Source organism: Mixophyes fleayi, chromosome 6, assembly GCF_038048845.1.
Source record: "Mixophyes fleayi isolate aMixFle1 chromosome 6, aMixFle1.hap1, whole genome shotgun sequence".
Classification (NCBI taxonomy): domain Eukaryota; kingdom Metazoa; phylum Chordata; class Amphibia; order Anura; family Limnodynastidae; genus Mixophyes; species Mixophyes fleayi.
Window position 1 is genome coordinate 176589108 of NC_134407.1, and position 60948 is coordinate 176650055.

General features: G+C 42.5%; 3 protein-coding genes across 4 annotated transcripts; 2 read left to right on the top strand and 1 right to left on the bottom strand.

The window, feature by feature from the left end:
* The first annotated feature begins 5919 nt into the window (after positions 1-5919).
* LOC142094829 (coenzyme Q-binding protein COQ10 homolog B, mitochondrial-like) lies at positions 5920-10244 on the top strand. Its single transcript, XM_075177382.1, has 5 exons — positions 5920-6114; positions 8077-8226; positions 8647-8839; positions 9355-9456; positions 9697-10244. Exons 1-5 carry the CDS (start codon positions 6002-6004, stop codon positions 9856-9858), a joined length of 720 nt encoding a protein of 239 aa, XP_075033483.1. The 5' UTR covers positions 5920-6001; the 3' UTR covers positions 9859-10244.
* Positions 10245-37368: 27124 nt separating this feature from the next.
* MLX (MAX dimerization protein MLX) lies at positions 37369-48383 on the top strand. Its single transcript, XM_075177383.1, has 8 exons — positions 37369-37573; positions 38380-38416; positions 38896-38979; positions 40500-40606; positions 42996-43095; positions 44735-44834; positions 45829-46030; positions 46805-48383. Exons 1-8 carry the CDS (start codon positions 37514-37516, stop codon positions 46859-46861), a joined length of 747 nt encoding a protein of 248 aa, XP_075033484.1. The 5' UTR covers positions 37369-37513; the 3' UTR covers positions 46862-48383.
* A 540-nt stretch (positions 48384-48923) lies between these two features.
* PSMC3IP (PSMC3 interacting protein) lies at positions 48924-59026 on the bottom strand. Of its 2 annotated transcripts, none has more exons than XM_075177384.1 (8): positions 58910-59023; positions 58643-58743; positions 58046-58135; positions 57835-57946; positions 56028-56173; positions 55771-55824; positions 54231-54290; positions 48924-50066 (listed from the first exon to the last, which is right to left on the bottom strand). In XM_075177384.1, the coding sequence occupies exons 1-8, from the start codon at positions 58932-58934 to the stop codon at positions 50010-50012; spliced, it is 645 nt and encodes a 214-aa protein (XP_075033485.1). In that variant the 5' UTR covers positions 58935-59023; the 3' UTR covers positions 48924-50009. The 2 variants fall into 2 exon arrangements, with proteins under 2 accessions (XP_075033485.1, XP_075033486.1); XM_075177385.1 differs by lacking the exon at positions 48924-50066 and adding an exon at positions 50077-52054 and having other exon boundaries at positions 58910-59026.
* Positions 59027-60948: the final 1922 nt, after the last annotated feature.

The window sequence follows — 60948 nt, forward strand, 5'->3', positions numbered from 1 at the left end:
GACAGCCCCAGGTTACTCTAGATCACTAGAACTGTGATTGTCCCCGGCAGGAAGAGTGACTATTCTTAGTGACAGCCCCAGGTTACACTAGATCACTAGAACCGTGATTGTCCCTGGCAGGAAGAGGGACTATTCTTAGTGAAAGCCCCAGGTTACTCTAGATCACTAGAACAGTGATTGTCCCGAGCAGGAAGAGGGACTATTCTTAGTGACAGCCCCAGGTTACTCTAGATCACTAGAACCGTGATTGTCCCCGGCAGGAAGAGGGACTATTCTTAGTGAAAGCCCCAGGTTACTCTAGATCACTAGAACCGTGATCGTCCCCGGCAGGAAGAGGGACTATTCTTAGTGACAGCCCCAGGTTACTCTAGATCACTAGAACAGTGATTGTCCCCGGCAGGAAGAGGGACTATTCTTAGTGACAGCCCCAGGTTACTCTAGATCACTAGAACTGTGATTGTCCCCAGCAGGAAGAGTGACTATTCTTAGTGACAGCCCCAGGTTACTCTAGATCACTAGAACCGTGATTGTCCCCAGCAGGAAGAGGGGCTATTCTTAGTGAAAGCCCCAGGTTACTCTAGATCACTAGAACAGTGATTGTCCCGAGCAGGAAGAGGGACTATTCTTAGTGACAGCCCCAGGTTACTCTAGATCACTAGAACAGTGATTGTCCCTGGCAGGAAGAGGGACTATTCTTAGTGACAGCCCCAGGTTACTCTAGATCACTAGAACAGTGATTGTCCCCAGCAGGAAGAGGGACTATTCTTAGTGAAAGCCCCAGGTTACTCTAGATCACTAGAACAGTGATTGTCCCCGGCAGGAAGAGGGACTATTCTTAGTGACAGCCCCAGGTTACTCTAGATCACTAGAACAGTGATTGTCCCCGGCAGGAAGAGGGACTATTCTTAGTGACAGCCCCAGGTTACTCTAGATCACTAGAACAGTGATTGTCCCCGGCAGGAAGAGGGACTATTCTTAGTGACAGCCCCAGGTTACTCTAGATCACTAGAACAGTGATTGTCCCCGGCAGGAAGAGGGACTATTCTTAGTGACAGCCCCAGGTTACTCTAGATCACTAGAACAGTGATTGTCCCCGGCAGGAAGAGGGACTATTCTTAGTGACAGCCCCAGGTTACTCTAGATCACTAGAACAGTGTTTGTCCCTGGCAGGAAGAGGGACTATTCTTAGTGACAGCCCCAGGTTACTCTAGATCACTAGAACAGTGATTGTCCCCGGCAGGAAGAGGGACTATTCTTAGTGACAGCCCCAGGTTACTCTAGATCACTAGAACTGTGATTGTCCCCGGCAGGAAGAGGGACTATTCTTAGTGGCAGCCCCAGGTTACTCTAGATCACTAGAACAGTGATTGTCCCCAGCAGGAAGAGGGACTATTCTTAGTGACAGCCCCAGGTTACTCTAGATCACTAGAACAGTGATTGTCCCCGGCAGGAAGAGGGACTATTCTTAGTGACAGCCCCAGGTTACTCTAGATCACTAGAACAGTGTTTGTCCCTGGCAGGAAGAGGGACTATTCTTAGTGACAGCCCCAGGTTACTCTAGATCACTAGAACAGTGATTGTCCCCGGCAGGAAGAGGGACTATTCTTAGTGACAGCCCCAGGTTACTCTAGATCACTAGAACTGTGATTGTCCCCGGCAGGAAGAGGGACTATTCTTAGTGGCAGCCCCAGGTTACTCTAGATCACTAGAACAGTGATTGTCCCCAGCAGGAAGAGGGACTATTCTTAGTGACAGCCCCAGGTTACTCTAGATCACTAGAACAGTGTTTGTCCCTGGCAGGAAGAGGGACTATTCTTAGTGACAGCCCCAGGTTACTCTAGATCACTAGAACAGTGATTGTCCCCGGCAGGAAGAGGGACTATTCTTAGTGACAGCCCCAGGTTACTCTAGATCACTAGAACTGTGATTGTCCCCGGCAGGAAGAGGGACTATTCTTAGTGGCAGCCCCAGGTTACTCTAGATCACTAGAACAGTGATTGTCCCCAGCAGGAAGAGGGACTATTCTTAGTGACAGCCCCAGGTTACTCTAGATCACTAGAACAGTGATTGTCCCCGGCAGGAAGAGGGACTATTCTTAGTGACAGCCCCAGGTTACTCTAGATCACTAGAACAGTGTTTGTCCCTGGCAGGAAGAGGGACTATTCTTAGTGACAGCCCCAGGTTACTCTAGATCACTAGAACAGTGATTGTCCCCGGCAGGAAGAGGGACTATTCTTAGTGACAGCCCCAGGTTACTCTAGATCACTAGAACTGTGATTGTCCCCGGCAGGAAGAGGGACTATTCTTAGTGGCAGCCCCAGGTTACTCTAGATCACTAGAACAGTGATTGTCCCCAGCAGGAAGAGGGACTATTCTTAGTGACAGCCCCAGGTTACTCTAGATCACTAGAACAGTGATTGTCCCCGGCAGGAAGAGGGACTATTCTTAGTGACAGCCCCAGGTTACTCTAGATCACTAGAACAGTGATTGTCCCCGGCAGGAAGAGGGACTATTCTTAGTGACAGCCCCAGGTTACTCTAGATCACTAGAACAGTGATTGTCCCCGGCAGGAAGAGGGACTATTCTTAGTGACAGCCCCAGGTTACTCTAGATCACTAGAACAGTGATTGTCCCCGGCAGGAAGAGGGACTATTCTTAGTGACAGCCCCAGGTTACTCTAGATCACTAGAACTGTGATTGTCCCCGGCAGGAAGAGGGACTATTCTTAGTGGCAGCCCCAGGTTACTCTAGATCACTAGAACAGTGATTGTCCCCAGCAGGAAGAGGGACTATTCTTAGTGACAGCCCCAGGTTACTCTAGATCACTAGAACAGTGATTGTCCCCGGCAGGAAGAGGGACTATTCTTAGTGACAGCCCCAGGTTACTCTAGATCACTAGAACAGTGATTGTCCCCGGCAGGAAGAGGGACTATTCTTAGTGACAGCCCCAGGTTACTCTAGATCACTAGAACTGTGATTGTCCCCGGCAGGAAGAGGGACTATTCTTAGTGGCAGCCCCAGGTTACTCTAGATCACTAGAACAGTGATTGTCCCCAGCAGGAAGAGGGACTATTCTTAGTGACAGCCCCAGGTTACTCTAGATCACTAGAACAGTGATTGTCCCCGGCAGGAAGAGGGACTATTCTTAGTGACAGCCCCAGGTTACTCTAGATCACTAGAACAGTGATTGTCCCCGGCAGGAAGAGGGACTATTCTTAGTGACAGCCCCAGGTTACTCTAGATCACTAGAACAGTGATTGTCCCCGGCAGGAAGAGGGACTATTCTTAGTGACAGCCCCAGGTTACTCTAGATCACTAGAACAGTGATTGTCCCCGGCAGGAAGAGGGACTATTCTTAGTGACAGCCCCAGGTTACTCTAGATCACTAGAACAGTGTTTGTCCCTGGCAGGAAGAGGGACTATTCTTAGTGACAGCCCCAGGTTACTCTAGATCACTAGAACAGTGATTGTCCCCGGCAGGAAGAGGGACTATTCTTAGTGACAGCCCCAGGTTACTCTAGATCACTAGAACTGTGATTGTCCCCGGCAGGAAGAGGGACTATTCTTAGTGGCAGCCCCAGGTTACTCTAGATCACTAGAACAGTGATTGTCCCCAGCAGGAAGAGGGACTATTCTTAGTGACAGCCCCAGGTTACTCTAGATCACTAGAACAGTGATTGTCCCCGGCAGGAAGAGGGACTATTCTTAGTGACAGCCCCAGGTTACTCTAGATCACTAGAACAGTGTTTGTCCCTGGCAGGAAGAGGGACTATTCTTAGTGACAGCCCCAGGTTACTCTAGATCACTAGAACAGTGATTGTCCCCGGCAGGAAGAGGGACTATTCTTAGTGACAGCCCCAGGTTACTCTAGATCACTAGAACTGTGATTGTCCCCGGCAGGAAGAGGGACTATTCTTAGTGGCAGCCCCAGGTTACTCTAGATCACTAGAACAGTGATTGTCCCCAGCAGGAAGAGGGACTATTCTTAGTGACAGCCCCAGGTTACTCTAGATCACTAGAACAGTGATTGTCCCCGGCAGGAAGAGGGACTATTCTTAGTGACAGCCCCAGGTTACTCTAGATCACTAGAACAGTGATTGTCCCCGGCAGGAAGAGGGACTATTCTTAGTGACAGCCCCAGGTTACTCTAGATCACTAGAACAGTGATTGTCCCCGGCAGGAAGAGGGACTATTCTTAGTGACAGCCCCAGGTTACTCTAGATCACTAGAACAGTGATTGTCCCCGGCAGGAAGAGGGACTATTCTTAGTGACAGCCCCAGGTTACTCTAGATCACTAGAACAGTGATTGTCCCCGGCAGGAAGAGGGACTATTCTTAGTGACAGCCCCAGGTTACTCTAGATCACTAGAACAGTGTTTGTCCCTGGCAGGAAGAGGGACTATTCTTAGTGACAGCCCCAGGTTACTCTAGATCACTAGAACAGTGATTGTCCCCGGCAGGAAGAGGGACTATTCTTAGTGACAGCCCCAGGTTACTCTAGATCACTAGAACTGTGATTGTCCCCGGCAGGAAGAGGGACTATTCTTAGTGGCAGCCCCAGGTTACTCTAGATCACTAGAACAGTGATTGTCCCCAGCAGGAAGAGGGACTATTCTTAGTGACAGCCCCAGGTTACTCTAGATCACTAGAACAGTGATTGTCCCCGGCAGGAAGAGGGACTATTCTTAGTGACAGCCCCAGGTTACTCTAGATCACTAGAACAGTGTTTGTCCCTGGCAGGAAGAGGGACTATTCTTAGTGACAGCCCCAGGTTACTCTAGATCACTAGAACAGTGATTGTCCCCGGCAGGAAGAGGGACTATTCTTAGTGACAGCCCCAGGTTACTCTAGATCACTAGAACTGTGATTGTCCCCGGCAGGAAGAGGGACTATTCTTAGTGGCAGCCCCAGGTTACTCTAGATCACTAGAACAGTGATTGTCCCCAGCAGGAAGAGGGACTATTCTTAGTGACAGCCCCAGGTTACTCTAGATCACTAGAACAGTGATTGTCCCCGGCAGGAAGAGGGACTATTCTTAGTGACAGCCCCAGGTTACTCTAGATCACTAGAACAGTGATTGTCCCCGGCAGGAAGAGGGACTATTCTTAGTGACAGCCCCAGGTTACTCTAGATCACTAGAACAGTGATTGTCCCCGGCAGGAAGAGGGACTATTCTTAGTGACAGCCCCAGGTTACTCTAGATCACTAGAACAGTGATTGTCCCCGGCAGGAAGAGGGACTATTCTTAGTGACAGCCCCAGGTTACTCTAGATCACTAGAACAGTGATTGTCCCCGGCAGGAAGAGGGACTATTCTTAGTGACAGCCCCAGGTTACTCTAGATCACTAGAACAGTGTTTGTCCCTGGCAGGAAGAGGGACTATTCTTAGTGACAGCCCCAGGTTACTCTAGATCACTAGAACAGTGATTGTCCCCGGCAGGAAGAGGGACTATTCTTAGTGACAGCCCCAGGTTACTCTAGATCACTAGAACTGTGATTGTCCCCGGCAGGAAGAGGGACTATTCTTAGTGGCAGCCCCAGGTTACTCTAGATCACTAGAACAGTGATTGTCCCCAGCAGGAAGAGGGACTATTCTTAGTGACAGCCCCAGGTTACTCTAGATCACTAGAACAGTGATTGTCCCCGGCAGGAAGAGGGACTATTCTTAGTGACAGCCCCAGGTTACTCTAGATCACTAGAACAGTGTTTGTCCCTGGCAGGAAGAGGGACTATTCTTAGTGACAGCCCCAGGTTACTCTAGATCACTAGAACAGTGATTGTCCCCAGCAGGAAGAGGGACTATTCTTAGTGAAAGCCCCAGGTTACTCTAGATCAGTAGAACAAAGGGTGGAACTGCAGTGACTCCGCCCCGTCTTTGTGACGTCAGCAGCACTCTGACGACCGTGTAAGGTAATTAAAGTTGCTTAACAGGAACCGGCTCAGTACAGCGAAAGCCGGGGACAATAGAACACTACTGTAGCGGCATTATCGGATCTCTGCCATGGCCGGACACTGCGGGAGAAGCACATCGGTCCTACTGCGGGCCCTCCTGGACTCTGAGAGCCGGCCGTGTCAGGCTGTGATGCGGAGGGTCCAGAAGCAGCATGGTCTACGGTAAGTCTATGGTGCTAAGCGCTGGATATGTGAGTTTGGGTGGTAGGGATGTTATATTACCCCCTGGGGACCAGCCTGGGTCTGATCCGGTTTTTAAATTTCATAACAACGTTCTCTGTAAGCGTATTTATATTATATTGTCTGTAACAAAGCTCGTGTAGTGAGTAGTATATAGGCTCCCGTGGAGTGGGGGTGGACATACATCGCGCTCTTCAGAGTATCCTAAACCATAGACTGTGCACACTGATGATCATATAGATCTGCCTTCCATGGTGTTCTTGGTGTTTGAACGATTAGAGCCATAATGAACATTTTATTGTATCCAGACCCTCTACCAGTGATACGGTGCCTGTGTAGTTAGCTATGGAGCAGAAAGGTTTTATGGTAGTGCTAATTAAGTTTATAGTACCGTAGTGTACTAGTGCATGCATACAAGGCTTTGTCTACACTTAACAGTTGGTGTTTCCCAGTCACTTATCTGTCTGCTGGGGGAAGTTCATCTAAGTCTCATAAGCCCTTGTGATTTGCTATCACAAGTATGCTGGATCTGTTCATTTAATTTTATTATTTTAATTGATAATGTTCATTGGTTACATTCATAAAATACTCACCATACTTTGCAAGCCTATGTGTAAGAGTAATCCGTAGTCAATTTATAAAACAAGCCTGTATTACTCTTTCTAGCAATAGCTCCATCAATCAATCTCCCTAATCCTTTTTGTCAAGTCAAAGGTGGTTGAGTGGGGTTTGTGTTCAATATTAACTTTCCTTGGTTTAGGCTGCATCAGATAGAGGGGATTTTAAATGAGTTCCTGCAGAATAATGGCTTGACCGTAGGGGAAGCAGCATTGTAAAGAATTCCTGGAACTCAGCCTGCTTCTTGCATTTTTTAAAACTCGTGATCTTAAGAGGCCACTACAGGGTGAATTTGACAAATCTACACTTCCCTTACTGTAGCTACAGCACAGAAAAGATTTTCAAACCATACTATAATTTATGAACTTAAAGCAAATACCTCCTTTAAATAAATTTAATGTTTATTTCATTTTGTTTATTATTTTAGTTTTATAGACTAAATATGATTATTCCATTCTGTTAAACGTGACCTTGTATAACAACCTTGTTTGCACTACTATAGTGAGGAAGGTTTACTTGGCCTGTAAGCTCAGAATACTTTTATAAATGTCACTATTATTTTAAGTGGTAACAGTATTGCTACCACTTATACATGGGGAATTAATATGACAGCAGGCATTGATTGACTAAGTTTCTAGCATCAATTGGCAGCTTTAATCCCTACGTCATTATGAAATGTATTGTCTGCCTAGAGCACAGTATAGGGTCCATCAATAATGCTGTAGTGCACTCTCTATAAAGTTACCTAACATTTCCTGGTCGGGGTGTGTAACTTTATCTGTCAGGATGTGGTGAGTCATAAAAAAAAAAAAGAGAGAACAATGCCTTCTATTCTGGGAAATGGCTTGTACAAAGAATGTTCCCTATGTTGGTAGGCTCTCTGAACTACGGTTTAATTGCTTGTGCATCCACTTAGTTAGTGTGAAATTGCTTTTGTGGAACTAAAGTCCAACGCTGTCTGGTGGTTACTAGTTTGAGAGTTTTAGATCAATCTACAAAAGTAGAAGATAACAATATTAGTTAAGTGGTAGATGGAGGGACACAAATGAAGCGGCAAATGGTTTGCTGATAAGTGATACATTCTTTCTGTTGGATTTTTGAGTGGTTGGTGTTGTAGCATCACATATCATTTTCCCAATGTACAACCATTTGCCATAGCTGCAAGTGAATTGATCTGCTGTTAAACATTAGATGGAAAATTTAGCCCTTTAATAGGGGATGTTTCCAGAATTCTACTAAAATACATTCTTTAGAATGACCTATGACTGTAGCCTGTACGTGATATATGGATTAGTTTGATGTCAATTTTTTTTTATGTCCTTTCAGCCATTTGAATTCCTGTGGGATTCTGTCCTCGCGATGCACACAACTACCTCTACCTTCACCAGTCCATGTGCAGAAACGGTCCTTCCTGAGCCTTGCAGTGCCCTTCCTTGGGAGCAAGCGAATGGACTATGCAGAATCCAAAGTGCTAGGGTAAGTAACCCTGGAGAATGGGAATGGGGCAAAGCAGCATCTATGTTATTGGAGCACAATCTGCATATATTCCTCTTCAATGCTAAAAATTACCCTACTGCAGTGTAAAGTTAAAACTGAAAAACCTGGGCAATGTTTGGCGTTCCACTGTTGTAATGGTCTGAAATTAGTTCTGTAGCTGCACATTTTCGCACAAAAAAAGATATGTTAGAGATGGAATGACTGTCACCGTATTTAAGCATCCACATAACTGGATAAATTATATTTTGAGTACTTTTTGCACGGCCCCATTAGAAGCCAATAAGTAGTAAGACCAGACGGTGCATTATATATGAGGAGAGGGGAGATGAAATGTGTTTATTATATACGTGCAGGGACTTGCTCTAGGTCTATTGTTGATGGCTTCTTTGTTTCTTATAGGTATTCTATCGGTCAAATGTTTGACATTGTTGCAAATGTGGAAGACTACAAGATGTTTGTGCCTTGGTGCAACAGTTCAAAGGTCCTATCGTGTCACAATGGAGTGACCCGGGCTGCACTGGAGGTGGGCTTCCCACCCATCACTGAGCAATATGTGTCTGAAATCTCCATAATACCCCAGCACAAGATTCGGGTGAGTCCCTTCCCTCGATTTAAATGCTTATGTAAATCCGTATTGAGATCCTTCTAAAAGGGATAGGGTCCTGTGTGGAAGGGATGGTTTGGTTTACTTCTCTTCTATTATTTATGTAGTGAAGCCACATTCTCGCTACAGTTGATTATATTGAGATCTTTGGATAGTTTGGTCCACATAGCTGACGTTTCTCCACCATAATCTGCTTCCACTCTTATAAATACATTTTTTATTAACCATAAAATTTATCCAAATTGAGAGAATTTACATGGTGAACGATTGTATCCGTTCTAGGTTTTAAAGTTAAATTTAAAATGTAACCCTGCTATAAATGAGATGGCTGTAAACACTTTCCATTCAACTTGCTTTGTGAAATAAACTTCAAAATTAGTAGTTTATCTGTGAATGGAGCTCTCCTCCTTTGTTTGTTCACAGCACGTTCTTGAAATTAGTTGCTCATTGTAATTCGCAAAGAACTGAACTTTTGCTAATGACTATTACATCTTCTACCACAGGCGGTCTGTAATGATGGGAAGCTGTTCAGCCATCTTGAGACGGTGTGGCGGTTTAGTCCAGGATTATCTGGGAGGCCAGACACCTGCACGCTTGACTTCTATGTAAGTTCATATCTTGATAAGTTTATTCTTGCAAGTTCAAAAGGGTTTGTTTGTTTTTCCCTCACATGTGCACACAACATTAATTTAAATGCCAACGCTTGATAATGTATTGTCCATCACGCCATCTGTACCTATTATCAGAAATAATTGTCTTTTGGGGTCTATGGATATTCAGTACACAAGTGAAGGTGGTCTGTTTCCCCACAGTTATTTATCATTTATATATCTTTATCTTTTCAGGTGTCCTTTGAATTCAAGTCTCTCCTCCACTCTCAGTTGGCTACAGTCTTCTTTGATGAGGTTGCCAAACAGATGGTCACAGCCTTTGAAAACCAAGCTGCCAGAGCGTATGGGCGGAAATCCAACCCGCTAAGGGCCGCCAAACTCCGAGCTGTGCAGTAACGAACTCTTTAACCTATCCTCTGTCCTATGGATCAGAACGTTTTATTTATCCTAAACCTAAAAATTGGACCACATCAAGACTTAACACAAACCTCCCTTCATTTACATTTATTTATATGTATATAAATGGAATTATCTTAAAATTTTAACTTATTTAAAAGCAAAGAAACCTATTTAATATTGTGTAGTTTTTGATGACTGTGGAGAGGAAAAAAATGATGAAGTTGTAATGTCTAAACTTCTGGAATATATTTTTATATACTGTAAACTATTCAGACTGCCTTTTCAAGTGAACGGATATGTTGTGATGTGATCTGATATGTACATCATTGTTTTTAGAAGATTGACTTTTATATTCTAAAATAAAAAATAATTTTAATACTTTATTGGAGATTTTGTTTTGTTTTTCTCTACCTCAAGTTGTAACCTACACACAATGGAAGCAGCCATTTTTTTATGGCTTAACATACATTTAGGCCAGGCCAACCTGTGGCTCTCCTGGAGAGCCACAGGTTGGCCAGGCCTGATGTAGGCTATTGATGAACTAGTGACATCACTGAGGTATGAGGCACATTGTACCTCAGTGATATCACTAATGCCTAGTCACTGTATACTCATGAATATTGGTCCAGCCCAAAAAAAAATGGCTGCCTTTACTGTACGAGGGGGAATGAACTTTCTTAATTCTCCATGCTATAAAGATAACTGACGGATGCACAGCTAAGGGTGAGATTGGCGGTGGTGTCAGATGAAACAGAACTATATAATCACCCATTTGAAAAATGGTAAAACGTATAATTGGTAGTCTGTTAGTCATAGTGGAGGTCTAAGGGGTAGGATGTCAAAGTGTATTGGTGGTCAAGGCCCTGGGTTGTTCTCCAGTCATGGCATGCTGTGTGTGCTGTTTGTATGGTCTCCCCATGTTTGTGTTAATCAGTCAAACCCAGATTGGTAGCTTACCGTGCAGTATTACTGGGTGTTCTAGCATTTAGGCCTGTCCAAACTGCAGCCCTCCAGGTGTTGTGAAACTACAAGCCCCAGCATGCTTTGCCAGTAGACAACCTGTTGATAGCTGGAAGGGCATGCTGGGACTTGTAGTTTCACAACATCTGGAGGGCCGCAGGTTGGACAGGCCTGATTTAGACGGTAAGCTCCACTGGGCAGGGTTACACCTGGGTCTCGTATAGCTTCTGGACACTCCTATGCACAGTAACTAGAAACAGCTGCAGATACTTCTGTGTGTAGTTCAATAGTAAGAGCAGTTTAACTTCCACATCATTTGGTGGTAACCTCACAAGAGTATAGAAAGTGTCTGGGACTTACAGATCACCATCAAAAGTCACCTGAATATTCACAAATTTAAGCTGGTAAATGAGCCTACTTGCATTGCTTACAGGTGAGGCCAATCTGCTGCAGCATCATAGATATTTGTCCAGCAACTAGCCTGGGCCTGCTTGTGCTGTGTATGTATAGGTCTAACCCCCTATGGCCTAATTTGGTGTTCACAGACCATCTGTAGAAGTGATTAGGTGGAGCAGGGGTTTAAGAATAGGAATTTTAAGTAGTGGGGGGTTGGGAATAGTTAGGTCTTGTCTGTCTGACAAATTTGGAAGTTCTGAGCTGGGCTGGTCAGTTAGTATGAAGGTAAACCTGTAGGTCAGGTTTGTATGTGTTTAGAGGAGCTCTGTGTGCACTACATGGCAATTAGTTTTTGCACATTGACTTAGTATTGGGACTGCTCTGAGAAGTACTTAAGTTGGAGGATGTTAAATCGCCCTTGAGAACATACCTGAGACATCGTAGTGTTCTAGATTATGGAAGTATGAAATGAAGAAAACAAGTCATTGATGCTTTCTGGGAAGGGTTTTTTGTTTTTTTCAGTGGGTTTTGTTAGTGCAATTGGAATATTACTGCGCACACATGTCTATTGAGGTCATCTTTCTGCTGCATTTTTTCCTTTAAAATGTTTCTAATAGGCTGCTGAGTTGAGTCTTGCCCCCGGGCTAAAATTTGTCAACCCTCCCCTGTCTACACATGCTATTGTCCTGAATGTGTAGATAAGCTCAGCTATTTAGTATGTACAGTGTCTGTTATGGGTAAATGAATGGTTACTTGACATAATGGTTTGTCATGGCAACAATAAACATTTGCTGCAGAAGGGTCCTGTGTTTTGGGTACTTGCTGTGTCTAGCTGCACAGTTGTTAGTAATCCAAGCCTGCTAACCGGACTCTCTTGCAGGGGTAAATTTATCAAGCTGCAGGTTTGAAAAAGTGGAGATGTTGTCTTTAGCAACCAATCAGATTCGAGTTATTTAGTACATTCTAAAAAATGTCAGCTAGTATCTGATTGGTTGCTATAGGCAACATCTCCACTGTTATAAATTCGCAGCAATTTACCCCATAGTGAGAAGTCTGGTTGTGCTTTTCACACACTTTTCTTAAGTGTAACAGCTTGGTTCTAAATACCAGTCTAACACAAGGTAATTAAACCAGCTGAGAGTACTACAGTTAAAATAAATAGGACAAGTAGAACCTAGATATTATCACATTGTAAAAATGTGTAGATGGCAGATATTGGAATTATTTCCACGCAGGTTCTCAGATGATTTTTTTTTTTTTTTTTTCTTTCCTCTTCCTTACCCATGGCAACAGATGCTATGCTGCTGATGCATGCTGGGATATAATAGGCCAGGCTATTTTGAATTCTCAGAGACTCATAAGTTTTTCTGGTATGGAGTAGAAAAAGTTCCACGTGCGTAACTCCAGGTCCTTGTTAGAGCCCTTTCTTTTGGTTAGGGTTTGTCAATTTCCTGGACCCTTTCTCTTTCTGTCCAGATCTCCTCACAGACAATGCAGAACCTCCCAAGGAGAGGATATCTTCTGATATACAAAGGGTCTTTGTTTGTGCAGCTGGTGACAGGCACCTTCCAGAGGGATTTTCTGGGAAGCTATTTACAAATTGGGAGGAACAGCAGCCACCTCCTCAGATGGTGGAATTAACCAAATTAATGAAAATACCATTATCGGACACCTTTGTAATGAAGGAGGATCTTAGAGATATATCTGTAGTCTAAATGGTCCCTTTCTCAGGTAAGCAATGGGCATACAAGATGGCGTTTCGGAAGATGACAAGTTACAGTATCGGATTACTCTGCTCCCTATGTCCATAGCCCAGGGAAGAAAAATATCACTGTCTGAATTAGTGATGCACAATTATCTATTTCGGACATAGGAAGACAAAACAAGTTATTTTAACTCAAGAAGAAAAGAAAAGGCCATTATCACCAGATAGGTTCAATCTTGCATCTATAGCTGGGTACACACTACAGTTTTCATCCAATAAGCGGCTAAATCAGGCGACAAACGACCTCTCGTTCAAAAGTCGGGCCAGTGTGTGTAGTGACACGATGGTCAAAAGTCTGCCCAAATGGACGATTGTCACCTCATTTGGTTGGTCGTACCGTTTAATATTTTCGTTCCAATCTAGTTTCCGCTGTGTAGTGTGTATAAACTTCCGACCGATCCACAACAGTGAGTATGAAATTACAGTCATTGCTCACGACAACATGGCTGTAAAAAGTCGCTAAAGGGACGTCCGCTCTTCCCTTTATCGGCCTAAAAAAGGATAGTGTGTATGCAGTCCATGGACCGAGCGATCGGAACATTGATCGCATGTAAAATTGCTCGGCATAAAAAGTTGGTTGAAATTTCTGTAGTGTGTATCCAGCTTAAGAAACCTACAAGCTCAGAAAGACATTCCAGACTACATCAAAGCACATTCAACTAGAGCAATGGTGGCATCAGGGGGAGACAAAGTGTTCACCTCAACTGAAGAATTGTACAAAGCAGCAGGATAGTCACCTGTACATACTTTTCTAAGCACTACTGGATTCAGAGGCGGAACTAGCGAGCTGTGGGCCCCGGTGCAGGGAAGTGGGGAGAGGGGAAGTGGGACCCACAGCTCACTAGTTCCCCATGCAGCGGGCCCCATTATCTCCATGGGCCCTGGTGCACCAATGCTAGTTCCGGCACTATCCGTATTGAGTTCCAAACTGTAGGTCTATAATTAAGTAGGGGCCAACCCAGAGATGTATCTGCTGCCATGGAGCCATCGGATGCCATTTATGCATACTTACCAACTCCCGGAGAGGGGGCATGACTGGAGGACGGGAGGGGGCGGGACGAGGCCAATTGTGTCATTTTGGCCCCGCCCCCCTCAAAACCGTAATTTGTGTCGCGGGGCCAAAATGACGCGTTTTTGGCCTCGTCCCGCCCCCTCCCGTCCTCCAAAATGGCGTGATTCACAGAGAATCGCGTCAAATGACGCGATTCTCTGTGAGATTGGGATGCGGGAGAAATGCCAGCTTGCCCGGGAGACTGACCCGAATTTCGGGAGAGTTGGCATGTATGCATTTATGTTGTATCCTTGATCTCCTCCATGGAGGTCTAGTCTCAACCTGTTATACTATCATTACTTATGTGATTGTTGCTCTGAGACATTTTCACAGCTTGGGGAAAGCTAGTAGACAGCTAAAGGGGAATAACAGGAATAATTTGGTAGTTCGTTTACAGGATCTCACTGGGATGGTTAGACAGACTGCAGCTCTTTATTTGTTAAACTAAACTACAATAACCCCCATGATCCCTAATTAGCTGGGAATGATGAATTTCCAGTGCATCAATTTCTCAGTCCTCAGTTGTCTAGCTTTGATTTGTGAGTGTCCATGTTCATCGTATGCTTTTGCCCTATCTTGATTTTGTAAAATTATCATTGATGTAGCTCCAGTATTAAAGTTGTCCATACATGGTCAGACCTCATCAGCTAACCTCAATATGTGGCAGATTTTGCCATGCCACCTGTGATTCGTTACTTGTGTGAAATGGCCATATCTGGTATAGCAACAAGGGACTTCCTTGTTCCAGTATGTACTTCCTAAAATGACTGGAGTTTCCATCATGCAAATTCAGTTCATCATCTAATTGGCCATATATATTTCCAGTAAGAGGCCGTCAATTAAAGATTCTATTTAAGTCTTGCTTACAAACATTCTATTCAATGCACATTTTCTACCAAACCTCCCAAACAATACTGATTAGACAATCCAGACAATTTAAGCTATGCCTCCAATCTGCCCAGACCTCACCGCATTCCGCCTACACTTCTTCTTTCCTGCCAGGCCACAGTCATTTTACCCATGAGGAAATGGGACTCAACAAAAAATTGTGTTGGGCATTATTATGTCACTATGGTACTACTGCATTGGAGTTTATGGTTGATATTTCATGTTGTCTTTACTGAGCAAACAGAAGCTGGTAGCTTATTCATAGATATAAATATACCAGAAACTGTACCTTGAACAACTATGGTCCATATGTTTTGATAAACTTGTATAGAAAACTAAAATAAACACACAACATATACCAATGTAACAGGTTTATACCAGACTACAAACATCCATTAACACAAAATAGAGGAATGCTGGCTCAGGGTCAAAACTGTAAAACATCTAAAAGAAGTTACTAATACTGATAACAGTGTCTGTTGTTCTGCAAATTGTCCTTGTGCAAAATGAACACAAGTAGGTGATATGTAGGTAATCCTGACCAATAATAGGCCTTTTGCAATATGCTAAGTACAAATTATTTAGGTCATCTTAATAAACACGTTAGAAGTGGTAATATAATTTCACAGATCCATCTTAAAAATTCCAGAGCTTATTAGAACTAAACATATGTGATAAATGATTATGTTGGGGGAAGCATGTTTTCTATGCAGATCACATTTAAAAAAAAAAAAATACGTTTAGATACCGATTAGTCAAACTGGCTGCGATATTGCAGTGTGTATGGGTTGAAAAGGTGAATAATTAGGATCATTATCAAGCACAGTGAAAAATGTAGTTGGAAGATGATCACCAATAGACTTTATAAGTCTGGTGTGTGGGGGGTAATTTTTCGGCCACATTAACAAGTTGCAATGCAGCCCCTGTCTGCTCAACCCAAGGGACTAAACCTTCTCCGGTTTGGCCATCAGGATTGGCCTTTGTGTGGCCAGTTTGAGGTTCGGACCTGGTAATATGAAAACATGGTTATTAGGACAGCCCAGGGCCCCAAGGAGGGGACGGACCTGCCAGGGTGCCGACCTGGGCCCTCACTGCCGATCTTTTTCTCTTTTTGTTACTTGTTTTATATTTTTAACTTTTTTCTCTTTTATTTTTTAGCAGTGTGATGAAGGAAGGGGGAGGGCAGCATGGCACAGAGTGATGAAGGGGGGCCAGGTGAAGGGGGGAAGCAGAACGGAGGGTGCAGTGTGATCATAAGGAGGCACAGTGTGGTAATGATGAAGGGAGACAGTAATGTGTGTGTGATGGCACAGGGGGCTTGTGGAAATGTAGTGTGTATGAGGTAGGTGGTATCTAATTAATGGGTGATATTTTGTTTGCAGGGAGATGATGGGGCAATTTAATAGTGGGGACTATTAATTTAAGATGGGGTTATTTGGGGGCTACTGATTGTGGGGCTGAGTGTGGGGAGAATGAGGTCTCTTTATTAAATGTGACTATGAATTATTTAATGGCAGTGATGGTTGTGGGAAATAGGTATATTTATGAAAAATAAATACTATTAATTTATTGCTGGGGCTGTTTGAAGGGAGGGAAATAGGTTTATTTATTAAACGGGAATACTATTATATTAATGTTGGGGCTGGAGGAAGGCCTAATTATTACTCGTGGGTGCTATTGATTTAACCTCGGGGCTGGCTTGAAATTTCTAAATGTACCCATTTTTTCCAAATAGGGCCCCCAACATTCCAGGATCCAGACAAGCCCCAACTAAAGAAACTTGCAGCCACAGGTGATGAAAGTGACAAGAACACTGCATTCTCTATATACTACACTATGGTGCTAGAAGTCCTGAAAGTCAGGAGTGCTGGGGCATATGTGCTTTTCACCTGCCAGCCACGCCCCAATGGTGCATAGCCATGCCCCCAATGTATGAACACCTCCATCAATTTTTTGCCATGCTCAACTATAAGGGGGGCCCCATGAAGTTGTAATACTGGGGCCATGATTTCCTCTTGGCAGCCTTGGGTCAGCCATTACCAGACACACATAAAATGAATGAGTCTATTTTACATGCTTGTCGTTGGTCCTATGTTGACTACGAGGAACCATACATTTTGTTTATTACATATGTTTTCCAGGGTGAGCTACATATTTTACATATATCTCTGAATGCTGCAGATGCAGCTTGGCTCAAACTTTCAAGTCTAATGGCTATTATATTGTTACATACTTACCTTCCGTCGCTCGTCCGGAAGCCGCACTTTCGGTTTCACGTTCACGTGACCACAACCTGGAGGCGGTCACGTGATCGCTTCTAGAGGCGGGGAATTTGAATCCCCAAATGTATTTAAGACTCTCTCTGACACTCACTTACCTGTTCCTGGCTCCTGTGTTTCGTGGATTGCTGTGTCTTCCTATGTTCTGATCTCTGCCTGTTAGACTATCCTGGCTCTCCAACCCCTGTGTACCAACCCAGCTTGCTGACTATCCCTCTATTCTTGTGACCCGTGTACCGACCCTGTCTTGATTGACTCCGAGTTGCCTCCTGATTCTGCCTGCCTCCATTCCTGTGTATCAACCTGGCTTGATTGACTCTGCATCTTCTGCTCCACTCCTCTGCACTACATCTTGGGGCGAACCTGAGGACCGCGACCTGCGACTCCTGGCAGCGAAGCCCACTCCGCCTTGCGGCGGTTCTTGGTGAACCCTGGGGAGATCGTTAGACTCCGCACCTCAGGTAAGCCAGCGCTAATCAAGATTAGTATTAGTAATCCAGTATCTGTTACATATATAGAGAAAAACTTTCTTTCATTAAATCTACTATCTTCAAAAAAACATCCAAGGAACACAGACTATTTTTTTTACCTTATTATATAGTCTTATAAGACTATGTAATAAGGTCTTATAAAACTGATGCAAGTTCTCTGTACAGCGCTGCAGAATTAGTAGCGCTATATAAATAGTTGCTGCTGATGATGATGATAAGATGTATTACCTATAAGTTAAATTACCCTTTTAAGACGATTTAATGCTCTGCCCATATATTTATAATTAATGAACATTGATTTTGCATGGACTAAAAGGTCTCATACTCATGGGTTATAATTATCCGCCCATAGACCCTTGCACTGCTCTGGTTTCACACATGGCCTAAAAATAGTGTTGAAAGATTTCTGTGTAATATCGCTTTTACCACACTCATGGTACTTCATAAGTGACAACACCACTCATTTTTACAGTGTGATAATAGTCCAATTCTGCTTTTATCTCTTATTTTTAATTGCAATTACTTAACTGGTGTTAAATACATTTTTTAACATCAACTAAATAAGTCCTGCTGAGTTATTGCGATTGGAAATAAACTGGAAAAGCAGAAATAGACTTTTATCTCACTGTGTAAAGGCAGACTGTCAAGTATGGAACATTTTTTTTTTTCAAATGCCTGAGGACTTTGGACAGTGCTTGTTCTATATTTGATCTGTCAGGATTTTGATAAAGGTACCACGAGTATTGTCTATGTGTTATCTTTGAACACTATTTTAAGTTTGAGCTGCGCTCACAATCTGGTTAATGAAATACAGAGCAGATGTAAAGCTGCCTATTATATACGGACATGCTACTACATAACCATGGCACTCATAAAAGCAGGATCATTAGATTATCAAACCTCGTCCATTATTAATTCACCTGTGTTTAAATTAGTTATTTTGAAAACAATGCATTTCTTGAACATTGGTACTTCAAGACTGAGGGATGATTTGTTTGAAAGTCTGCCAAAGCCAAATATGTTTAACTATTCTTTCATGAGGATCTGATCACTGAGTGGTACTGTTCTATTGCCCTCTGTGACTGAATATTTCATTTTACCCCAACACAGCATTTGAAGTGTTCATTAATAATGGCAACTGGAGTATGCTAAGAAATAGGACTGGAGTATAGTTGGCACATTTTCTGAAAATGACATTGGGTCACATTTTTTCAGCATAGGTATGAATTCTAATCTTCAGAACCTGGGTGAGATAAGAGATTCTGGAATGTACATTCAGTCTAGAATGGTAGAGTTCTATTTCTGGCCTCGCTGTGAGAGTCCAGTCTGTTCTGGCAGGCATCTAATAGTGACTGCTGGCATTAACATATCTTGTACTGCTTCCAAATAATGTTGGAGCTCTAAATGTGGAAAATGAATGAACTCAGCACTTCAGTCTTGAACAATGCAAAAATCAGCAGAAATTAGTAAGAGAAGCGTTCTCAGTTACTCTAAACTCAGTATTTTTTTATTTTTTTTGCATATTAGTTTATGCAAGGTCAAAAATCATGTGCAAAATAGCATACCAACAGGAGGTATGAGTCAAATACAGAACACTTGAGGAAACATTGCATAGAAATTCAACAAGAACATTGCCACAAATGCCTAAGAAAGAATGTAGATCGCTATCAAATTATTAACCAGGGTTTTTAATTTTTGGGGACATCAATAAGGTGCAGGGTTGAAGTTGGAGTGAAGCCAAGGTCTTGAAGAATTTAATTGTTTATAATGGTGGTCATGTGTTCCATACGGTATACATACCATATACTAATATCCGCAGCAAAGGAGGGGGAGCCTGAAACTTCCAATCCACCGCCAACAGGTGGCAGCAGAAGTGAAATAGCGCATAAGCTTGAATTGATATTTTGTCATTTAGACTGTAAGCTCCTATTGGGCAGGGACTGATGTGAGTTCTCTGTACAGCGCTGCAGAGTTAATGGCGCTATATAAATAGCTGCTGATGATGATTCTCGGGGGGCTAGAGGGAGCAAGCAATACTTGGGTATGAGGGGAAGGTCAATTTGCAGAACAGAACATATCAGGTTTTGGAATGCCGATCAGTAGTCTGATATTTTGGGCAACCTCTCCAGCATCTATTGGAAGCATCAGCAATGATTTTTTACATAACATAGTTGGAACATAATACCAGGGGTACAACAGTTTATAAGCATTTTCCTTAATCTTTACGCAGATAGAGCTGGATGAGGTGCAATCTCAGATTTCAGACCATTCCTCTCTACCTAAGGGTCCCCTGAGATCAAATTCCCATGAAAGTTCACAGGGTTCACCCAGGCAAAGAAAGCTGGGGTTACAGAATGGAGACTAGCCCCTTGGAGGAGGTTGGTCTAATCTTCAGTCATTTGTACTAGAAACAGAAATCTAGAGACATATATAGTTTTACAGGGGATAAGTATATGTTTAAACAGGGTTTTAAGCAGGCTGCCACAGATTTACATCACTTTTTTTTAGCATATACAAAAAATGTGTATTGCTGTAACAGGGAAGTTAAGTAGGGAAAATAGAGCACACAAGCTGGATTGATCTGGCATGGTTTCTATGCCTGAGGACACTGTAGGTTATGTAATGTAATCCTGGAGATTCTCTCAGTTGCTTAATGTGAGTCAGTTAAATCTGGTGCCAAGAGTTGGAGGTGTGGTCTGGCACAACTAATCAGTGATTGGCTGGGGCTCGGAGGCTTGGTAATTGCATGACTATCTGCATGTGACTTGTGGTGATAGTAACAGCAGTATAGTGATTGGGACAGTATGCTAAATAAGTCATATGTTCCAATTGTCCAACATTTGGGTCTGATTCCTGTGGAATTTATATTCACACTCTATTTAAACACAATATACCATCTCCTGTAATCTATATTTTGACCCACATAGGTAGAAATTCTGGATTGGATCTAAGCACCACTTTATCTACACAGATATTGAGTAAAAGGCTCATTGTACCACAGTGCCTGCAACAAGAAAACGTAATTGCTTTAGCATTATCCATCTCAATGAAACTTCTTGCAGTGGTTCAAAGACCTCAGACATCAGAGTGATTAGAACTAAATAAGGTCCCATGTAGTTACAAAGGATCTGATTGTGGCACTAATCATGTCCACTGATTTGAAGTAGTAAATAATCAAAACTTCTGAGGCTAACTTGGTATCTAAGTACATACTCAAAGCAGACACTTGTACCTTGAGTGTAGATAAAGACCTTTGTTGAAATCATACTGGAGGAAGTCAATGGTCTGTGAAATGATTGCTGCTGCTGGATTGTACTTAGAGTCACATTATGCAATTCATTTGTTGTAAATCCTGTAATAGATACCTGAATAATTCTTCTTCCTTGCCTGTAATAGTATGTGGACTAATTGTTCTGAGCAGCTTCCACCCAACCTCCATGCCATCAAAGCAAGTCCCTCTGGATTTGGATGAAGAACTGGGTCAAGTCTGTTTCTTGAGAATATCCCAGGCTACAGAAAACCACAGACAACAAGGTCAAATTGGAGGAATTGTTTGCCCTTTTTTAGCATGTGTTTAGTGGAAATGAAGATAGGCATCCCCCAGGTCCATGCATTCTGAACTCCCCACCACAAGACTGTAGTCCAGATAAGGTCATGTTCCTTGCTTCCTCAGTTCTGCCCTCAGAGCGACTAGCATTTTGGTAAAGCTCTTGCAGATGTTGCCAGCCCAAAGGGCAGGCAGGTGAACTGAACCTATTGGCCCAGGACCTAGAACCTGAGGAATTTCCTGTGATGAACTGCAACATGGATATGGAAACCATCATCCTGAAGGTCTAGGGATGTGAGAAAATCTCCTTTGCCAATGGCTGTGAGAACATAATTCAAAGACTCCATGTGGTAATGCCTGGTATGAAAAAACTTGATGAGCCTCTTTAAATCTAGAACGTTACAAAAAGCCCCTGATAACTTTGTGACAAAGAAGGGTCTTGAATAGAACTAGATTTAGGAAACTCTGGACTAGACTATTTTTTTTTTTAAACGCCTGCCGCCCAAAAGGGATCTCCTAACCACTGCTGCTTACTCGGAGCAATTTCCCAAGTATACTGGATACGTTCTGGGCCACAGTTTAATTTTCATATGAAAACTTCAGGAATACCCTACTCCAGTTCAACTTCCTCTCCCATCATTAAAGGGTCCCTTTGACATTAATATGTTACTGATGGCATACCTCCCAACTGTCCCAATGACAGTCCTGATTTTTAGGGCTCTATCACGCTGTCCCGTCGCTTTCTGGGTGGTTTGCAAGGCGGTGCACTCAGGGCTGTGCCTAATTGAGATTTAGGGGTATATTTACTAAACTGCAGGTTTGAAGAAGTGGAGATGTTGCCTATAGCAACCAATCAGATTCTAGCTGTCATTTTGTAGAATGAATTAAATAAATAACAGCTAGAATCTGATTGGTTGCTATAGGCAACATCTCCATTTTTTTCAAACCCAGCAGTTTAGTAAATATATCCCTTGGCCTCTGTGTACTGAGGAGGCTTAGTCTATACACCACCATTCCTTCATCGCTACAAGTGATTCTTTTCAACATGCACACGGAGCTGTGCTAATCCACCGGATCCTGGGTTGAGCGTATCAAATTAATTTTTCATCTTGCCAGACTTAGTGCTACCATCTCACTCATGATATTATAATCTTTATTAGGCTGGTCCTATATAGAAGTTTGCAATTAGCCAATTGACATCATATTGCTCATTCTGACATTTTATTATATGACATTGATATCGGCAATCCTGACCACATGCCACTACTAGGCAGCTACATTTCAGTTTTTTCATCTGAGTTTATAAATACCATTATGCTATGATACATTGTTGTCATGTTTTTAATAGAGTTGTATTTTACAATAAATACTTTATTGTCATACCGCAGTCTACTCTTCTGATATTGGTACAATTCACACCTGTGTATATTTATTTATAGTCTATTTTTGTGGGGCCAACAGACCCCAGACACATTGGTGTAGTAATCGTACCAGCTTTTCAAGTGCAGGGGTATTATTATTAACTTTGTTGTCCTGTTTGGGGACCTGTTTGTCTTACGGTTGGGAATGTTGGGGGATGGGAGATAGGTAATGGGCAGCCTAACACTTTACAGCACTAGTCTGCCCTCTGGGTTGTGGCCACACCCCATCAAGGTGCCTCGCCGTCAGGGACTTGCATGTTGGGAGGTATGCGATGGAGAAGGCTCAACGTCACTGGACCCTGATACTATTTCTGTCCCCCTACCCTTTAGCCTAGACAAGCCTAATAATACAGGTGGTTTATGTTTGTTTGCTGTTTTTTTGTTTATAATGTAAAATTGTGCATAACTTGTTCAATTGTATAAATGCATTCCCAATTTACGGTGTGTCTCCCCCCAGGACCTCCCCCTTTTTGTTACCCTTTTCCATACCCACTTTATTTTCTGTACCCTTACATGTTTGAAAATCCATCATTGATGATAAAAAATAAAAAACGGTGACTCAGATAACAATCAGCTAAACCAGATGGGTCCAATAGACATAATTACAGACCAAAAGTAAAACTGGAAAGAAACCCTACTGCTGTCAGCACTTACAGCTTCCTAGGACTTCTATCATCTCGCTCTATCGTACATCCTCCTCAACCTGCGTAATATGGAAAAACAAACAAACTTGTAACGCCCAAGGTCACGTCGCCTATTAATGCAGTTTTTTTTAGCATAGATCTAGGTGAACAGTGTACTTTGACAAGAGATACGAAGATAATTCTACCTCTGCTGGTCTCCTATTCACCTACTTCAATCCACTCTTGTATTTTATTAACCCAAAACTTGCGAAGTGCAATAATGTGACTACTACTGTAGCACAGTTCACCTGTTCCGCTACATTACATTCACACATTATGCTGCCTCACATTTATACAGCCATTGTGCAAACAAATGTCTTGACGTAAAAGAACAAAAGGGCAGTGACAGCGTGGCAGGTTTTATATAAGCGGCGTCTCTTTAACATGTTCACTCTCCAGCAGTTTCACTGCTCAGATCCAGAAATACCCAGATTATGGTGGATACCAGACTCCTTAACTTTAAGCTGCTCTGGTTTCATCAGGACATAGCAGGAGTCTTGACATTTGTACAGATCTACCAATGTAGTTTTGCTATGCCAGTGAATGTTTTATTATAATACAAGCGGCAGTAATATAAGTATGATTTGACTTTCTCTAAATTAGATTCTTTTTAAATGTTGTTTAGAGATGTGATTGCCTCCGTCTTTATGTGTAAAACAGCTAATGTAAGTAGGGGGACAACGGCTGGGAAAAGGCAATAAGTTACATTTATTAGCAACTTGACCCTAAACAATCTTTACGCCTGAGAATGATCCATGGTAGATAATTTTTGGCCATGGCTAAAAATTCGGTCGACAGGTGTGTGCAATCATCTGCTGACCACACTAATAGAACTTCATGTGATCCAGTTGTCCAAGCTGTCCAATCATGGGTAGGAATTGGAATCTAGTTCTGTCGCTCAGGCAGAGGGTTCGGATAGGCCGGTGTGTGGACAGAATTTTACCTGGTCAGCATTACATCTGTTTCTTTTTAACGGCACACATGATTATATCATTAAACACCATATTATTTACATGTACTTATAACAGTTATGCATTATGTTTAAGTCTTAGGCCTTTAAAAAAGTTGCCTTCACCTCCCTATTGGTCAAGGTTGCTTCGCTTGATGCCTTTATAAGATCACAGAGCACCCTATACTTATATTCACATGCAATACATACCCAATTTTGTACAGTCTCACAGTGCTGATATCTTCTGATGCTTATTTAACCTTAAGAATCCCATTGCCAAATACAGCCATCTAATTTATATAATCTTCTCACAGCTGGACTGTTCAAGGCAAACATGATTTATTTTTGCTTAGTTCACAAAACAATTTGTTCTCTTACCATAGAAAACAAGACATGAAAAAAAATTGGCCTCACTCCCTGTCTCCTGCTTATGCCGTTACAATCCTGCTCAACTATTGTAGAGGAAAGGAGAAACTCATACACACATTAGATAAAATAATAAAGTCTGCAAATAAGCCTCATTCAAAGACTGAACCTTCTTATAGAGCACCTATTCCCCACACTCAGTGGGAGAGAGAGAGAACAGAGGGAGATTTAGGGGGTTGCGGGTGGAATGTGGTGGAAATTTATAAGCCATTAATTTGATTGTGGGGCTGGTGGGGGAAATAGGCCTTTGTATTAAATGGGAATGCTATTATTGCCAGGACTAATGAGGAGTGAAATCGGTTGGTTTATTAAATGTGACTATTATTAATTTAATGTTGGGTTTGGTGAGGGGCAATATGTCTGTTTATTAAATTGGAATGCTATTACTTTAATGTTGGGATGGTTGGGGGTAAGGAGGCTTATTTAAAAAACATAAATACTAATGTCGGGCTGGTTAATGGGAAGAAATGTCTACTAACGGCTTTGGTTAAGTTGCATTTGTAGCAGTTTTGGTTGAGTTTAAGTTGCATTTGTAGCAGTACTGTCTGCCTCTTTTGTGTACAGGTGGACTTTAGTATACTGGGATTTTTTTCACTTAAAGGTAGAACATTACAATATCCAGGTTCCATCAAATATTTTCTTGTGTTACAGCTGTGGCATAATTGCACACCTAACTGAGTTTGTTATCAAAGCAGTCTAGCATAATAATATCTGTATGTTATTCCAATTGTTGAGACTTATAAGCACAAAACTCGCCTACTTCAAACTGAGGTGGTGTCATAAACTTAACTGTCCTCGCTCCGGCGCTGTCCGCTCTCTGCTATCGGAAGCCACACTTTTGGGTATCGGCGGTCACATGACCGCTAGCTCAGGGCGGGGATTTTGAATTGCTGGTTATTTAAACCTCACTCTGACACTCTGGTCAGAGCAACTTGTATGCTACCTGGTTCCAATTCATCATGGATCCTTGTCAGGGCCATCTTAACAACATTATGGGCCCCCGTGCAAAGCAGTGCACTGGGGCCCTTACCTACACAACCACTCACAGAAATAAAAATGTAAATTATCGATAAAATTAAGTTTATATTTATTGTTACCTGCAAAAAAAACTCAGTGTTTAAACATTACGTTTTTTTGACGGCTATTTGCCCCCCTTCATCATGCTTCTGGTCTCCCTCAGTATCACACACTGTGCCCTCAATTATGCTCCTGTTTGTTCTCCATCATTCTTTTGCCCCCACCCCACCCCACCCCTGTATCAAATACTATGCCTGTGCCCTCCATTATTCTCCTATTTGCCCCCCTTCACTTACCTTTCTGTCACCTTCTTCTATTCTTTTTTCTTCTTTTCTTTCTTCCTCGCTTGCTTGTCCGTCGCGTTGTGGCTCCTCTCGGTGTGCTCACTCAAAATGTCCTTCTTGATGACATCACGCCCGACATTCAGTGCGAGCACAGCAGGAAGGAGGGGAAGAGGGAGGGAGCCAGATCGGCACTGCTTGACCACAAAAAGGTACTTTTTTTTCGTAAGTACTTCAGAGCCCTGGCTATGGGGCCCCTATGCATGTGGGGCCCCTGGGCAGTTGCCCAGCGTGGTCAATGGGAAAGACAGCCCTGATCCTTGTGCCATTCTATTCCTGATCTGATTCCTGTGTACCAGTTCTGCCTGTTTGACTTCTCTGATTCCTCTGCGTTTGTGTACCGACCCGGCTTGCTGACTACACAATGCTGTTACCTTGTGCTCCTGACCTGGCTTGTCTGACATTGCTTCTGCCTGCTGTTTTGTACCTCTGCTACCCGATTGTGTACCAAACCAAGGAATCCCCTCACACTGAGACTGCCTGCTGATTCTGTACTGTGCCGCCCATGTGTGTACCAGATCCGGTTGTCTGACTACATGTGCCTACCTGTTCACCTCATCAGCTAGTGCTACATGGAGAGACAGACCGGAGGGGTGCGACCTGCGAACTCCCGGCAGCTAAGCCCATCCCGCCTTGCGGCGGTTCTTGGACACCGGGGAGTTCGTTAGACTCTGCACCTCTGGTAAGCCAGTGTTAATCGAGATTAGCACTAAGATCCAGCCTAATCCGTTACAGGTGGGAACACATTGAGGGAGGGGGGGTGTGGGGGGGGGTCAACCACGGCTTACTGAAATGGAAAGGTCAGGGGGGTATGGAAAGATAGGGTAAGAAAGGATGCAAGGTCCATCCTCCAATGGACGAGTGTTTGGTGCTCCAACTCCCAGTACGCAAATTAAACACCAATGGACAAGTGACCCTCCTCTCTCCGTTGAAGGTCGAGTGTGACTTTTATATACCTAGTCATCTGCTATACAGCACCTTATAGGATTCAGAGTCTTCAAACTACAAACACTGTAGCCACACAGTGTAAAAATGGTTGCGTTTATCATTGGCTACTGTTTACCATATTCATATAAAAATCTATTCTTAAGAACCAATACTTTAATATTGAGTGGAGGGGGATCTCCAATGGGTGGGAACCATTTCCTTAGTAGCAGTGTCAGATGTCTTAGTAACGACTTTTTATAACTAGCAATGGAGATCTTGGTTCAGTAGTCAGAACTATGAATTATTAGTAACCTCCCTTCCCATTAGGATTTTCGCGAATAACCCCCTTCAAAAAAAGGTCACTGAGATTTGTAGTTATTAAAAAATGTGCTGGGGAACAAATTATGAAACACTTGCTATACCTGGGGGCACCAAAGCTCTATGGATTCCACTCTGAATCACTACAGGACTGTTCTATCCGCCACTCAAGTCTGGTGAGATGTGTCACATGATTGGCTGTAGTATGCTGCATGTGTTTCCCGAGACAGGGGACATTTTTCAAAATTTCTCCTGTGTATAAGTATAAATATATGAGAACTGTGTACTTTCTCATTTTGTGTACAGCGTAAGGTTTCCATTCTTTGTGTTTGTATAATTAGATTCTGATGTGGCGTAGTGGAACCTGGAGTGGAATATGTTGCAGTACTTGTGAGAGATTGGGTAATTGTCCCTTATTATTGTCAAAGATGATGCCAGACAGCCTACCATGAGTGAGTGATCATAAGTGTGGAGATAACATGAAAACTTATCTCAGTCAAGACAGGGGCATGCCTGGTGCATCTGAAGCGCTAGACCGCACCATCTCCTATCCGAAAAACCCTGTACTGCCAAATATATCTCAGTCCCAGCATATGGGACAAAAGTCCTGTCACTAAGGACTGTGTGTACTGAATTTGATTAAACATACTTTTTCACATTTTAAATACTCCTCTTTGTTTAAATATTAAAATATATAGCCGAGAGAATACAAATGGATGGTAAGAGTTGCACCAAATGTGCAGTAGATGATGATTATTATTCTGCAGTTGGTCAATATTAAAAAACAAGAATATTTCCAGGGACACATTTTTAAAATCTGGGACTGTCTCTGGAAAGTAGGGACAGTTGGAAATTATGGTTGGGTGATTTATTTTTTCTTGGCATAGGTACATAGGTCAATGTTGAAAGCGATCATTTTCCTCTAAAGGTAATTTTTGGTTTAATGGTATCCTGACCTCTAGTGTTGAAAGTCCTATATAACTGTTCAGTTACAACAATGTGGAAAAGAGATTTTCCTGGTTTGGATGTGCTAAACTCTTAAATGTGATGAAAATAATATAAGATACTTATTGGCAGCCAGACTTCTTGAGCTATATGTCTATGATATTTATTACAACTCCTGTCACTGCTGGGCACCTCTGTCATACCTAGGACATAAGGCTTTTGGAGGGTTCAAAATTTTTAAGGGGTGCAAAATTGTAACAGGAAGAGGTTAAATTGAAATTCATTTTAAAATATGAGAGAACTGTTGTTCACTGAAGTAAAAAGAAAACATGAAATAAAAATATAGTAAAACTTTAATCATGACGTATTCCCATGGTAAAGGCTGAAGACAATTGGCCGATTCATTAAGGCACGCAAAATGAGCGCTAATCGGGCAAACGCACGTCCGTATTCAACTAGGAGCAGATTGTCCCTTGGTGAATATGGATCTAGGTACGTTGTGCTCTGCAAGACAATATACTGCAGGATAGAAATGCATATGTGGAATATGAAGTCCCAAAAGAACGCACAGAGAAAAAAAAAAGTATTCAATGATTGTCATCTGTTAATATTATGGTTATTATTGACTCCAAACATTTATCATGATATTATTAATGTCCATTGTACATAAAATGCATTTTAACAGTTGGTCCTGATTGCAAACACATTCTAGCATGTATACACAGCCGTAGTATTTGGCACTTACACCTGACCTGTAGCTGGTGCAAATGATACAACAGAAAAACATGTACATTTTGTTACGAGCCGCGGCAGTGCCCAGCCGCCGCGACTCACTCACCCGCGTCCCGGCCGTCGCCATGGCGACCGGGACGTCATTTCCGGCCATAACCCGGCCGTTGCCGGGGCAACCAGCAGACGCTTCAGAGCTGCGTCCCGGCAATAGGAGGAAGCCGGGCGCAGCGATTCTACAGCCTGTGGGCTAATTAATAGGGGCAGATCATAGGAGGCAATTACAGGCATTAGCCTGCAACTGTGCAGGCCAGGGACAAGCCCTGATTGGCTCTATTAGTGACTGCTCTATTAACCTGCAGGAGTGTGTTCAACCTGTGATTGGTTCAGCTGGGTATTTAAGGCAATGAGGTCTGCTGCCTCATTGCCGGTTATAGCTTCTGTGCTCCAGTCTGCTGACCTGCTTGTTCCGTTTCCTGTATCCTGTATCTACGTTTTGACTTCCCGTGTATGACCCTTGGCTTCGTATTGGACTTCGCTTGTGTTTCCTGTGACCCTGATCCTTGGCTTGTTTACCCGTTCTGCTACTTTGCCTGTGACCTCTGACCTCAGCTTGTTCATCATTACTGTTACCTGCTGCCGGCCTTTGACCTCTGCGTGGACCTGACTCTTCTTGCCTGGGTTCTCCCCAGCCGGTACACACTTCACGACCCTCTGTCAGTCTGCAGCCCAGTCTGTCCCCACCATCAGGGGCTCCAGTGAACACCTGACTGGCAGAGTAGACTCCGGGTTGTGTTGTGCCGGCTGGAGGGGTTCCTAACATTATAACCGGCCCACTCACGGAGACAAGATTAGGATGGATGCAAGTGGATCCACACCGTCTCCGGCACAAACCCTAGCAGGCCATGTTGAGTCTTTGTATCAGATGATGCAGGGATTGGCTGAGCGTATGTCTGTTCAAGAAGAAGCCACAAAAGCTTCACAATCTCCTCCAGATCCCATCTGTGAGCCCAAAATGAATTTACCGGATCGGTTCTCCGGAAATAGAACCTTGTTTCGGAACTTCAGGGAGAGCTGCAAGCTCTATTTTCGGATGAGACCCCGCTCCTCCGGTTCAGAGCAGCAACGAGTTGGGATTATTATTTCCCTTCTACAGGGTGACCCCCAGTCTTGGGCGTTTTCTTTGCCACAGACCAGTCCGGCCATGCAGTCCGTAGACTCCTTCTTTGAGGCATTGGGTTTACTGTACGATGACCCGGATCGAGTGGCCTCCGCGGAAGCTCACCTACGGTCCTTGAAACAAGGCAGACGGTCGGCAGAAGAATACTGCGCGGAATTCCGTAGATGGTCACCTGACAGTGGATGGAACGACCCTGCCTTACGTAGTCAGTTCCGTGTCGGCTTATCTGAACAGATTAAAGATTCGCTAGTGCAATACCCGTCTCCTAGCTCTCTGGAGGATCTGATGCACCTCTCCATTAAAATTGACAGGAGATATAAAGAGCGGAAAACTGAAAAGGAAACGTCATCACCTCCATCCGCCTTCGTTCCTATCTCCCAGGATGGTGAGGAACCAATGCAATTGGGAGCATACCGTCTTTCCTCTGAGGAGAGAGACAGGAGACGGTCACAAGGCTTATGTTTATATTGTGGCGCAAGAGGCCACTTCTCCCGTTCTTGCCCAAACAAGTCGGGAAACGAGCATGCCTAAGGAACGAGGGGAGAGTTCACTTAGGTCTACAAATTGTCTCCCAGAAAAATGCACTATTGGTCCCTGCACAGCTCACGTTCAGTGCTCGTTCTACGAAACTATCAGCCTTCATTGACAGTGGAGCTGCTGGCAACTTCCTTGACATCGAGTTTGCCCGCTCTGCTGGGATTCCGCGGATTAAACTCCAATCTGCCATTACGGTATGTGGCTTAGATGGTAGTCCGTTGCCAGGAGGCAAGATTACTTGGGAGACCCCACCACTACAGTTGAACGTTGGCGCTCTCCATTCGGAATCCATAGTCTTACGTCTTATCGAATGTCCATCGGTTCCTTTAATTCTGGGCCACCCTTGGCTATCCTGCCATAACCCCGTCATGGATTGGGCAAAAGGAGAAATTGTCCAGTGGAGCCCCCATTGTACACAGTCTTGCTTGACACTACCTCTACGTATTATTCAGTCTATTCCGGAGCAGCTCCCTTCTCAGTATCATGACTACTGGGATGTTTTCTCCAAAAAGGCTGCTGACACACTACCACCGCACCGCAATTTCGACTGTGCCATTGAGCTCATTCCGGGCTCTAAATTACCCAAGGGACGCTTGTATCCTCTCTCCGGTCCAGAGACCAAATCCATGCAGGAGTATATTGACGAAAACTTGGAGAAGGGCTTCATCAGGCCATCCAAGTCCCCAGTAGGAGCAGGGTGTTTCTTTGTACCCAAGAAGGACGGTGGACTCAGACCCTGTATCGACTATCGAGGGCTGAACCTTATTACGGTTAAGAACACCTACCCCCTTCCTCTCATCTCCGTTCTTTTTGATCAATTAAGAGGAGCCACTATCTTCACAAAAATTGATCTTCGTGGAGCCTATAATCTCATACGTATTAGAGCAGGTGATGAGTGGAAGACGGCGTTCAACACGCTCTCGGGCCATTACGAATACCTGGTCATGCCGTGTGGCCTGAGTAATGCTCCTGCCGTATTTCAGGATTTGATTAATGAGGTGTTACGTGAGTTCCTGGGACACTTTGTTGTTGTTTACCTTGATGACATCCTCATATATTCAAAATCGTTGTCTGCGCACCAGGGTCATGTCAGACAAATCCTACAGAAATTACGGGAACATCACCTCTACGCGAAACTCGAGAAATGCGAGTTCGAGGTCCAGAAGGTATCCTTCCTCGGTTATCTAATCTCCTCAGAAGGTTTCTCCATGGACCCAACCAAGGTCCAAGCAATTCTGGATTGGATTCAACCGAATAACCTCAAGGCGGTCCAGAGATTCCTGGGATTCGCCAATTACTACAGGAGGTTTATTGGCGGCTTTGCTGATATCGTGGCTCCTATTGTCACCTTGACCCGCAAAGGAGGTGATCCAACTGTTTGGTCACAACAGGCAATAAATGCATTCAAAACCCTGAAGAAAGCTTTTGTGTCTGCTCAGGTTCTCAGACATCCGGATCCTAGGGTACCGTTTGTTCTTGAGGTAGATGCTTCTGACGTCGGTGCTGGGGCTGTCTTGTCACAAAAAGACCCCCAGACCCACCGCTTACATCCATGTGCCTTTTTTTCCCGTCAGTTCTCATCAGCGGAAACCAACTATGACGTGGGAAACCGAGAATTGCTGGCAATTAAATGGGCCTTTGAGGAATGGCGACACTGGTTGGAAGGCGCTGCACACCAGATCTCCGTTATAACGGATCATAAGAACTTACAGTATATACAGTCAGCCAAACGTCTGAACCCCCGACAGGCTCGGTGGTCGCTGTTCTTCACTCGGTTCAACTTTATTATCACCTATCGTCCTGGTTCCAAAAATATTCAAGCGGACGCCCTGTCTAGAAGTTTCCTGGCACATCATGCTCCGGTCACCTGCTCAGAGCCTATTGTTCCTGTGTCTATGATTCATGCCGCATTAACTCAAGATTTGAGCTGTACCTTACAAAGGTTCCAGAGGTTGGCTCCTGATAACACTCCGGCAGGATGTTTGTTTGTCCCAGTTCATCTAAGGAAGACAGTCCTTGCTGAGGCACACAACAGTCGGACTGCTGGGCATCCTGGAGTCTACAAAACACTGGAAATCCTTTCCCGTACTGTATGGTGGCCGTCTCTGTCTGCTGACGTCAAGAGTCACGTCCGGTCCTGTGAAGTTTGTGCCAGGAACAAAGTTCCCAGGACTCGCCCGGTAGGTCAGTTAGTTCCGTTGGCCGCCCCTGGTAAACCCTGGACCCATCTGTCCATGGACTTTATAGTCGATCTGCCACCCTCTGCGGGACACAATACCATTTGGGTCGTGGTAGACCGGTTCAGCAAGATGGCACATTTCATTCCACTCACTAGGCTGCCTACTGCTCGAGATTTGGCAGTTTTGTTCATTCAACACATTTTCCGCCTCCATGGACTCCCTACAGACATCGTCTCCCATCGAGGTTCCCAGTTCATAGCGCAGTTCTGGAGATCATTCTGTACCCTCCTGGGAATCAAGGTCAGTTTATCATCTGCATACCACCCTCAGTCAAATGGGCAGACTGAAAGGGTTAACCAGTCCTTGGAGAAGTTCTTGCGATGCTACATATCAGAGTTCCATGACAACTGGTCCTCCTTGTTGCCCTGGGCAGAATTTGCCTGTAACAACTCCTGTCACTCATCCACGAAAACCTCTCCGTTCTTTTGCAATTATGGTTTCCACCCCAGATCTAACTCTTTGTATTCACTCCAGTCCGTTGGTATCCAGGAGATCCGTTCCACTGCCAGGGATCTCAGAGTTGTCTGGAAGAAAGTACATTCATCTTTAAAACATGCCTCACTTATTGCAAAAAAAATTTCGGACCGACACCGTACCCCCTGCTCCCTTAAGGTTGGCCAGAAAGTCTGGCTGTCTACAAAAAATATCAGGCTCAGACAACCTTGCAAGAAATTGGGCCCTAAGTTCATCGGGCCGTTTCTTATCATCAAGCAGGTGAACTCCGTCGCATTTAGGTTAAAAATTCCAGGCTCGTTAAGAATTCCAAACACCTTTCATTGTTCTCTATTGAAGCCAGTGCTTTATCCTGGTCAAGCCCAGTCTTCAAGTGTGCCTAGGAGAGGTCCCAGTGGGCCACAAAAATTCGTGATTCAAAAGGTCCTTGATTCTAAAAATGTTCAAGGACAGGTGCATTTCCTTATACAATGGAGGAATCGCGGATTAGAAGAGCGATCTTGGGTTCCACGGAGACAACTCCATGCCCCAAAGAAACTGAAGGAGTTCTTCAAAAAATTCCCTAGGAAACCAGGATGTCGGGGTCCCTCGACCCCTCCTCAAGGGGGGGGTACTGTTACGAGCCGCGGCAGTGCCCAGCCGCCGCGACTCACTCACCCGCGTCCCGGCCGTCGCCATGGCGACCGGGACGTCATTTCCGGCCATAACCCGGCCCTTTGTCCCTTGGTGAATATGGATCTAGGTACGTTGTGCTCTGCAAGACAATATACTGCAGGATAGAAATGCATATGTGGAATATGAAGTCCCAAAAGAACGCACAGAGAAAAAAAAAAGTATTCAATGATTGTCATCTGTTAATATTATGGTTATTATTGACTCCAAACATTTATCATGATATTATTAATGTCCATTGTACATAAAATGCATTTTAACAGTTGGTCCTGATTGCAAACACATTCTAGCATGTATACACAGCCGTAGTATTTGGCACTTACACCTGACCTGTAGCTGGTGCAAATGATACAACAGAAAAACATGTACATTTTGTTACGAGCCGCGGCAGTGCCCAGCCGCCGCGACTCACTCACCCGCGTCCCGGCCGTCGCCATGGCGACCGGGACGTCATTTCCGGCCATAACCCGGCCGTTGCCGGGGCAACCAGCAGACGCTTCAGAGCTGCGTCCCGGCAATAGGAGGAAGCCGGGCGCAGCGATTCTACAGCCTGTGGGCTAATTAATAGGGGCAGATCATAGGAGGCAATTACAGGCATTAGCCTGCAACTGTGCAGGCCAGGGACAAGCCCTGATTGGCTCTATTAGTGACTGCTCTATTAACCTGCAGGAGTGTGTTCAACCTGTGATTGGTTCAGCTGGGTATTTAAGGCAATGAGGTCTGCTGCCTCATTGCCGGTTATAGCTTCTGTGCTCCAGTCTGCTGACCTGCTTGTTCCGTTTCCTGTATCCTGTATCTACGTTTTGACTTCCCGTGTATGACCCTTGGCTTCGTATTGGACTTCGCTTGTGTTTCCTGTGACCCTGATCCTTGGCTTGTTTACCCGTTCTGCTACTTTGCCTGTGACCTCTGACCTCAGCTTGTTCATCATTACTGTTACCTGCTGCCGGCCTTTGACCTCTGCGTGGACCTGACTCTTCTTGCCTGGGTTCTCCCCAGCCGGTACACACTTCACGACCCTCTGTCAGTCTGCAGCCCAGTCTGTCCCCACCATCAGGGGCTCCAGTGAACACCTGACTGGCAGAGTAGACTCCGGGTTGTGTTGTGCCGGCTGGAGGGGTTCCTAACACATTTGAGATGTTCAAAGCTTGCTGTGTGCGTTCGAGCTAAGCACACCCTTATATACATTGACTACGTGTATAAATTCCGCCCCTGAAATCGTAAGCTGCCTCAAGGGTCCTTTACATTTGATATTGCTGCATTCACTGGCGTATAGACTGGTTCTAGGAATGCGTAGAGCGATTTTACAGAAAATACAGCCAGTATCTGCATTTATGTTCCTTAATGAATCAGGCCCAATGAGTTATCCTCGGACAGGCTTGAGGATAAGCGAGGAGAGATAAGAAGGGCCAAAGGCACAGGTGCGAAAGCCCCTCCCCCACATTCACTCTAGGTAGTGGTCATTCACGCTTCCGTTCTACTTTACAGTTCTGATTTTAATGAAAACAAAATGAGTGAAAAATAATGCTGTGACCCATTTAAAAAGCCAAGGGGCTCTGAGTTTTGAAAACACACAAACTTAAATATTGGTGGGGATGAAGAAAGACAAATTTATAATTAAAGTACATTTTTACTTTTAGCCTTTCTTGGAAGACGAGGGGTCGCTACAAGCGTATTTGCCTAGAGCGGTGGTGGATCCAGGGTGGATCCCCCTAGCAGCACACTACATACCTTTGAATGGCGGCCAAGTGATCCGATCAAAGCAAAGGAGGTGGTGGGTTAACCAATCAGAGCGGATGAGGGACATGGCTATGCTAAATCTTCCCCTACCCACCTTAGAAAAAATTGTAGGTCGGCCCCTGGCCTAGAGCGACTTGAACTACTGTCAGATTATAATGTCAGTGCGGAGTCTTATTCTTACTGGTCTAATTCAGCTAAACAGCTAAGTTCATACCAGCGCAAGGAAAACCAGATAGCTCGAAAAATAGTGATTAGGACATTTCCTAGGCTGGGATGCCATCAGTGGTATCAAAGCAGCTGATCACAAATATTAAATCTGCATTTGGCCGCCAACTGCGGCTCAAAAACATAACTTACTTTCTTTCAGAGAGCCCGAATGTTCCTTACAGTTCGATGTCCTGTGATCTTATTGTTGATTTGCCGCAGAGGACACTGGGACGTGTAGTTTTTTTGGAAGTGAAAAGTGGAGAATGTCCTGGTGTTTTGTGAAGTTGCTGTCAGGGTTAGTTAGATTCTAGTGGCCGATCGCCCTAAACTACTCCTGAGAGGAATGGCAGTGGCCCTGCTAATCCTCAGGAGATGGCCAAAGTCGGGCCTCTGCTCACACCCACAAAATCCATGTTCACTAGGCTGCACCCTAGTAAGAATAATCCAGTCACTGATGGGCTACTCTGCAGAGCGGTGTTGAATTGGTCATACCCATGCTTGCCCACTCTCCCGGAATGTCCGGGAGACTCACAAATTCTGGCTAGGTCTCCCGGACTCCCGGGAGAGCAGGCAAGTCTTCACGCTGCCCGTCATGACCCAAAATGCAGCAATTTGCAGTGAATGGCACAATTTTGCCCCATGACAAAATATTGATTACATTGCGGGGGAGAGGCCAAAATGCTGTGAACCACCCCTCGCGCCCTCCCACCACTTCCTCTCCCCGGGATCTCCCGGAGGTCAACTATACAAAGTTGGCAACTATGGTCAAACTTCCCAACATTCCGACAGACGGGAAATACCCTTCAAATCGGGACTGTCCCATCTAAATCGAGACATTTGGAAGGTTGATACATATGAAAATTGGTGCATATGCAAGATGGCGATGCTGTCCATCAGCTTCATACTGACTGTGCTAGTACCCTGCAGAACAGTGACAGGCAGTGATACACTCAGGCACCACATGAGCAGCCCGCTATCCTTCAAAAAGACCCACAATAACCCTTAATCACAGTAACAAACGAAAACCCTACATTTAATCTAAGAAATAAGCACCTATCTGTAATGACATATCAGCTGGTATATGAAACAAGTGTTACAAGGTAAATTAATAAAATCTGACAATAAAGCAGAAAGGAGCTGTGAGCCGCAGGTGAAGGCTCGGGGGCCACTTGGGGGCCCTGGGGCTGCCTATTGACCAGCACTGCTTTAGAAAAGGGAAACGAACTTTTGATTTGTTGCTATGGGAAACACCACATTTGTTTTCCTTTGTGATACTTGTGTAACACACGTGACTATAACATTATTGTATGAATACAATATAAAAGCACAGTGCTCGAACTAACGTGGTATTTATAAGCAGCAACGGGGCGCTGATCACTAATAATATCAGTAATAAGTGGAAGGTTGTGTGGGCCAGGCCTCTGCTTCCTCGGTCTCTCCTGCACTCTCCGCCCAGCAGAGGGCGGATCACTCCCCGGCCTGGTCTGTTGATGCTCGGCAGGATGTCGGAAGGAGCAGGGGCCGCATCTCCCGAGGATCCCTGGAACAAGGTAAGGAGGGGAGAGCGGGGATGTTAGATGTGCAGGGCCCTGGGAGAGGTAGGAGGACCGGGCTGTAGGATAGGAGAGCAGGGGAGGGTAGGCCAGACAAGGGACGTAGTCACCCAGGGTTTATGTCTGTTGTTTATTTCTGATCATGTCTCAGCCCTGGTTTCTGGTCTTTTCAGCAGCTTTGTGCTCAGACATTTCTTATGCTTTTCTTTGAACCATGTCTACAACCCATCCATATATTACTTTAACCCCCAAAAGCAGCCTCTGCTATTTGTGTTTTTAACTTTTTTTGTTCCCTATCATGTCTAATAATATCTTATATTATCTAGGAAGGAAGATATAGATGTATGTTACCCCATATACAAGGAACCTTTCAATAAAATCCAGAACATCGTCAATGTTTCAGATCCATTCTGGGACCTCTTGAAAAAGGATCTGGAACTGGTCAGAAACATTGATAGTAAAATATCACTTTTGTAATTTATTACAAGTGCCTGTGTTTTGGGGATTTATATGCAAAAGAGGGAATAAGAGACAGGATTTGGCAATATGTACTGTGTTTTATAAGGTGTAAGACATGTAGTGTCACTCACTATCCTATGTCATCTGTTAAAATTTTATATGAAACACATAATTTAATATATTTATAGTTACACGTTAAAACATCTTGCAAGTAATTTGCAGCCACTGATAGGAAGGTTTAATTATTTCCTTAAGATGACCATATAGTGGTCACATTGAAGCACTTGTTTTTTGTTTTATGTTAATATTTTTCTTTTTCTTCTTTTTTGGGTGGTTCCTATCAGTCTGACTCGTTATTCAGCGATAATGTTGTGGAAGCAGGTAAGGATTCATGTTTTTGGTGTCGTTCTTGCCTTCAGTTGCAATGTGTTAATGTTCATTGGTGTAGATATTTTCTTTAGTTCCCATCAATAAAAAGAATACAATATTTATCAACTTGCAATATTTATTTATTTTTGTATACAAATATTGTGTCCTAAATATACACCTTTTGAGATCAGACATTAAAGGGGGAATTCAATTAGTCGTGGATAGCCTCCGGAACGATCGTGAAAGCACTTTGTGGCGATGTAACATCCACAGCGACAACAAGTCCTAAGAATGTGACTTAATTCTAGTATTCGAGGTTCTACTAAATTTGCTGAAATACACATGTATTGTGTTTTAACATCATTTATGTATCACTGTATATGAGAAATTTTCAGGTTGGCTCTGTACGTTATTGGGATGTACCTGGGGAACAAATATGTCTTAACGATATCTTACTGTTTGGCCACAAGCTAACTATTTCCTAATTCCAGGTCATAGCATGGAACGAAAGGGAAGCATAGTATCCAGAGCAAATAGCATTGGTTCTACCAGTGCCTCGTCTGTTCCTAACACAGGTAAAGTCCAATGTGTTTTGTCCATTTACCATTTGATTGTTCAATGTGCATGTTTATGGTGAAACGTAATTACATGTATGGGTGACAGTCTATGGAATCCAACCAAATGCAGATGGTGAAGTCGATTGATAGTCCATATGGCTTTGGTGGAAAATTTTAATTTGACCTGACTAATCGTACAACTGTCGTACATTGTACATGCACATCATGACATTTTACTCTCTTAAAATTTTAAGCAACCACTCATTATTTGATGAACAGTCAATTAAAAAGAATTATATTAGAAATGATAAGTGTTTGAATTGTATATTGCAATAGTGGACCAGTTTTAAAGAAAACTGCTTTCACTTAGCTGTGTGCTTTTTGCATAGCTTGGAACAGATGGGTCTTTGTTTGTTAATAGAAAGTCCTGCAATGTTTTGTCAGGTTGCCAGGGACAACCATTTCAAATAGGTAGCACAGTATACAGAATGCTACCCCAGCCATTCCTGAGCTCCTAGTTGCCAGGGTTGCCAATGTCCAGACTTTAAAAGTTATTTGCTTTTGGTGTTTGAAACCCCAGTGAGGTTTAGTAGATGATGTTGCGGTGGGGACAGTCAGTATACCTCTTTCTCGAACATGTATCACTGGTTACTTGAGAAAACAGTGAAGAGGCAGGTAACTGTAATGTGACTTTCAAATAATGAAAGGTAGAACCTTCTTTCATGAAAAAATGACCCATATATATTTTAGCCAAGGTTCATGGAAGTCTCTACCCATTTTTATGTTAAGAATATGCTTATCTTTACAATAATCATGTCTGCTGAGGAACTGAGTCTAGATCGCTAATCCCTTCTTGTTATGCAGGCCGCACATGCTGTAATATTGCAGCTGATATCAGGCAATTGGTCTGACATTACACCATGTGGGGCTTGAAAACTATTGCCATGTACGATAATATCCAGCATGTTGGGAGATCACCGCAGATTACTACTGATGGACAGTGTTTGCCGTCATTCTCGAATAGCTTTGCAAGTCCCCTGTCATGCCAGAATGGATAAGGTCTCTGGATGGCTAACTCCCATCCAATTTGGTCACTATGTGTGTGGCCAAATTTGACTGGTTCTGGTGCTTGCTCTTAGCAGCAGGATCGGCGTGTGTGGTTATTATTTTATAACTGCAGAGCATAGTTCACCTCTCTTCCTTGTCTGCATGCTTTCTGCTTCTCATTTGAAGTTTAATGAGCTTATAATATGGTTAATCTTCACAATTTGTTTTTCTGAAAGCAGCATCATACACCTGCAGCCTTCAGATTTGCTATCACAATGTAAAAGAGCGACGGACAGCTATGGACTTCTGGAACCAGTTCTGGATGTACTGGAACAGAGCAATGACATTCATGTTTGTTGCAGTCTTCCTGTAACCTAGAGAGTCAGGAAAAATACACTTAACTTTCTTTAGGATGACTAGCAGCTATATGTGTGTGTCCTCAACCCCCTTAGCCCGCTGCATGATCGACAATACTTGTTCCCCAACCTCAGATGACGAGGATAGCGATTATCGCCAAGAGAGCATTAAGGATGCCTACAAAGACAGGCGCAGGCGGGCGCACACACAGGCTGAGCAGAAGCGGCGGGACGCTATAAAGGTATGAGTAGTTACCATGAGACTTTACTACAGTATGCATCAGCTAGCCTGAATATAGCATGTGTCCAGTAATTAAATTCCTGAGCTAATTATTTTTTTTATATTATTTTTAATTTTAAGTGATTATTGGTTGAATGATCACTAAAAAGTACATTATATGTCTACATAGACAGTGCAATGCTCCTGTGCACTCCCTTGAACGGAGGAAGCGTAGAATTACTCCCACTACATATTTCTATATTTACATAATGCACTAGATACTGTGAAAAGAATGTATATTCTGAAATACATCATCACAATTTATTTGTATAGCGCCACTTATTCCACAGCGCTGTACAGAGAACTCGCTCACATCCGTCCCTGCTATATTGGAGCTTACAGTCTAAATTCCCTAACACACACATACAGACGGAGAGAGACTAGGGTTAATTTGTTAGCAGCCAATTAATCTACCAGTATGTTTTTGGAGTGTGGGAGGAAACCAGAGCACCCGGAGGAAACCCACGCAAACACAGGGAGAACATACAAACTCCTCACAGATAAGGCCATGGTCGGGAATTGAACTCATGACCCCAGCGCTGTGAGGCAGAAGTGCTAACCACTTAGTCACTGTGCTGCCCACACCTCATACCTATATAGATGAATAAATGCTTTATGTAATGATGGAAAGTCTGAAGTGCTGGAATTTTAAGTCCAAATCATTTTGTCCAACTTCCATATAAATTGCAGTTGGCTGTAATTGTCTGAAAAGAACAACGTCGCACTATAGTAAGTGCTGGTGGCAGGATTTATTGTTTTGCCACTGATACAAGTGAGGTGGATGGAGTACAGAGGACCTTTCTAAAGCTGGTAGTTATAGCTTTATATTCAGTGCATGTTATTTATACAAGACTGTGTACAAACTAAAATTGTCAGCATGCCACCCTAGAGGCTGGATATCTGTCATGACTGTAATGTTTGTTTTATTTTTTACTTCTGGAGGTATTCATGTGTGATGGAAGAGATGGCTCTGGGTGTTTGTAGAGCCCAATATGTCTAAACCTTTGCTCCATATATCTGTCATAACGTCCTGTGTTAATCAGTAACTGATTACTTTCTGCCTCTATCTATATTCATCCATGCAGCAACAATACATAAATATTCCCATAATTAGACTACAACAAAGCCTTGTTTTATAGACCTTTATTCCTACAATTATGCATCACAACAGAAAGGACCAGGTTATTTACCACTGACAAATAATAGGAAGGGGCAATTATTCAGTCTCATTACACAGTGTCATCTCTCTGGGAACACCTGGTGTTTGATAATAAATAAGTCACATAAACATGGGGGATGGCAAATTTTAGCTTTAGTCAAAGTAGTCATTCTAAAAAGAGCCATTTATAATACCCACAAATCTGTATGTAAACATGTACAATACTTAAGAAACATTGGGTGTTCTCTATGAAGTACATGTGGTCTGTTTCCCATATCAGGCTATTAGTGATGAGCTTTGATTAATCTAATGCACATAAGAGAGTTGGACAATGTCTGGTTGCTATGGGTTACTGCACATGTGGACATTGTACGTACATGACCTCCAATGTACTGTTGACCTTTTCTTTAGCGAGTCCTGTTTTAAAAGGATTTTCCACTGAAACAGTACTTTATTCTAATCCAATTAGATTTTAAACTCTCATGAGCAGGGCTGTCTCTTGTCCACCCACCTCTTCCATCTGTGCATACTGTATATAAGCCTCTTGGCGTATCCTGTGATATGCTTTGTTCTGTACCCTGTCTACTACATCTTGCTTAATTATTTGGTATTGTTGTATTTATGCTACTTGAATGTTCTTCATTTTGCCGTTGGACTTCTACATTTTTGTAATTTCCACACTTAGGTGCTGCTCAGTTTTCAAAATAACTTTGTAGATCGCCTCTTGCTTACTAATGCGTATGAGATGCTTTGTCCAAATATCACTGCTTAGTAGCGCAAAATAAGTCGTCTCCCATTGTCTATGATAATTTGGATTCTAAGCGCAATGCTCAATTTGAAAGGGGTAACTCATGAAGATGCAAAATCATACATCATGTGCTGTTTTACTTTTACTTAATCACCTTCTTTTAACTTGCTAAACCATGTGTTTAAGATTGTGTTTATCATAAATATCAACCTTTTTATGGTTGATATTTTACATAACCTTTAATAATACAGCAGTATAGCTGCTCCTACTCATTACATGCACAAGTAAAGTAATAATCTTCTCTGTGCAGATAGAAAATTAAAATATTTTATTTATAGATATTTTTTCATTTTAAAACATTTTACAGTTTAATGTGAAAAGCTTGTGTTTGATAATATAAATCAGAAACTTTACATTAATTACGTTTGTTTTCCCCCCCTGCAGAAAGGTTATGATGATTTACAGACCATCGTGCCCACCTGCCAGCAGCAGGATTGCTCTATCGGTGCACAGAAGCTCAGCAAGGCTGTCGTCTTGCAGAAGAGTAAGGGCCTATTCTCATCTCGCCTCCTCCCTCTTTACGAACTTGATTGACACTCGCAGAACCTGTAGAGTTTCCCGCAATATTGTCATTAATTTAATTTACTCAATGTTCGTTGTTGTAACTGCACATGCCAATCTGTGCTGACCAGCAGTGCAAAATACAAGCAGTTAGAAAGTTATTATTAAACAAAGGGAAACTCTGATTGGTTTGTTAACCAATTAGTTTCCTAACAATCTTGTGTCCTACAAGCGACACGAGATTACAAACGGGTGCAGATAGTAAAGACTGGATAATGTTCCTGTGTGTAACCTTTTATAAATGTTGCACTGTTATGACTTTGTTTCACACCTATGTTTAAAACACTTCTGCTTTGTGTATTTTGCAGAATATTATGTTGCTAACCTTTTTATAACCCAGAAGTCTGTGTTTAGTTTCGGGGAAAGAAGTCCATAGTTAATTGTAAATACGCAGCAATCTTTGGAAATCATTTGTGGTGCAAGTGATGATCTGTGATGTCATGCAGCTATTTCAGTGAAAATGTGCCCATTTGTATAGCAAGAGCATGGATATGCTGGTCGAGATGGTGGTTTCTGAAGAGGGGGTGAAAAGGTTTTGCATCTTCTGATGGGAGAAGCTGTCAGTGGCACATGTAAAAATGAGATTTTGTTTGTGGGATGAGATAGTTTAAGATATGAAGCTTGTCTGAGCTGTGCTTTCCATTTTATGAAGGGGATCCTAAAGTGTTAGCAAACAGGATGTTCCAGTGATGCCTGTATCACCATGCACATTACCTGTAAACCCACTAACTGTTGATCCGAGTGACCCGTTATTTAGTTTGAGGTTTGCAGAAGACCCTTAATGACCTGGATTTCTGACATTTGATGCCTTGTGGGTTTTGTTTTTTTTTTCCTTTTCTAATGCCACAATTTTTAGTGTCTGAAAATGATTGGATTGCAGACAGTTCAGATGTATTTCTCAGACATTAAGTTATATTATAAGGGATCATTCAAGAGCCTAAATTGGAGATTGAGCGGTCTAATCAATATTACCAGACCAGTCTTCAAGAGGATTTTAAAACTCAAAGAACTATTTGAGTGTTGGCTAAACCTTTATAGCATTAAATATTTAGCTCATACACGTAGACCTATCCATATCGTATCTGCTATTTGCGGTGAAGTTTAAGGTTGTATCGATCATGAAAATGAGCTGCTTAATGCCTCTACACAGTATATGGGTCCAATACGTGGAGACTATTAAAAGCATGAAGTGGACAAGCACTGTCTTTATCTCTCATGCTCCCTTTTTAATTTTTGTCCTATTCCTTAAAGTACACCAGTCACCTACAGACACAGTGGAGGCAGTCATTTTATTTGTATCCTAATACAATGGGGGTGGGGCCAGCATGTCATGGTTATACTATTTCTAGCCACAAGTCCTCCATTCCCAGCCCTGTGCGTCAGTGTCGTCATCAGTTATTTATAAAGCGCCACTAATTCCGCAGCGCTGTACAGAGAATATTTGCCTTTCACATCGGTCCCTGCCCCATTAGAGCTTACAGACTAAATGCTGCTAACATATACACACGCACACACACACTGTGGAGTCTTGGCTGACATCATTGTATGAATCTTTCCCACAGCCATAGATTATATCCAGTTCCTGCACAAGGAGAAGAAAAAACAGGAAGAGGAAGTTTCTACCCTGCGTAAAGAGGTCATGGCCTTGAAGATTATGAAATCGTAAGTTTGAAAGCCTTCAAGAGGGTAGCCCATGATGGTACTCTTATTTCTAATTTTATGTACAAGATAAGTGCTGAAAGGAAGTGAATGGGGAAGAGCTAGTAATGGTAATATAAGTTGTTTCTTAACCACTTTCTTACTGTCAAATGACTGTCTCTGCCTTATTTGTCTACAGTGTAGCCAATCAGGACTGCACCTTTATTTAAAGTAAATGCAAAGGTGCAGTTTTAGAAAGGGGCCTCTCTTTCCTGTAACTTGCCTGGGAACTGCGTGATGCTCCCCCTCCATCCCCCCAGTCTTCCTTGTACAAAGGCTGCTGTAGAAGAGCTTATCAGGAGTAGGTGCTGAGATGCCGGTTAAAATTTTTGGCTAGGAGACTGCTGTAATTTCTTTTGGCGCATTTCACCATTGGCTGTCAGTAGATATACTGTAGTCTCTGTATAAATGAATTTCAGGGACATACTGGAAAGTGCTGCAATCCCAAGCGATGTATCATTACCTGTGTACCGGTCTGGAGGCAGAGGTGTGTGTTTAAAACTGTAACAACTCTTGTGCAATCACTGCATACTATTATGCATTGTGTACACTTGTTTCTGGACTTCGAATCTGTAGACGACAAATGGAGGCTAAACTTTTCATTTATTTAAAGTAAATTCATGACCATATCTCCACAGCTTATTAAGACACCATGACATCAGTGATGTATAAAGTGCCATTAACACTTCCATCATGTGAATGTGAATGGTGCACATTACAAGTTAATCGTAAACCTATTATTGATACAGTGCAGTATCTTCGTTGTCGGTGCTACCTGGCCATGTTCTAGACCATAATTACAGCTGGTCACAAAAATCGGCCGTTTAGCTAAACCGATCTTGTAACTGAAATAATACCCTTTTTTATGTGCAATATAATTTACACAAGTTCAGTCTTGCATTGTGAAAATACATTTTGCATAAAATACATTTTGCATTAAATCATTTTCCTCTTGCAGAAATTATGAACAGATTGTTAAAGCTCATCAGAATAGTCCCCATGAAGGGACTGACCAGGTCCCTGACCAGGTGAAGTTCAGTGTGTTTGAAGGCATCATGGACTCTTTGTTTCAGACCTTCAATGCCTCCATCTCTGTGAACAGTTTCCAGGAGTTGTCAGCTTGTGTCTTCAGCTGGATAGAGGAACACTGTAAGCCCCAGGTACGCAGTCCTCTTTACTGGTTTCTATTCAAAATGGTTTACTTGTCATTTATTTGGTGTGGTTGTTAATCTATACTAGTCTCCAGTTCCCTATAGAGTTGCTGTAACTGTGCTAATAATACAGCTGTTTACAGCAAATAGCTGAGTGTTGTGTCTGGCCTAGGTAGAGTGAGTAGAGCAAGATCTATTACCAGGCGAGATCTTACTGCTGTGCAAGACTCCAGTACAGACATCCCAAATCCAAGAGAGCATCAGCATTTATCTTTTTGGAAAACTAATATGAACACATATGTTTGCATTTAAAAATGCAGGACACACAAAACAAACAAGTTTGTGGTAGTGTCCCTTAAACCCTCATGTGACACTATACACAGCCAGTTCAGTCAATCAATACTTCCTCCTATTTTGGCACATTGCAACACTGAGCTTCATTCATCATTTTATGGTTTCTGGCAGAAATGTGGGGAGGGGTATTCAGATGGCCTCCCTCACCCGTTTCCTTCCTCTTTCTGGGACACTGGATTACATGTGGTTATTATATACTGCCCCATGTAATAAACCTCTTGTCATATGGTATGGAAGTGGATCGTGATGACAGTGGAGCCTCTTGACATCATATGAATTTTGAAATGGGAAGTGCTTTAGTGATGTAGCATATTCTGTAGTTTGTGTAAAGTAATAAGATAATGTGTAAATTCATACACGGTGGCTGATTTTGCAGTGTATTAAAGTGGTGCAATGAGTTGCTATTAATTTAGTTCCTTCTCTCTCCAGACACTTCATGACATAGTACGGAGTGTCCTGCACCAGCTGAAGAGACCGCTCTACTGAGACGGAACCTATCCCATCTGTCCCCCTGTAACTGGCACAAGACAGCTTGGAGGTGTTAGCAATTGTGTAGCAGGGATTACAACTGGGCATTATATACATGCTAAGCATTCTGGGTAACCATAGTCCTGTAGCTACTCGGACACCAAAACAAAATGTCACTAACCAGAACTGCTGTAAAGCTTTTCACTTTTGCTACCAAATGGTGACATTTTTCTATTCCAGTATCCTTAAAACAACAATGAGCTGGCAGTAATCTGAAATACATTATAGATTCTTGGGAGATGAAACACTTATCATAAAAGACTAATATATTTTCTGTTTTAGGGTTCACTCTTTTAGATCCAAAGCAAAAGTATAACCCCAGCAGACTTTATTTTGTTTTTGTCCTTATATTTTATAACAATTTAAGACAAAAAAAACCCCTGACTAAATATTACATTATGAATGGTTTTGAATTTCTTGGAGGCAAAAGGTGACACCTACAATCTAGAAAGGACCGTTCAAACAAGCGGATAATGAGCTTTTGCTAAGAATTTGCTGACACAATGATGTGCTGAATATTCTGTCTCTGAGGTTAGCCCCAAACACTGGCATATAAAGCACGTCAATTAGGGCTAACCCCTAGTTGATTCCTATGTTCACCTGAACAGCAGAGGCAGGCAGGCAACAAACGCGATAAACCATATATGCCTGTGGGATAACCCAGAACTCTTACTAAATGCTCAGTAATCACTCTTCTGAATAAGCCCTTAATGGGTTTTTTAGGGACCTGTTTTTGTGAGCCCTGTATAACTTCATGGGGTGTCCAGTACAGGGTCTATAAATGGTCTTCCAGAATGGGCTCGTACCCTTACTGGCCTGTATCTTATTGTCGCAATATATTGATACTGGTTAATATTACAATAACTTATATGTTGCTAAGCGCACCCCTAAAATGTTTAAGAGCATTCTGATGTCTGGTGCTTGTGCAGATGCTGCCATTGTCGCCTCATGTGAGGTGTCAATGGCAGCTGAGGCCCAATTCTATTATCACTTGTAACATCAGGTACCTCACATAAGGCAATAGCTTGGCACACTACCGCTGCAAAATAAAACTAGCATCTTTTGAGTCCTCATTTACCATAGCCCACACACATACGTGTTTTGTATTTTTTAAATCGTCATAAAGGGGTCACATTTCAGTTCCAGCATATACATAATGGCACCTTTTACTGGCAGTAATCTGTACCACTTCATTATTCAAGGCTTCAACTATTACTTGTGTGTTAAGAAGTGATTATTTTCTGAGCTAATATTATACATGACATAAATTTGCCATTTTAAGAAGCTGGATCTTTCTTTTTATATTTATTTCTGCGGTAATACCCTCTTTGTACCACTGATTTATAATTAAGGTTTCTTGCTTAAAGGTTATATTTTTCTTGTTGGTGGGGGGGGGGGGGGAGGAATTCTGTTGTCTTTTCTTATCACATGAAAGAATATAGTGCCAATTAATTAATTGCCATAAAAACTCTATATAATTTGCAGTTTACCTTGTTTTTATTTTAAATGGGAAGGAGAGTGTGTCTGGACAGGATACAGGGGAAATGTTTTTTCACTCAATAATATTTAAAATTGACATAGTGACCCCCATCCTTCAATACAATTGATGGTAAGCACTTTTGTGTTAATAAGGCTATGGATTAGGGTGTGTTTAGCAATGTTCCAATCCTCGCTGCTATCCCACACTTAAGTGATATGCTTTTATTCTGGTTAAAAACACAGCTACTATCACCACACTGGTATGTGACTGGGCCTGTTTGGAGGGGGGGAATCCGGCTTAGGGCGCCTATACCACTGCTATTTGCAGATAATGACACAGGCAGCGTCTATATAGACAAGCATATCTGGTTTCAAAGTAAGAGTGAGGCAATACATTAGGAGCTTGCTCCAATGCCAGTGGAGTAGGGAAGTCCGTGAATGCACTGGGGAGCAATGGCCAGCAATTAATTTCAACAATTTTTGGTTAAATCCAGAAACTGGAATAACTTTTATAATTTTCAGGTCACTGCTGCATTTTTTTATTTATTTAACAGACTTCAAAAGAAAATGCTTGTACATTTTTCTAAACGTCCAGCTTTATATGACCATAAAAAGAGACAATGTAAAATATATATATATAGGTTACTGTGCTGTAATTCAGTCATTATATGTTCACGTTTTTCCTACTACTATTTACAATTCTGCCCTACAGCATTTAATTTTGGTTTTTGGGATTAGCATAAAATCCCAACACCAAATTTAGTGTGCTCATCTCCTATGCAAGGTAGGCAGCCATTTTTGGACTAATCCAACTTTACGGGTGGCTAGTGTGAATTTCTAAGCTGAATTCTCTCAAATATTGGCTCAACACAGAAAAGGGTTGTAATCCAACTGAGCATATTTTGCTTCAAGCATAGAAATCTGTAAATATAGTTTAAGTATGCATCTGTCATATTGGGTTATCATTCCTGGCTAGCGCTTGGCTGTCCTTGATGTGATCCAAGTGCAGCTTAATTGTTGGTGTACATGACACTCTTTACAAGAACACTTTGTTCATCAGTAGATGCACCAGCTGTATACAAAAAGGAGCAGCTATTGGTTAGTGTGTTGGCTCTACTTGCAGAGTCCCACTATGAACTGTTTGATGATGCTCATCTCAACTTTTTTTTTTTTCTCCCGTGGGCAATCTGGTAATCTTTAGAACGTGTGTGACTAGTAGATCTACCATATAGCACTTTAGGTTTGTGCTAGCCCATTCCAAGAAATGTAGATATTAATCTACTAACTAATCCGTGGTACATATGATTGTCATATCATGCAGGCCAAACAGATGTTACCAAGACATGTATCTTGCCATGGTTTACAGTACAGAGTACCTGTAGATCTGTTCAGCTGTAAACGCCTCATAAGGGAGATCAGTGTGCATTGGCTCCGTATAGAATCATCTGCTGTCCACAATAATTCAGTATTGGAAACGTTTTGTGTAACCCTCATCTCAGAAGAGTGTAAACTATCCAGGCTGCTCTGTCAGAGCAGTTTAGTAACTTGCTTTCAGACACCTTATACCAAAAAAAATAGATTATATAGAATAACATAACTTGCAGAGCCCACAGATTTTACTTTGGGGTCAAACATCTGGTGGAGTCACATTGTAATCTTCATCTGTTTCAACCCCAACTTCTTCCTGCAAAACAACTTAAAGTTACATTCAGGAAAAATGTAAAACTGATACATAAAAGCAACCCTTGTTTACACAGCATATTGTGAAAGAGTTACTTTATAACTACTGGAAAGAAGAATAAAAGTATGGTTTCTAATTGCCAAGTTACTTATAGGAAAAGGATAGTATTAGTTGCAGTGTATGGTTTTCCTTCCCCCATCAAGCTGGTATTAAGAATACTTCGGAGTTAAAAAATGGAAATGAAATCTCTACCTGGAAACACTGCTATCAGAGAACAAAAACCAAGTCAGTAAGCTCTCCTGAGCAGGGCCCTTCTCTCTCGTGTCTGCACCTCCATCAACCTTGTAAGTACTTGTTCTGTTTTTCCAAACCCAGCTTAAGTCTCTTGTTTTATCTGCTTAACAGCTATATTTTTATTTTCTTATTTAATTCTAATTTTCTAACACCCCCATGCTTTACTTTAAAAGCTTTGTGCATTCTAATGAATACTGGTGTGCGAGTACTATCTACCCATATGTCCAACAGATAAGGTAATCATACCACTATCACAGCACACAAACAAGATTGGTGATGTTAAACCAAAGCTCGTCTCTTCCCCTTCTCAAAATGCCAATACTGCTTCGTGACCCTCTCAAAAAGGGCTCTCTATTACCCATGTAAATAGGTGCAGTCCAATAGTTACATTACAAGAGTGAAAGGTGAAAGCACTAAGCCCAACATCAGAATTCTTACAGAACCATGACTGAGCCTTACTTTGGGGTTGCATTTATTGTAATTCAAGGGTTGTTTGTTTTTTGGGGTTTTTTTCAAGGTAGGAGGAAGAAAGTCTTTCTCAGTAGAGGATTCCTCGAACTATGGCCTTCGTGTAGACCATCTACATTTAAATATGTCATTGGGAAAAAAAATGTGCTTTCACCCATCTAGTCAATTTTGCAGGTATCTATAAAACAGACGTGATAAACATTGTGGGCCTGATTCGGTAAGGCATGTAAATGCCGATAGATGCCATATTTTGTATAAAATCACTCTGTGCATGGCCAGAAGCAGAGTATATGCCAGTGGCTGCAGCATCCAATTCATCTTGGATCACAAAGGACCCTTTCAACAGCTTAGTTTCATGGGAGGGGAATAGCTGAATGTACATAGTCAATGTACAATAAGGGCATGTCAAGCTCTAGTATGCACCATAACATCCGATGCAAGCTGTGAGCATCTCAAAAGGTACATGTTTTTCTGTCATAGCACTTGCCCCAGCTAAAGGTCAGTTGTAAGCACTGATTACTAGTGATAAGTCATATGCTATAACATCCTGATTAATGTGTAAGGGGAAAAAATAATATATTAATGCCTTAGTTACAGGTGACAATCATTGAATAGAGCGTACCCAGACCTGTTTTCAACTAGAGACGTATCTTCAGATCCACTTCTAGGTGAATACAGACATGTGATAAAAAAAAAATACAAAAAACCACACACAAGCCGCTTACGTTTGTTTTCTATGCCTTAAGCAAATCAGGCCCCGTTTCTCTAAATACAATAAGTAAGCTGATGGGGCTTGGGGACTTGCTGGATCATAAAAACAGATATTTCTGTATCAAATTAGGTTTAAATCTAATGGTGTACTAATGAGGGTCAGTCTTAATGCCTTTGATCATTCTCTCCTAAACTGGATCCTTTCATCCTCCCAGAGCAAAATCCACTGTTTTGGTATTCTTGACATTAGTAATCAAATCCCAGCATCCTGTACACAAGAACATTAATATTTTAAAATTGGACATTTCCATGATAACCATCATGTATCAAATTTATTCTGTGTCATGGACAATTATTTTGCATCTGAGTATTGCAGCAGAGTACATATAATAATCTTTTTATTCATTATATTCGCTAAAGTCATGAAAAAAAATGTGTCCATTCCCACTCCAGCATTTACAAAACAAATTTACTTTGTTTCAGTCTAGCTTTGACCAAATTCTTGAACAGTAACAACTCTGTTAAAAAGAAAAGAAAATCTGATGAACTTCAGTGTTGAATAGACAGTCGACTGGTACAATAGTCCCTAGCTTGCAAGAAATTTTCACACTGCATCACACTATACTGTAATGCAGACTTTGGTGCTCAGGAATTAGAACATGCACTAAAGTGATTCCACTCCTCTTTATGAGGAAGATCCCAGTATGCATCAATGTGTGGCTCCCACTCTAGCCTCCTTGATGTTACCATTGTAGATATCCTGTAAGACTGCTCTGAGGCTACCACTGTATTTACATATTGATGACTTAAATACAGTCTGTAACTCAGTTTCTATGCAGATGCACGCACCTCAGATTTTTCGGACCTTAAAAAGATCTGATATCTCTAATGTGGGACGATGGATAAGTTAAAACAATCTGTTTTTGAACTGTAATAAAACATTTCCCAAGTAATTTATATCACACCTGATCTACGGACTAGAGAAAACCTCGCCACTAATCTCACACCACTGGCCAAACACAAATATAAGGGTTTGTGGCTTATTGCTAGTTTTGTTTGTGTATAGACACCAGACTGTTTTACAAACAGTGCTTACTCTATAAAAACAAATCCTGTCTAACACTAGGGAAACCCAGCAGTAACCACCTTAAATTTGAAACGGTTGCACCCTGTTGATGTCCTCAGGGGCAGCCTCTTAGCACATTTATTGTAAACAAAGCAAGGATAAGCGAATAATGACATAATAGGAATCTGTGATCGAGATCCTTGCAAGACCCAGTGATATATGTAACTGCAAATAACTGTCACAGTTTCCAGAGCACTCAGCAGATCACATGTTCCAGGTCACCCAGCAGGTGCACAGGTATAGTTCACTGTCAGTTTACAAAGCAACCACCAGTGCACATGTGTATTGCCAACTGTCACACTTTTCAGAGGACAATGGGAATGCAATGTTGTAAATGGCACTCGGATGTTTTGCAAAATTACTCCGAAATCTATTCCAATGCCAATATTTTTATGCAAATCTATAGCTCAAGACCTCTAATTTGGTATATGATGTGCCCTCATCAAACCATGGCATCATAGAAATAAGTCACTCATAAAAGTCATACTTCTGCTATTAATATATAGATGACCAGAAAGCACATTGCACAATTGATGCTAGTTCATAAGTGTGGTGATGTAGTTTATTGTACAGCCCCAAAAATCACCCTAGCAAGCTTGATACACTTTACAGCCCAAACTGCTCCCCTTCCTTAGAGATGGTGAGCTTAATTAGTTTGCTGGATCTCTACTTGCAGAGTCACAGGAGAAAAAGCAGCATGTGGCACTCCTGGGAGGAGGGAGGGTGGGCAGATTAGTAAAATATTTTAATATGTTATGGGGAGGGGTTGTGGTTGTAGCCAAAATAAACGAACAAATTCTCATATCCCATCCATTTGCAGATAAAAATGTAAACACAAAAGCTTATCTTATGCACTAGTTCCAGTGCTACCCTGCACTGGAACTAGTGCCCTGATGTACCCTGTACATCAGTCTTCATTTTCAGTGGGGATTGGATTATCAAGACAATGACATACAATTTCTAACCTTATTACACCAGAATTTACACAAGGCATGAGCTCGTAGATGGTGTTCATGATTATGGGAAGTGAGAAGCTGATTGGTGGAGATAAGAGAAGTCACTTGCAGCTCCTTTCAAACTTTCTCAAACAATGTACAGGCGAGAAGAAGGTGCAAGGACAATAAGCCATCACCGAGCACAGGAACATTTTACTAAGTATATTTATTTTCAGCGTTTTTAAGGGATGGTTTTATGGCCTTTTTTTGTTCTTCTAGAACAGTGTTTCTCAAATCTGGTCAGTAACAGCACTTGTTTTCCATTACTCCTTGCTTTAGCACAGGCGTACTCATTACTGACTGACACATTGTTCCACAGGTGGTATAATTATTTTACTTGTCACCTGGAAAACCTGCACTGTTAGGGGTCCTGAGAACTGGGTTTGACATACACTATTCTACAGGAACAGCAACATTTTCATAACTTAGATTTAAAAAAAATAAAAATTGATATACACATTATAAAGCCATGATAAATCCATGAGTGTTTACGCATATTTTGAGAAAACTACGGTCATGTAATTCTAAATGAACAATAAGTAAAAAGCTCCATTTTTTTTGTAAAATACTTACAAAGAATTGCTTCTTGCTTTTGGGATAACCTTCAAGAACAGCATCAAAAATATCTGTAGCCTGGTGTTGGTGCAGTTAAAAAAAATAAAAATAAAATAAAAATAAATCATACATGTGTATTTTAGCATTTGAACATGCCATTGTGCCAAGCATCCATCAATACTACCCTGGTATGGGACTGGCTGTTCAGAAAAAGGAGAAGTTTTCATGCAATTAGGGAGTAGAATTCTCTACTGCAGTATAGGAAAAATTACAGCTATTTAAAGTCTATGAACCTCATAATATGGTTTGGAGAGAGGCTGCGTGGACTCAAAGACAAAAGACAGATACAGGATATTTGTTATCATAGGTTCAATACAAACACACACATACGCATTTGTGAAGGACTGTTGTAAGTCTGTTTCCCAGCTGTATGCTTACATGCTACCGTGATTCTCCTTAAGGGGTTTGTCCCCCATCATTGCCTGAAAATGGCTTCTGCAACCACTGGTGAAGGTGGCATCCTAGTTATACATTTGGCTAGGACGATAGTGTGTGTTCTATATGGTACACTGATTGGATAAGGTTCATTCAAATTACATTTCTCCAATCAACCATCTGAAGGAAGCAAACTAACTGTGTTACGGTCCCACACTCAGACAGCAGAGTACCAAGATTAAAACAAAAAATAAACAGCTGGAAGACACCAATTTAAGATCCATTAGCACAAGAGATTATGCATTTATTTACAATGCTCTTTCTATAATGGCCTATGATCTAGGATGTCTGTATAAAAAGGAATTTTATATGAGGCCTACACATTTGTTCACAATTTTGCAGCACATCTGATAAAAAATTCCAATTACTTTTACATAACAAGTACATTTTTACTGGCTTTTTCTACTGAAAATAGGGGAGGAAGTTAGTTGGAATGTGGGCATGATTCAACATATGAAACTTAGAATCCCAACTAGTGTTTGTAAAATACAATTTTTTTTTTTTAATTTATACATCATTGGGCAGCATTCCAACCACAACATTGCAGAATTTGAGGTTAGTGGGCTGATTTTTTTTTTTTTAAAAAACCACCATAATTCTAAGGGTATGTGCTCTCTTCTGCACAATAAGCACTTGAGGGCATGTTATTCAGACCCTTTCTCTTTAGAGTGCCCTGATGGTGGCAATGGTTTTCAGAAACCCCTATCCCGCAAGGCTAGGTGGGGTCCCTTAACCCTGGGACTCACTGACGCTTTAAAGTTAGACTCAGTCTCAGGATAAGAGTATTAAAACAACAAAATGGTCCTACCCAGCCAGAGCAAACTAAGTGAGGTAAATCAACTTGGGGTCCCTACACCCATGTGATTTACTGGCTCCCCCAGATCACCAGTATAGAGGGCACGATATCCCTGTTGTAAGCCTTCTGCCCAGAAGACCAAGGTAGAGCGTCCATGACCAGAGGGATTCCCAATCCCTCCGTTAACAACTACACTTGATCTTAACCAAAAGGCCAAGAATGGCGGATATAATAAGTAAATTCAGTGTATTAGAATGCAAAACTCACCATTCTTTTCCTTTTCCTCCACTCTTTACAGAACTGCTTCCGTTCACCATAGACCTGTTAGTGGGAGGAAAAAAAACCAACGTTGTTGTCATGGCATATTACATGAAATACATAAAGCAGTGTATATCTTTACTATCTGTAGAGAGATAAAAACTCTGCAATATCTGCGCGGAGACAAAAGATGTACAGGCTGTTCTGGGTATTATGGACATCGCTCATAGCCAGCCATAGCACTCAGTGCCACAGTCATCTTGTACCTTCTCTTTCTCTTCCGGTGTGACATGGTTAGTAGCAGATTTAATCTTCTGTAGCTTGTCCTGGTGTCTACTATATTCCTCCTTTAACTCCTTCATTTCTTTCATCATCTCTTCAGTGGTCATGGAGCTGTTCAATTCTTTCAGCTCTACAAAGTGGATATTAGAAATACTACACTGAAATGGAGGCATCTGTATGAAAAGAAGCCATGCCTTTACATCCAATGCCCCGTATAATAATCCAAGATGTGTGCTCTTTTTTTAAATGTGTTGGATATTCATGTTACCAAATCTGCCTCAAAATCCTAACACCTAGAAACAAATTGTAGCTTTAGGATTACACATTTGCCGTTTGTTGTGTGGGCTACAAAACATGCCAAAAAAACCCCCATTCTAGTCATACAGGATAGCTGGGATTATCCATTATAAAAAAAAAACACAACAATAGCAGTTTTAAATATCATGGTACACATAACACATGTACAATAATCCTGAGCATAATTTTGCTTTGATCAGTCTAGTGTTACTTATTTGTAGCAGGCTATGTAACCAGTCATGTATTAAGAGGAATTATGCTTTTGGTTTTTATTTACCGTATATACTAGAGTATAAGTCGACCCGAATATAAGCCGAGGCACTTAATTTTACCACAAAAAAACTGGGAAAACTTATTGACTCGAGTATAAGCCTAGGGTGGGAAATGCAGCAGCTACTGGTAAGTTTCAAAAATAAAAACAGTGCTGGATATCGTTAACACTGGGCTCCCAATAATACAAACGCGAGGTTGTAAATGAATATATCAAAATTTATTGTTATTAAACATCAATAAAATTTTATAAGTACATAATATATACCCATATCCTAATAAATTGTACACAAATGGTTAAACTAAATCCTCTGCACTTGGTATCAAGCCTAATAGGTGAACACAGATAGGTGAATGTTCACTAAAGACAACTCAGATCATTAATATATAAATCAATGAGACAGTCTGTGGATACTAAATACATGTGCCAGTTAAGTTTATTCGCCTTTAGAAGGTGATGAGCAGTTACTCCTAAGTGTTCAGAACAGTACAGTAATTTAGGCTTTAGTAATGCAAAAGATGCTGCACATACACTAAATAGAATTTGATATAATAGCTCAGATAAAGATAAGTTTGATTTTGTTTGCTGGAAGAAACATTTTAACAGAACAATACAATTTGCTTTGTGTGATTTAACCCTTATTATACTTGAAGTTTGGGATGTTTTTAGACTTTTCAATGATTTCACAGTTATGCAAAAGAATCTTTAGACACTTATTAATAGGTGACAAAAAATGAAAATATTGGACTTTATAAAACTGCTGCAAATAATTGCAGTGGACAAGTCAGGGTACTCACATGTGTCTCTGTCCAGCGGGGCTAGATGGAAATGTCCCGGTCTTTAGCTTTAACTGACAGGTTCCTTTTCATGTAACTTTATTGTTCCATGTGCAATGAACACACAAAAACGGGCTACAATAAAATGGTGGCTGACAGTGATCCACAGAGGCTGCAGATGCCTGCAGATGAGCAGGGGAGACTGGAAAACGGAGACCAGGTAAGTGGGACTCGAGTATAAGCCGAGGGGGCTTTTTTCAGCACAAAAAATGTGCTGAAAAACTCGGCTTATACACGAGTATATACGGTAGATCAAAAAAGGTTGACAAACCCTGGTATAGTGTATTAGACCAAATATTGGTTGGTTGCTATGGGTGACATTGCATTGGACCATATTATACAAGCATGTAAGAGCACATCAGAAATAACCAACAGTAATTCACAAACCTGACTCAAGCTGTCGGCAGCTCTGCTGAGCATTCTGCACCTTACTGGTAAATTCTGTAATCTGGACGTCCAGACCCTTGATCTCAGAGTCACTCACACTTGGAAACTGCCCCTAATATATACATAATTACAGGAATTACACACTGCCCTGTCCATCCTAAGGAAGGCAGCACAGCAGACATGCAGATGGAGGTCTTTGGCTTTCACTCACCTGATCTGCAAAGTAGATTTTCTGCTTACCATACACTTTCTCCTTTATTTTGCCCTGCTGAGCAAGCAGCTCCATTGCTTTGACAACAGCCTAAAGCGGACAGAATGTGATGTTAATAATGAGTATAAATTTAGCCACTGTCTCAATTGTTTATGACACAATATGTCTCATAAGTATTTTATGTACAAAACTGCTGTAGAGCATAATCATTGATATTATCTAGCAAATAAAGTGGTACTAATAATATTTACACAGAAAACCACCAATGTAAAATTATCAATTTAGAAGATATGCACATAAGCAATTTCCTCTGTGTAAAAAATAAATTAGAAGACATTGCTGGAATACATAAAACAAAAATCACAGCATGACAGGTCAGTGATCAGCAGTGTCCTCTTGCAAAGCTAGGATCTTGGGTTAGGTTTGAACCAGGTTACTCTAAAATTGTATTAGTGATCACTAATTGTAGACCATCCAATACTCATACAAGACGTATGAGTGTTGGATGATCTACAATTTCCAGGAGTATCGTCTCTTATATGTAGGGAAATTTCATATACAGAAAGAAGAACAAGTCCAGGCCAACAATCTACTCACAGTTTTCCCCAGCCCGTGGTCCCTCTGGAGGTTACTGAACACATCCTGTGAGCTGTATGGTCTGTTCTGATCATTCAGGTATTTCAGAATAATACTGCCCGCTGTAAATATTAATAGAGATCAGTAAAATAAAGCACATGTCAGTTACCGATATTTTCAGTAATAGATTTCATCAAGTATTATATTATGCATTAGTTCTGCCTTCCACCAGGCGACCTAGATAGTGGCCTTACATGGCTCTAATCGAGCCGAGCGCCACCGACTCACCCGCAGCGTCTTTTGATTTACTCATCCCCCTGCTGCTCGGTGACAGCCCCGGGCTCCGGATTGCAGAGGGCTTAAACTCCCGCCACACCGCGGCCAATCAGATTACGTTTCCATGCAGAGGCCTGGAGCGCAAACAGGAAGTAACTCAAGGCCACTCACTGAGACTAGTCAGACTGAGGCGGGGGGAGGATACTCAGCCAATAAGGGACGAGAGCAAGTTGTGGATCGCACGGAAGAAGGGTTTGGTTAAGGGTTTTAAATGACGTACAGTGAGCTAGTTTTAGACAGTGATTCAGGATATTTTGTTAAAGGAAATGAGCAATATAGCTCCTGCAAGATCGCCGCGGGACCCAGTTTGGAAACCTGTGGATTATATTTATTATTATTATCCTTTATTTGTTAGGCGCCACAAGAGCTCCGCAGCGCCGTACAGAGCACAAACAGTAGACTAAACAAGGTGAAACATTACACACAGTAAACAAAAATACCAAAACTTCAGAGACTCCAGGCAGGCTAATGCAGTAAAGACGGAGCAGAAGAACAGGTATGGAGAACAAAGGGAAGAGGGCCCTGCTCAAATGAGCTTACACCCTAAGGGAGGGTAGACACACAGGGAGCAAGTTGAAGAAGTGGGGAGAGAACAGGGGGGCTGGGAGGAGAGAGGGGGAGAACAGGCAGAGGAGATGAGATGAGGGGGTTAGGTGGAAGGTTGGTAGGCTTTTAAGAACAGGTAAGTTTTGAGTGCCTTCTTGAAGGAGGACAGATTGGGAGAGAGACGGATGGAGCGAGGGAGGCCGTTCCAGTGAAGGGGGGCAGCACGGGAGAAGTCTTGGATTCTGGAGTGGGAAGAGGTGATCAGAGTGGAGGAGAGGCGATGGTCATTGGCCGAGCGCAGGGAGCGGGCAGGGGTGTGAATAGAGAGGAGGTTGGAGATATAGGGAGCAGTAGACTGGGAGAGAGCCTTGAAAGTGACGGTCAGGAGTTTGAAAAGAATTCTGTAAGGAATGGGAAGCCAGTGTAGGGCAAGGCAGAGAGGGGAGGCGGATGAGGAGCGGCGAGAAAGGAAGATGAGCCTTGCAGCCGCATTGAGTATAGAGCGGAGGGGGGCGAGATGGGAATGGGGAAGGCCGGTAAGAAGGAGGTTGCAATAATCAAGGTGGGAAATGATGAGTGCGTGGATGATAGTTTTGGTGGCATCTTGGGAGAGGAAGGGCCGGATGCGGGCAATGTTGCGTAGCTGGTAGCGACAGGCTTGGGCAAGGGATTGGATGTGGGGGGCGAAGGAGAGAGAGGAGTCGAGGGTGACGCCCAGGCAGCGGAGTTGGATGACAGAGGAGATGGTGGTATTGTTAACAGTGATAGAGAGGATGTGGTGGGAGGGGAGTCTAGGGGGAGGAAAGACAATGAGTTCAGTTTTGGAGATGTTAATTTTGAGGAAGCGCGAGGACATCCAGGAGGAAATGGCAGAGAGGCAGTCAGATACACGCGAGAGGACGGCGGAGGAGAGATCGGGCGAGGAGATGTAGAGTTGGATGTCGTCAGCGTAAAGGTGATACTGAAGACCGAAGGAGGAGATGAGAGCCCCCAGGGAGGAGGTGTAGAGCTAAAAGAGAAGAGGGCCAAGAACAGAACCCTGAGGGACACCAACAGGGAGAGGGAAGGGGGTGGAGGAGGAGCCAGACATGGATACAGAGAAGGAGCGGTTAGCGAGGTATGAGGTGAACCAGGCGAGGACAGATCCAGAGAGGCCAAGAGAGAGAAGTGTTTGAAGCAGGAGGGGGTGGTCCACGGTGTCGAAGGCCGCAGAGAGGTCAAGGAGGATGAGCAGGGAGAAGTGACCCTTGGATTTGGCTAAAAGTAGATCATTAGTAACTTTGGCCAGGGCAGTTTCGGTGGAGTGGAGGGGGCGGTAACCTGATTGAAGAGGGTCGAGGAGGGAATTGTCAGAGAGGTGTCTAGTGAGGTGGCTACAGACAATCCTCTCAAGTAATTTGGAGGCAAAGGGGAGAAGTGAGATAGGACGATAGTTAGCAAGAGAG

What these genes read in the sequence shown, in the direction of transcription:
- LOC142094829 (XM_075177382.1), top strand. Translation starts at nt 6,002, where the DNA reads ATGGCCGGACACTGCGGGAGAAGCACATCGGTCCTACTGCGGGCCCTC. An exon ending in TACCCCAGCACAAGATTCGG is followed by an intron (nt 8,840 to 9,354) that starts GTGAGTCCCTTC and finishes CTTCTACCACAG; the next exon opens with GCGGTCTGTAATGATGGGAA. An exon ending in CCTGCACGCTTGACTTCTAT is followed by an intron (nt 9,457 to 9,696) that starts GTAAGTTCATAT and finishes TTATCTTTTCAG; the next exon opens with GTGTCCTTTGAATTCAAGTC.
- PSMC3IP (XM_075177384.1), bottom strand. Translation starts at nt 58,934, where the DNA reads ATGAGTAAATCAAAAGACGCTGCGG. An exon ending in TAAATCAAAAGACGCTGCGG is followed by an intron (nt 58,744 to 58,909) that starts GTGAGTCGGTGG and finishes TAATATTTACAG; the next exon opens with CGGGCAGTATTATTCTGAAA. An exon ending in AAAGCAAGAAGCAATTCTTT is followed by an intron (nt 50,067 to 54,230) that starts GTAAGTATTTTA and finishes GTTGTTTTGCAG; the next exon opens with GAAGAAGTTGGGGTTGAAAC.
- MLX (XM_075177383.1), top strand. Translation starts at nt 37,514, where the DNA reads ATGCTCGGCAGGATGTCGGAAGGAGCAGGGGCCGCATCTCCCGAGGAT. An exon ending in CCGAGGATCCCTGGAACAAG is followed by an intron (nt 37,574 to 38,379) that starts GTAAGGAGGGGA and finishes GGTTCCTATCAG; the next exon opens with TCTGACTCGTTATTCAGCGA. An exon ending in AGCGGCGGGACGCTATAAAG is followed by an intron (nt 40,607 to 42,995) that starts GTATGAGTAGTT and finishes CCCCCCCTGCAG; the next exon opens with AAAGGTTATGATGATTTACA.